This window comes from Mytilus edulis, chromosome 3 (assembly GCF_963676685.1).
Source record: "Mytilus edulis chromosome 3, xbMytEdul2.2, whole genome shotgun sequence".
In the NCBI taxonomy this organism is placed as follows: Eukaryota; Metazoa; Mollusca; class Bivalvia; order Mytilida; family Mytilidae; genus Mytilus; species Mytilus edulis.
Genome location: NC_092346.1, coordinates 101,106,526 through 101,178,614, shown reverse-complemented (window position 1 = coordinate 101,178,614; position 72,089 = coordinate 101,106,526). Strand labels below are relative to the sequence as shown.

At 32.1% G+C, this 72,089-nt stretch overlaps 1 protein-coding gene across 1 annotated transcript; it reads left to right on the top strand.

Moving 5' to 3' along the window:
* The first annotated feature begins 37,046 nt into the window (after window positions 1-37,046).
* On the top strand, window positions 37,047-71,697 carry LOC139517995 (receptor for retinol uptake stra6-like). The gene is made up of 18 exons (XM_071309587.1): window positions 37,047-37,159; window positions 42,029-42,116; window positions 42,666-42,726; window positions 45,015-45,100; window positions 46,634-46,767; window positions 48,437-48,603; window positions 51,839-52,065; window positions 56,182-56,261; window positions 58,281-58,342; window positions 59,027-59,165; window positions 59,708-59,783; window positions 60,552-60,630; window positions 62,684-62,732; window positions 63,426-63,540; window positions 63,872-63,973; window positions 64,724-64,887; window positions 66,174-66,317; window positions 67,550-71,697. The coding sequence occupies exons 2-18, from the start codon at window positions 42,043-42,045 to the stop codon at window positions 67,747-67,749; spliced, it is 1,959 nt and encodes a 652-aa protein (XP_071165688.1). The 5' UTR covers window positions 37,047-37,159; window positions 42,029-42,042; the 3' UTR covers window positions 67,750-71,697.
* The last annotated feature ends 392 nt before the right edge of the window (window positions 71,698-72,089 follow it).

Below are 72,089 nucleotides of genomic sequence, written 5' to 3'. Positions count from 1 at the left end.
CTCAGTAACCCAAATGAATAATCTTTAACCATCTTTTAATGGTGTAATATTTTATGGATACAACAATATGTTTTAAACTCTAACAAAACATGAGCAAGGTTTCAGTGGCGTAGCACAAGACTAAGGGTAACATTGTAAGCAAATCATTTTACAAAACATTTTTTTTCAATAAAATGTTCACTAATTATAGTTCAGCTTATTATGCGCTGACATCTCCCTTTCCAGACCCCTTGTTTACATTTGCTTATGGTTTGAAAAAATCTATTTTTGTGTGAAATTCACATTTTTATGACTTCCCTTTTACAACAAAAAAAAAGGGGGAGGGTAGAAATTTTTTCCAGGAATCCATATACAAACAAGGACATTTTTCAAAAGTCGTACAATCTTTACTGACACAAATTATGACAGTATGTATATTCTCAACATCTTAAACGTACTTAGCAATATTTTCAAAACCGCAATATTATCTAATTGAATATATGTGACCCGTGCAGGCTTATGGAGGTAGAACGTTATTGTTAGAAAAATTATAAACATGATTTAAATATCGAGATTCAATGAAATACGTATTGCAAAGAAGAGATGAACACCTTCCTTGGCTTCTTTTTTGCGGACGCCGAACTATACATCAAATATAAGTTTTGAAGATGTTATACTTTATCGTTTGAAGTGAAAAATATTTGAATCTACATTTTAAATTGATACAAAAAAAAATTAAAAAATTCTGCTCTATAGATTTCCTTTCATAAATGAAGTCTGAAATATATCCATAATAATAAATGCACCGTATTAAATGCATTTAAGAGAACACCTACTTATAAACTGTTACGTGTTGCATACTATGTAAAGAGACATGCATAATAAATCTAAAAAAAAAGGAATTCTAAAAGCTTATTTTGACAAATTTTAAACATATTTCAACAAGTTTAAATTACATGTTCTAGAATAGAGCTACAAACAAAACAAAAATGCTGAGACTGCTCTAAAGATTTTTTTTCATAAATGAAGTCTGAAATATATCCATAATAAATTCACCGAATTAAATGCATATATGAGAACACCTCATAAACTGTTACGCGTCGCATACTATGTTTAGAGACATGCATAATAAATCTAAATTAAAAAAAAAAAGGAATTTTTAAAGTTTATATTGACAAATTTTAAGCTAACTTCATTTCAACAAGTTTAAATTACATGTTCTAAAATAGAGATCAGAATTGTTTGGATTGTAGTAAATTTAAGTCTTTGATATTTTATTCAAATACACTATTGAACATCTCCAAGAGCCAATAAATACAATTTTGTGTTTTATAAATTAGTGCCTTCAATAAATACAAGTCGTCATAGAACAGTCTCATTTCCATACCGGTATTCGAAATGACTCGTTGCTTTTACAACAAAAATGTCACTATATAAACATGACTAGGTCTTCTAGATAAATATACAAAAAGCAAATTTTTAGACAATGTACCCTCCTACGCCTTGAAGTAGTTAGTCACATATAGTTAATGGCGTTTTTCTCACAATGACTTTCTACCTCCATAAGCCTGGATGTGTCGTGGCTGGTCACATATATCTTATGTGACACTTTAATGAACATGTCCAGCAAACTAACATTTATGTCATGGAATTGTAGAGGGATTATGTCAAGTGTCCCATATTTAGTGGAGTGCTTGAAAAACCACGATGTTGATATATGTGCTTTACAGGAACATTGGTTGCGAAGACACTGTGTAAATGTACTCGAAAGTATTGATTCGACTTATTCATCAGTAAATCCAAAATGTGTTGATGATGGCTACCCTGAAGCGTTTAAAATTTGCATGGAAGGGGGTGTGACTTTTATTGTTAAATCTTTAATTGTCAAATATGTTGAAAGTATTGATATAGAGGACACGCGTATAACAGGAATAGAAATTCACACCATTCACTCCGAGAATATATATTGTTTCTGCGTATACTTACCTGAATCGTCAAAGCCATTCGAACATTTTAGAATTTACGTTGAGCGACTGTACGACATATACATGATATACTCTCAGCTAGGTACGGTCATCATTCTTGGAGATATAAACACCAAAGTAAACGGCCCGAGATCATTTAATTCCGTTAGAGATAAACGATCAGTCACATTTGCGAGATTTTTGGACGAATTGCGACTCGTTTCCTTACATTTACAATCCTTTGGGGAAGGAAATACATTTACATTCCAGTCGTATGAAAGTGGTCCATCTACTGCTATAGACCATATCAAAGGATAATATCAGTCTGATTGATTCTGCAAGAGTGTTAGACGACCATTCGTTTAATGTTTCGGATCATCATCCAATTATAGCCAAGCTAATATTAGACAATACAGTTATTGCAGACACGGAAACAATAATAAAACAATCTAAGGTATCATGGAATATGGCTCGAGAAAAGAACAATTTGGAAGACTTCTCTTTTGCAACTTCACAGCATCTTTGGGGCGTGGAGATACCGAGTTTAGGATGTTCTAATCGTGATATAGAGTGTTATTATTCGAACATCGTCGATGCAATACAACAAGCTGAAACAGAAACTTTACCACACAAGACTTTCGTAAAATACCTTAAACCATACTGGACTCATCATGTAAATGCGCTGCATGAAAATATGGCTTCAAAACGCCAACAATGGATTTCTTGTAATAGGCCAAGAGGTGAACACGTCATATTTCAAGAATACAAATCAGCCAAAAGAAACTTCCGACGGGAATTACGAAATGCATATCAAAAGCATATGCAAGAAACATATGATTCACTCGAAAAGGATTTCGATATAGATCAAAAACGTCTCTGGTCATTTCTGAACAAAAATAAAAAGTCTAAAAGCTGCTTATCAAGACTAATTGTAAATGGGAGACAATGTTCGACTCAGGATGATATCTTAGATGGATGGGCAGAGCACTTCGAGTCAATCTTCAAACAAAATACTGAAACAGAACCGGTTAGTGACAAGGAACGGGCGATAACCAAGACTGTTGAGGTTGCTCACAAAGATTTCAGGGGAACATTTTATAACAATACTGAGCTAAATGTTACAGTTAACGAAGTGGAAAAGGTATTGAAGTGCCTAAAAATAATAAAGCGTCTGGATTGGATAACATCGAATATGAACATCTGAAATACGGCGGCAACAGTTTGAGAAATCACATGACAAAACTTTTCAACTTAGTTTGTTACAACTTTTATTCTCCAAAATCTTGGAAATCAAGTTTGATTGTTCCTTTATTTAAAGGAGGAAACAAATGTAAAAGTGATCCAAACTCATATCGAGGAATAAGTTTAGCACCGTGTATTGGAAAAGTGTTTGATAAAATCATTGATTTAAAACTCGAATTGAAAAAAGACAACAAATGCTTTCCAAACCCACAACAAACGGCATATCAGCAGTGCCTATCATGTTTACATACATCATTCAATATCCATGAATCCATTTATCACCATATTGAAAGACTTGGAAAAGTTATAGTTGTTTTACTTGATTCAACAAAAGCATTTGACACGGTTTGGCACAACGGATTATTGTACAAACTGCTTGAATATGGAGTCTTTACAACGGACAAATCTCACGTTTCTTCCCAGTTTATCGTGGTGTTCGCCAAGGGAGCAGCTTATCATCTAAATTGTATTTGTTATACATTAATGACTTGTTAGAAGAGCTTTCCGACTGTAGACGTGGCATACTCGTAACGGACATTCATATTTCATCACCCGTTCAAGCAGATGATATCGCTTTGATCAGTACTAACTGTTGTAACATGCAGACGATGGTAACAATATGCGAAAATTATAGCATTGATTGGAAATTTAAGTTTAATCCACTAAAAAGCATTCAACTTAATTTTTCCAAATCAAAACAACATACGGATATTCTACTGTACAACAGCAGCATACAATTGGAAATTTTCGCTAGGCACGTAGGAGTCCTATTGAACAGTAACCTTAATTCTATGGACAGAACACTTCAAGCCTGCAGAACATTAAGATCTTCAGCATTAGGGTTAATCAAATCAGGTTTACATCCTTCTGTTATCAGTATTGACACTTGTAACCGTATAGTTCGTCAGGTATGTTTCACGAAAGCTTTTTTCGGATGTGAATTGTGGACCGAAATTACCAACACCGAGATTTTATTATTAGAACGTGCACAGCGATTTGTGTGTAAATCTATACAGGGACTACCAAGGTAAACTAGATCTGATATGGTAAATGCGTTGATTGGATGGAAGTCCGCCGAGTCATACATAGATGAACGGAAATTATTATTTCTTGGAAAGTTAGTATTAATGAAAGACTCAATGCTTCCAAAGCAGATATTTCTTACCCGAGCTATGAAATTTAAATATAACTGTGTGAAACACCAGCTTGGATTTATTCCCGATATACATAGATAGATTGTCAGACTTTGATACTTACCTGAGTACAGGTCATTTCCCAACTTAAATTCAATGGAAGAAGAAAGTTAAAGTTGCCGTCCAAGAAACAGAGGAATCGTTGTGGCGTTTCAGGACACAAATCGACAAAGATTTTAAATTCTTCAGTCGTATACATACACTTTCAAAAGGTCTTCATCCTGCTTGGACTTTCAGCCGAAAACATCCATTACTTATAGAACAGTGCCGTTTTATTGTCAATCTATGTACATTAACCCGCCCATATGAAGAACCGTTTTTTCTGTGTGACAAGTGCGGAAGGTTTTTCGGTGATATAACTATTCACATCGTACTCTCTTGTGAAAATTTCCAGTCAAAAAGGGACAAGTTTTGGTGTGATTTAATAGATATAGGTCCAATCGAATTCAGTGCCTATCTACATAGTTTAACTGACGAAGACTTTTTAGCATGCATCTTATCATGTCATACAGACTTCGATCTAAACGAAGATGAACGGACTATGTTTCAAAAGGCCTGTATCACAAACATATACTGGATGTGTGCGACTTAAATTGGATGAATAGAACAATTTCTACATATTAGACAATTAGTTGTGTTAAAGATTCTACTGTGTGAACATTGCTATTCTTTTAGGCTGATAAACATTTAATTGTATTCTCTTGTTACGCATTCTTCACGTTTATTTATTTGTGTAAAGGTTAATTTTGATTATATTGTATGTAAATATACTGTCCTATCTTCCAACTTTACTTCAACTATCGATCTAACTAATGCTCTTCATTATTGGAGGAAATAAAGATATATATATATATATATATTACCGAAATATTTTTCTTGCAATGCTCATCCATCAAAACATCAACCTTAAAAAGCGTTGTCTTATATGCGCCAATTGGTCATCGTTATACTATTTTATGTACATACCAATATCAATTTAACCCCAGCTCTTTAAAATAAAAGCATACATTGATCAATAAATTTAAATAATCATAACAAACTTTTACACGGATGAGTACCAGTGTATATAAAGTGCGAATCCAGCTAGTTCATTTTCACTGTCATATGCGGGTATGTCTATTGTAGAATAAAGGATCATGGGAAAACTGTATTTGTTTACGTTTTGAAAATACCAAATTAATTGATTTGAAGGAAAGTTTTTACATATTTTCATTGTGATATGTCTTTATTATGTACAAACATAGCATTACAGTTCAAATAAGTGTTATAAAAGCAACATAATATAGCATATCGATTTTTGAAAGCGATCCATTTTAACTATAGATGCGATGAATTATCACTGTTAGTGCAGTCATTTCTGATGTGGAATTTTCGAAGATGCGAGGAATTTTTATTGTAGAATTATGTGATAAATGCACTTGAAACAAATGAAAAAACTTAGTTGATGACTTTAGAATTTATGATAAATGTATTTTCAAATTGAAATACAAACTCCTCATTCATTCTTTATCAAATATATAGCTCTTCAAACTTGTAACAAAAACACTTCTCAAAATGTCATATTGTATTCTTCAAATTACGTTTTTCCTTGATTTAAAAAAAAAATTAAAAGATATTTCTGTATTTTTTTGAAGTCAAAGATTGATATTGCGGAGTTTAAGTGCAGTCAGTGTAAAATAGAGACGAGTACATTTGAGGACGTTATCTTCCACGCAATAAATACACTTGCGAACAAATATGCATCTTGAAACGCAATGGTGACAGAAAAGCTTATAAAAGATTAACTTTCCCCAGTTGTACCCTCAACTGCTTCAATTTCCATATTCTGAAAAAGACAGTTTTGGTAGAACAAATGTTCTTGAATCGATTGTTGCTTGCATGATTTTAACTATATAAGGTGAAACGGTATGTGACATAAATTATCCAGTCATTAAAACATGAAATGTAAGGTGTGGGCGAACTTTTTTGTTTGCATTGGTACGTGAAGTAGAGCACCCTTGATACAAAAAAAATTATCCGTAATAAACAGCTCGATACCAGAGGAGGATTTAGGGGGACAGGGGGTTGCCCCCTTTTTGGGAAAACATTTGGTTACTTTTATATGGAATCACTGGAGCGGGCTCCCTCTTAGGTAGTCATTGGACCCCTACTTATAAAACATTCTATATATAGATCCGCGAGTGGATACTACCACAGAGGTCAAACAATGCACATTTGGGTAATTGTACACAACATGCATGCTACAATTCATGTTTGATGAAATTAGACCCTTTGGACCTCTATGTGGGCTATTTCGGTAACTTGGTAAAAATCCCCAAACTGGATACAAGGTTAGATTCAGCATGTCAAAGAACCCCAAATATCCATAAGGTGTTTTGTCTATAAAAATGCATGCATGGGATACATTTGTTATAGAAGGCATGACTGTAACAATAGGATGAAGATAAAAAAAAATATATCTTATTCTGGGGTCTCATTGGGGGGGGGGGGGGGGGGGGTCTGATCCCTGATCCCGTTTACTGCTTTATCAGATTCCCGTATCCCGCTTATACTATGCAGTTCTCATTTTTTTTAATTTTTCGTGTCCCGCTATACTTTATTTCTCGTTTTCACGACACAATCATTTGACTATCACGTGTCACGCTTATACCCCAACGCGACCCACTATTCTACTCTTTTCTGACTCATATTAAGCCCATTATAAATATATTAAAAAAGTGTGTTTTTTATCCCTTTTTATCCCGTCTCGTTTCGGGTTGACCCACAGATAGATAAGATGTCATATGTGACAATGAGACAACTCTCAAAACGAGTCACAATTTATAAAAGTATACCTTTATACGTCAAAATACGGTCTTCAACATGGAGTCTTGGCTCACACCGAACAGCAAGTTATAAAGGGCCCCTGTGTAAAACCTTTTAAACGGGAAAACCAACGATTCAATCTTTATCAAGATGTATGTAATTAGTGGTGAAGTGTCATGGAAATGGATAAAAAAACAAGGATATGGAAATGGATAAAAAAACACAAGGATAAAGATCCCTATACGATTCATAAGAAATTTTAAAATTGGAATACATTTGAAATAAATGTTATTTCTATTGAATTTATTTAGAGTGTTTTAAAACCAAACTTTCCTCCGTAAGTTAAATTTTATCAAATCCGTCTCTTACTGTATCTATTGTTTGAGCAAGTCGGCTAAATTAAGGCTTTACAGCTAATTTCCTAATGCATGTAAAGCAAAACTTTGGTTGACTTGATTGCTTAGTTTGTATAATTGTTTATACAAACTTTGTAAATAAGATTGACATCTTTAAACAATATGTATCGGCATAGTTTAACCTGTATTTATATAATTATTATATTTGAATTAAATTGGGTGTTATCATAATGATTGTACAAAAAAAAACAAAGCAGCTAACTAAAGTATTGCTTTACATGCTTAAAAAATACGCCGTAATTATATAAAAAAATAAATATATCATACAGTGAAAATGCGCCGCATATACAATACTAATGAATCGCTCTACAGTGAAAATGAAAGAATAGTATCATTATTCGACAGTAAACATGACTCACATAAAGAAAGCATCATAGTGGAATTCAGTTCAATATGAAGAAACTGAATGACAAAACCTATTCTACGTTATACAACTTTAATAATTGTGTTGAAATGAATATTTTTTCTGCAACAACATCTTATCTGTTAGTTATAAAACACCTGCACGATCTGTTCGTGAAATGTCCTAAATATTCACCTATTTTGGTATATATTTCACAGCTATTTGGATTTAGGCGCGAAAAAAAACCCGTTCGCATCTCTTACTTTGTTTTATTAGTATTATGTGTTTCTTAACATATACTTTTTAACTCATTTTCTTCATTTTCTTCAAAAATAAAAAAAAAGTCGTCTGTTTATTTATCATTCTACATCAAAAATTTCTGGCATATACAGTGAAAATGATATTTTAGGATCCGCACTTTACATACACTGAGTACATGTGATGAGCTAATATACGTCATATAGTCTTAAGTATTCCTTAGTTAAGTGAAGACTTAGGTAAGTTTATGCATACCACTTAAGAATTTTACTTAACTAAGGAAATTTTTAGTGAAATCTAAGTTTAAGGAATACTTAAGGTTCATCATAACAAACGGACAAATATGGCCGTTTTTCACCTCAAAAACTACTCTGTGTACAGACTTACCTGTTCTGTTTGGAAAGTTTTAATGCCTAGCATCCACTAGATATATAAAAGTTTTAAAAAAGTGTTTAAGAAAGCACTTTCTTGGTTTTTGATGGGCATTTTTTTTTCCTTTCTGCAGAAGGTGTAAAAATAAACAAACCAGTGGCGGATGCAGGAATTTTCGAAAGGGGGGGTGCTAGCCCAGGGCAAAGGGGGGGGGGTGCAAAACATATGTCCCGATTGTCCCGATTCAAATGCATTGATCGGCCAAAATAAAGGGGGGGTGCGCACCCCCGGAACCCCCCCTCTGGATCCGCCACTGCAAACACCTGAATTACTTTGATACTGTCCACTCACTGACTCAGATAAACTCTTTAACTCACCTATAGTTGTGAAGATACCTCTTGTCCATGACAATTAAGGACAATCAAAACAATACAAACCGGTTTTTTACCTGAGGGAGCATCTCATAATTGTACCACAACTTAGTTAATTTTCACCCCTTTTGTATGAAGGAAAAAAAATGCCAATCAAAATCCAAAAGAGATTTTTTATTTTTTTTTTTATCAATGTTGAACCGCAACGTCTTATTTAAACAACCATCCAATTTCTCGTAGCGAATTCCCAACGAATTTTTGTGGGAACTTTGAACGACAATTTGACAATGTTTTCGACAGTTTTAAGTTTACTTATGTCATTATCCTTACAAATTAACATCTTAAATAATAAATAAAATGTCTTACCTTATCATATGATGGATTTATATCCTTTTTTGAACCACTTTTCAAACTGTCCCCCCTCATTTCAAATTGTCAAGCGGGTCAATTACGAGAAGTACCGCAGGTCTTTCCGAAGGTTAATCAGTTGTACATATTTCAGAGAATTCCTTGGAAAACGAATTTTATTTTGACTTTCAGATGATAGTTAATGATGAAATGATGTAAATTAATTCTAATTTCCTCATTAATAGAAAAGGAAGCGTATCAACAAATGTTTCTTAACTCTGAGGAGGCGACCATTTAGTATTCCTAAAAAGGTAAAGGATGATTGTATAAATGAATATTATGTCCCAATAATAACAGGAATTATACACGGTGATAATTACTCCAAAGAGTTATTGCAAATAACTTTGCTGTGTCATGAAAATAATGGTCAAAGCTGGAAATGGTGACAATCATTACATACATGAACAAGGTAGTTGGCTTTCTCGATTTACTTGCTTTACAGATTTTGTTGTATGTTGAGGCTTTGCCATTACAGCGGGGGTTTTCATGATGGCCATAGCGGCGCTTTTTCCTCTCGCGGAAGGCCACGTGGTATAAACTGCTTACATCAACTTCATTTAAACTCTTGTTAATGTAACATTATTTTGTCTCGTTTGTTGCGTTGGCTTCCCACATCTCTTTACAATTTTGATTAGGGCTAATTTCATAATGCTTGTAGAGTAAAGCTTTGTTCGGCTCGCTTGCTTTGTTTGTATAAACTTCTACCCAAGCTTTGTAAAAAGATTATCTTAATACAATATATATCTATATATAGTTATACAGTTAATGCATAGCTCGACGGTCATATGCAGAATCTGGGGATAAATGTAAATCAATAAACGGTAAAATGTGATTCTATAAGTATTTTGTAATTATAAAGTAATTCAAATGTAATGAATTTTACACGAATTACGCAAACCAATATAAATTGCATTTATGCATTACAATATGTTTCATGTTTCTTGTGCTGTTAAGCTGGCAGCCACTTTTCCCTTTCTTTTTCTTATTTTAAACGACTTCATGTACTATTTTCAAAACAAAACTTATTTTCTTTCTGTCATATTTAAACAATATTAATATGTTAAGCCCTTCTATGAGACATCTCATAACGCACAACAAAACAATGGTAAAATTGCGAGAACAACATATGCATGAAAAGTTTAATAATTAAATGTCCAAAATCAGTGTTGTCCTATTGGCAAGAAGCTTACAGATGTGCTAGGGATGGCACAGATGGATTCAGTTTTATCTTACTATGATAGCTTTACTTTGTCGCTCAAAACCACCGGCAAATGTATACGCGATATCATAAAAAGCACCAGCACTTGTATCAGACGTCAAATTGTAAATTCATTGACCATGGACAACTTCAAAGAAGATACATCAGAAATGCGAAGAGATGCGATTTGTAGCACTGTCGGTGTCTTTCCTGTAAATATTGTGCAGAGTGTTAAAAAAACCCGTGTTCTTGTCAAGAAAGGAGCAAATTTAGTGTTGAAGAGTTTCTACAAACACCGAGAGATTAAAATTGCATTCTTTCTTGAACTGTCTTCTCTAACAACTTGCTATTATTCTTTGTAACAACTCGAATTTTGCAATACAAATATTGCCTCGCCAGGTATTATTTTTTTCTATCTATACATACAAGAAAACGTTTGGTGAATGAGAATTGGCTCGCTCACCTCCGTTGTATGAACTCGTATTTTGAAAGATATGTTTCCACTCATCCGCTCTCACAACTAGAACTTCATTACTGCTGATGCTTAACAATTTGGACAAGAGAACATTTGGTGAATGAGAATTGGCTCGCTCACTTTTTTATGAACTCGTATTTTGAAGGATCATCGCCTCGCCCGCTCTCACAACTCGCAATTGATTTATGTTCATTCTTAAAAGCTTGGACAAGATAAATGGCTTGCTCACTCCGTTGTATGAACTCGTATTTTGAAGGACATGTATCGCCCGCTCACAACTGGAAATTAATATCTTGTTATGCTTAACAACTTACAAAAGAACATTTGGTGAATGAGAATATCTCACCTCTGTTTTATGAACCTGTACTTTGAAAATCATGAATTGCCACTCTCGCTCTCACATTGATGCACTCTCATGGAACATTACAACTTTATTACCCTTTCATGAATGTGACCTTCCGAAATAGACTATTAACCGGATTTGTTATAACATAAGCAACACGACGGGTGCCACATGTGGAGCAGGAGACTATTTACCGGATTTGTTATAACATAAGCAACACGACGGGTGCCACATGTGGAGCAGGAGACTATTTACCGGATTTGTTATAACATAAGCAACACGACGGGTGCCACATGTGGAGCAGGATCTGCTTACCCTTCCGGAGCACCTGATATCACCACTAGTTTTTGGTAGGGTTCGTGTTGCTTATTCTTTAGTTTTCTATGTTGTGCCATATGTTCTATTGTTTGTCTGTTTGTCTTTTTTTTATTTTTAGCCAGGCGTTGTCAGTTTTATTTTCGATTTATGAGTTTGACTGTTCCTCTGGTATCTTTTGTCCCTCTGTCATACCGTTAGCAGCTAGCAGATTTCATGAACGTTCGAACTCGTATTTCGAAAGACATTCATCGCATCACCCGTTCTATTGACTAGTGAACATTCATTTGGTGAATTTGGCTCGCACGCCCCCGTTACATGAACTCATATTTCCAAAGACATTTATAAATTCGCCTGCTCTTAGAACTTGCCCATGATTTCTGTTGTTGCTCAATTAACAACTTGGAGTAGAGAACTTTTTGTAAAGGATAATTAGTTTGTCCCAAAGTGAACTCGCGAAATCGCATTTGAAAATCAAAATTTGACAGTACTGTTATGGAATTGTAACGACATGCTAGATTTCACCGAATATCGATTGACTAGCCCACAAGAATTATTGGGTAGGTACTGACTCAATTAATGAATAAGTTATACTTATAATTTATGTTTAACATATTTTTTAATAATCTGTTGATACATTATAACTGTATTTTGGACATTGTTCTTTTCAACTGTAAACAATATACATATACCGTTTGTTTTCTGGGAGGTGTGTGTGTGGGGGGGGGGGGGGGGGTGCATATCATCAAATTAAAAAAAAAATAGAACCCATATTTTTCTATTCTTTATGTTTTTTGCCTATTGTTCTCTATTCTGTAAACGTGTAAACCCCATTCGTATTTTTCGTATAATACTGATTATAAATATTATCTTCAAATTCGTTTCGTTCACTCAATCCTTAAAATAAAGGATCGGCACATATATTTGAAATAAAATGGCGTGAAAAAATTGTTTGTCAACTGACGATAAAAGTGATGGATTAGGAACATTATTTTAAACTATTAATGCAGTAAGAAGTTACTTTCATTCATATTTAGGTTGTTCCTAATAGTTTTATTTGTTTTGGCAGTGGATTATTAATTTAATTTTTGCTACGAGAAAATGGATGGTTGTTATAGAATATTACGACGTTGCGGTTCAACATTGATAGGGAAAAAAATATCCGATAAAAAACGTTGAATGTAAATGCTATGAACCTGCAGCGTCTTATATTATAGGAATAGTATTATGATTATATATTATATCTTGAAAAAAATCAGAACTTCTAAGTTGTAATGTTCACTCGTGCTATTTCACATAATTTTATAATCCATTATCACCAAGTAAACTCAACCTTTAATTTGAATGTGAAAAAGCTTAACAATTTTTCGTTTCTTGTATCATTTTTTATTTAAATTTCAAACATGCCTCATGTCAAAAGTGTGCTCAACTTTCGCAATCTTTGAATGAATGCATGTTTGAGTTGAATGTTGTCTATTTAGACTCAATACATAGTCGTGTTTAACAAAATATTAATTTCTCATTTGACGTTGTATACTTAAAATAGTGTATTCCATAAAAGTTTCCGGAAAACACATCAGACACTATACAAATTGCTGAAAAATACATAAAGAACACATTATATCCGCTTGATTAGCACGACAAATAAAATGGAACATTCCTGTGAAGCTTCAAACGTATCAAACAGCCAATGAAAAAACCGCTTCAGAAATGGAATGCTCCTCCAACGTATCCGATGTATCAATAAAGTTAACTGTTTACCACAACCAATCAAATTGTGTGCATAGCACATGGAGTAAAATTGGAATATTCCAAGAACGTATTTGACGTATAATTAATCTTTAAATTGTGTGTAGCAGTTTGATAGTATCAATACATTTTATACCGCTTTGAATAGGACGCTGAATTTATTTTTGTTACATGAAAAAAACAATCACAAATCTATCACGTGTCATAAAAAACAATGATTGAATATACATGTATTGGTTGATCCAGAAATTTTCGTAAAGGGGTTTGGGGGGGGGGGGGGAGGGGGGTGGCACCGACTGCCAAAGATTGGCGCGCCCCACTCATTTTTCAGTGATTCCCTATATAATCAATAAGATGTTTCCCACAAAAGAGGGCCGGGCACCCTGAGATACCACTGAACCGCCTCTGTACATATGAATCAGATAGAGTACATCGAAGCCGATCAAGGTCCGCTTGATTAGCATGACAAATAAAATGTAACCTTCTTGTGAATATTCTGTACGTATCGTACAGCCAATGAAATAACAGCATCATGAATGGAATGTTCCCCCAACGTATCTGATGTATCAAAAAGGTTTACTTTTGAGCTCAACCAATCAAACTTTGCAATTAGCACGTTAGGTAAATTAAAATACTGCCAGAACCTTTTTGACGTGTGATAAAATCTTCGAAGTTTTTGTAGAAGGGGAGCTGTTTAAATTAATATGAACCACTTTGATGGGAGTGCGATATTCAAATAGACATGTATACATATAAAAAAAACCACAATACAATAGCTAGATCTTGAAAGGTAAGGGGATGGGATAAAGATATTGTTTTACTTTTGAATTGTAGAGTTCAAAATAAAATCTCTTGACGCCTTGAAATAAAACGATTGGCAATATTCGGTTTTGCCTTGTAAAATACATGCAAAAATGTCATGGGAAAAGTATGTTACATTGGGATGGTGGCTTGCGTATTTCATCTACATTTCTAAAATACTAGTAAATGAAACAACAGTAGAGACTCTCAGATCAGTACTTTGTTTCTTTTTTTAATTTCTAAGTACCTAGCCACCTCTACTCTGTGCCAGGAGGATACAAAAATGTTCATTAGAGGGGGCCGTTTCAGTCATGCTTTAGTGAATCCCCATATAATCAATCAAATTTTTCCCTCAAAAAGGGGAGTGGGGCCTCTCCCTTAATCTACCTCTGCCCTGTTTTGTTAACTCGAGGGTTTGTATATAACTATACTATACAAATCCTTGGAAAGGGAGCTACCATTTGATTTTAACGGAAGGGGGGGGGGGGGGGGGGGTCTAGGATGAAAAGATTTTGTCCTGCATTTTTTTAGTTGTAATCTCTGTCCTATATGTTTTATTTTTCACTCTAATCGGATCTGCCTTTTTTATAAGTTTATCCTGACTTTGACATAAATTTTTATCCTGTCTTTGTGTTTTATGTTGGTTTTTTTGGCAAAAAGTGACTTTTTTTCAAAGTTCATCATAGCCTCCCTATTAGTATACTAGTAGTTTAAAAGAAATAAACTATCTGCATAAAAAAATAAATAATTGGTCAAAAAGATTAAATTCATAACGAGTGAGAAGTTCAACAATTTAGCCAAAGGTTATTTCTATAACCAAACACGCATATGAATACTTTGATACGTATACGTATCTAAATACTTCAGTTCTGCAACACCTCGCGTTTTAAGTTTGCCTGCATAATGTTAGAAAATCATTAGAGAAACAGATTCTACCACCAAATCTCGTGTAATACGATATTTATCCACTCTCGGCAGTTAAATTTTAAATATTTAAAACGCTCGGCGAGCCCCGCGTTTTAAATTTGAAAATTTAACTGTCTCGAGTGGATAAATATCGTATCACACTCGATGCAGTGGTAGAATATATATATATATATATATGTAAAAAAAAAAGATAATAAAAAAAGATGTGGTATGATTGCCAATGAGACAACACTCCACAAGAGACCAAAATGACACAGAAATTAACAGCTGCAAGTCACCGTAAGGCATTCAACAACGAGCAAAACCCATACCGCATAGTCAGCGATAAAAGGCCCCGAAATGACAATTGCAAACAATTCAAACGAGAAAACTAACGGCCTTACCTTATTTATATACGAAAACTCGAAAAAAAAAAAAAAAAAAAGAAAAAAAAAAGTAACACATAAACAAACGACAACCACTGAATTACAGGCTCATGACTTGGGACAGGCACATACATATTGAATGTGGCGGGGTTAAACATGTTAGAGGTATCCCTACCCTCCCACTAACCTGGGACAGTGGTATAACAGTACAACATAAGAACGAACTATAAAAATCAGTTGAAAAAGGCTTAAATAGTAATCGAGAAAAGGGAAAAGAGAGGGGGAAAGGAAAGGGCAATTTTTTATCTATTTCATTTTTAATATATAAATTGTTCTTTTATGATATTGAATAATTGTTTAATTTATGTATTATTTGTGCTTACATACTTGCTTCTTATATTTATTGTCCTAAAAGTGATGTTTCTACTATATTTACAGTTCCTATAATACAATTATGAAAACATTGCACGGACGACATCAGAAGCGTACATTTACACACATTTAACAATCAGGTGCAGTCAGGATTCTACTTCGTCAAAATTATCTCTCCATTACGCCATTTAATTTTCACAATCGAAAAAACAGAAGCCATTGTATGGATGACGCGCTGCCAATTTGTGCTCTTGAAAACCGATAAATTTATTAGCATAGTATTATTACGATCCTTATATGTCAGTTGTATTTTAAAAGACAAATGTATCTTCTAGCTAATGAGCATCAGTTAATGATCTTGTCTGCATTGATTCAACTTAAAACTATTGTCTAATCGGTTGTCAGGTGGAATTTTTGAAAAATCATAAACATTTAAATAATTCCAATTAAATATTTTGTGGAAGGGCAGACTAGATTTTTTTAATGGTTGAAGACCTTTAGTTATCACACACATAACACATGTACTAAGATGTTAAACAGTTCTATTACAACTGAGGAGGTGGTTATTGCAGCAAAATCTTTAAAGAATAATAAAGCAAGTGGTTCAGATTGTATTACAAATGAAATGTTACAAATATCTTGTTATATGAATATTGATGTTTATGTAAAATTGTTTAATCTTATACTTAAGTCTGGTATCTACCCAACTTTATGGAGAAACAAATTTATTAAGCCCATTTTCAAGGGTGGGTGTTTTAATGATCCATCTAATTACCGAGGTATAGCCCTTTCAAGTTGTTTATGAAATTTTTTTCTAAAAGTTTTATATAACAGATTAGAAAAGTATCTTGAAGGAAATGAACTTATTTGTCGTGAGCAAATTGGATTCAGAAAGGGAAGTCGAACAAGTGATCATATTTTAACTCTAAAAACTATAATTGATAAAGCATTTAAATCATCAAAAAAGATACATGCCTGTTTCATTGATTTCAGGAAGGCATTTGATACTATAACAGAGATGCCCTCTTTTACAAATTGTCTTATTACAACATAGATGGTCCCTTTTTTAGTATAATGAAAGATATGCATAAAAAGGTTTTGTACTCGGTAAAGATCTCGGAAGGTATCACTGATTTTTTTAATTCCTCATTTGGGGTAAAACAAGGGTGTATTTTAAGCCCTACATTATTTTCTTTATATATTAATGATTTACCATCTATTTTTGACTCAACATGTGAACCACCCAAGTTAAATGATAATGATATATCATGTCTGTTATACGCTGATTATTTAGTCCTTATTTCTGAATCGGCTAATGGCTTACAAAAATGCCTTGACAAGCTTAGTTTATATTGCACTAGTTGGGATTTAACAGTAAATCTTGACAAAACCAAAGTTATGATTTTTAACAAATCAGGTAAAAAACTTACAAAAGACATGTTTGTTTTTAGTGATAATATTTTGGAACACTGTACAGAATATAAATATTTGGGTATACTGTTTAAACCATCTGGTAGTTTTACAGAAGCAGTGAGACTTCTTTGTAAAAAAGCCTCAAAAGCTATATTTTGTATTAGAAAACTGTTATTTTCTGAAGATATCAATGTATTACCTCACTTAAAGCTTTTTGATGCTTGTGTTAAACCTATACTTCTTTACTGTAGTGAAGTTTGGTCTCTCTATATGATAAAAGATATTACAAATCTAGAGTCAAAATATTGGTCATTGGCTACCATCAAAGTCCAAATTAAATTTGCAAAAACTTTAATTGGAGTAAATAAATCAGCTGTCAATTTAGCAGTACTAGCTGAACTTGGTATGTATCCAGTTTTCATAGAAGCTTTAAAACTGTCAATTGGCTTCTGGTTGCATGTGATCAAATCTGATAACAATTGTTTACTAAAAGATGTATATTGTTCCAACCTGCAATTAACCAATGGATTTGCTAAAAAGATTGAACAGTTACTTGCTACATTAAATTTTTCACATGTTTGGAAAAATCATGATACTATTTCAAAAAGGCGTTTATTATATGCAATTCATACCAAACTTAATGATAGATATCTTAATTATTGGAAAGAAAATATATTTTGTGATAATAAAGCAGTACATGGTAATAAGCTGAGAACATATAGACAGCTTAAAGAAAATTATAAATTGGAAAACTATTTATTGTTAAATATAGACAGAAAAGTAATAGGGCATTTTGCTAAAATTCGTATTAGTAATAGTGTTCTTAGAATTGAACAAGGGCGTCACACTAAAACCCCTGTAGAAGAAAGAATTTGTCCTTTGTGCCTCTTAGAAGTTGAAGATGAATTTCATTTCACTTTAAAATGTACAAAACTAAATATAATTAGAGACCAACTGTTTTCCAAAATTAGTGAAATAGTTCCCTCTTTTTTAAATATGACTAATGAAGCAAGATTTAAATTTTTATATACGTGTGTTGAGACTGATATAATTCTTTATTGTTAAATTTATAAGCGACATGTACATTTCTAGAAATGCTTTATTAAGCACTAAATAACTCTGTGGTACCACCTCCTCATATAATGTTTATGAAATTGGTATGATATATATATGTTTGTATGTTTGTGTATAACAAATTTGTATTGTCTTGGTATCAATCCTGTAAATTTGGATTTTAAACCAATAAAAATTACTTACTTACTTACTTACTCACACACAAAAATCTTTTTTGTTCGAAGATATGCATTTTCATCATCCAACTTGAAAGACTGTCGTCAAGTACTTTTAGTGAAAAATAGATATTCTAACACACCTACTCTGTTTTTATGATTCATTGGATAGGTATTTCACTTGACCCATATATTTCGTCTTTTAGTACTGTGATTTTTTTATGTTATAAAGTCAACCTGTAGGTTTAATATATAAAAATGATAGAATCTGAAGCGATTTGATGTATCAAATATTCTTGCTTTGTACGTTTTCAAGACAAAATATTCAACTCAAACACGCCCTAACATAAAAAGGTGCACTCGATTTTCTCTTTTCGGTACAATTGTTACCAATTTTTTAGAATGTTTTCTTGAGTCACATAATCACTTAGTCTCGATAACCCAGACGCATATTTAAATATAGCGTCTGGGGTGATTAACCGGACTGGTCAGATATTTATAGGGGGCGTAACAAATAATTAAATATAGAACATATCTATAAATAGCACTTCCGTTATCCCCATTATATTTAAAAAAAAAATAATAACAACAGTAAACAGTGTAACGTTACATGTATATGTGACTATTAAAACTGACATTCTTGTAGCTGATCCTATGTTGCCCAACTTGCAGATGGGCAATTTTAAAAGAACGATAAAAAACTGTAATTAGCGGCGATCTTTTTTTCTGAATTTTTGTCACATGTAAAAAAAAATTAGACATGATTTTTTTTCGTGGGAAAAATTTGGTTGATTATATCATATAAGGAAACACTGTAGCATGACTGTATAGTGCACTCCTTATAACAAGTTCTGGATCCGCCACTGGTCGTGTATAGAGGATATACCACGCTCTCTGTGCGCTAAGAGAGGGATCCGTAGGTGGACCGTTGTACAGAGATAAGATATTTTTATTTCCAATTATGGGCCCCAAAGGGCATAAACATTACAACATCAATAATTTTTTCATAATACAATACAAACAATGAGATAAAAAAAAAAAAAAAAGATAAACGAGAACTATTTAAGTTCTTAAAGAATACGTAGATAAAGAATCTATAGTATGTTGTTTTTTTTTAATACTAATGCATTTTATTACAAGTGTGGTTGATATAGATAACAAACAAGCAGCCCAAAAAGAAAAAAAAAAGAAAAATAGATATCCACATACAGACCTTCTAAAATTCAAACTGACCATTATTCCGTGCGTTCATCGTGTATCGTGCGTGTTGCGTGCGTGCATCGTGCGTGTATCGTGCGTGTACCAATCGTGCGTGCATCATTCATCGTTCCGTGTATTTTCCGTGTAACGTGCGTGCATCGTGTATTCTTAATCGTGCATCGTGCGTGTATCGTGCGTGTATCGTGCGCTCATCAATCATTCATTCTCAACCGTGTATCGTGCGTGTATCGTGCGTTCATCAATCATTCATTCTTAACCGTGTATCGTGCGTTCGTCAATCGTGTATAATTGTGTATATCAGATAATGTCCATTTGTCAAACGTTCATTTCTAATTGTGTAACGTTCATTTATTGCGGCTATTATATGATAGTCGGTTATAGAGCTCACCAAAGCTTATATTTTTTTCTCGCGGTTAAAGTATGTATATTTGTTCCGACTTTAAGTAAAACTTACAAATATTATACATTTTAATGAACATTTTAACCTATCATTATCAGATGGCGAAAGTTTTATATTTTTATTTAATAACAGCAATGTTGCTGGTTTAGTCGCCAAAACACAAACACTATTTCATTTAAAAGAAACTATACAAATCCTTGGTTGAACTATGCTAGATTATAATTCTTCGATTATTTGGCCAATTCATATGCTACTAAGATATTTTCAAAGGAATTCCTAGTTAATAAGTAAGAATTTCAAGAAAACAAGTACACATTCTTTGACAATAAGTATACTTAATTTGTACCATATACGCTTCCATATTTAAGTTTTGATAAATACCATTATAAATATTTTGTCTTAGTTTCTGATGGTCACATGCACGTAATGTTATTCCATTGAGAAAATACAATGTACAAGATTGTCGGGTAAATGTGGATTGCGGATTAAAATGTTAAATGTCAAACTTGAATTAACAAATTAAACTGAGGTGAATTAACACGAATATGTATATCCTCTTCAAAAGTGTCTGAAATCTCTGTTCTGAATTTCATTTAAACTAAGCTAAATATTTTTTGTGGAAAATTGAATAAAAATAAACATTATATGAAGGCATTATTTAGTTTTTAATTAAACAAATATAGGATCAGGTAAGTATATCATGTATCATCATATTCCTTAAGAAAGATTTTAAATCGAGGAACTTTTAAAACTTAAAATTGAATTTACAAGTTATGATATAATCTTGTTTTTTATAAAACAGTTTAAAATATGGTATTATCGTAACAAGTCTTTATTTGAATGGAATAAACATGGAACACTTTCACGGATTCATTTTTCATTGTGTTCATGGTTGCCTATCAATGACACCGTTTTTAATGTACAAAATGTATGTCTAAAAGATTATTATCCGAAAAAAATAATTCACAATAGTATGTTGTTACATTTGTAACTAGGTTGGTTCCCTCCGTAAAACATTCAGTATGCCTTCGGAATATACAAATATTAAGGTATTTTCACGAATTTCAATAATGGCCGGGAAACAAACGTCTAAACACTGCTAAGAAGTCCTAAATGCACTAAGGCCTTGACTATGCTACTAAGGACTAGAAGGAGTGCTGTTATACGTTTTATTTTGATATATCATGTTAGAGAATGATATTTAATGCATAAATTTCAAATTTTACAGAAAAATATTCGTAAATAAACGAAATATTCAACATTATTTAGACACGTGCCGGTTTTTCTTTGATATGCCGAAAATCAATGACCCGATTGAACTGATTAAACAATCACGATCTCTTTATTTTAAGTAATTTAAAACAATTGTATCGAAAATATTTATGCTTCAAATATTTATAATTAAATGTGTTGTTCTTTCTTAAAATGATAAAAAGGACAAATAATTTTGCTGTTGTTTTATTTCTTTCCCAACAAAATTGTTTGCCATATGAGCACGACTTTGATGTGCGCTAACTTATAAGTAAGAGTGTGGTCAGCTTGTAAAAATGTTTACGTAAGATATACGAACTTCAAGACAAAAGGAATATATATATTTATAAGTGTTTTGTTTTTATTTTAATTCCGACAAAGATGCGTGCATATTCTGTACAAATGGTTTCAATAAAAACCGTAAATTCCGAAAACCATCATAAGAAACAAATATGTTAAGTTTCATGAAATGGATAAGCGGTTCTCAAGTTACAGCGCGACATGTGGAAGCCCGGCGGACGGACGTACGCCGTACATTTGTATACTATAATACATCCCGTCAAAATGTTGACGGGCGTATATTTTTTACGGGCGTATAAAAAAAGCGTATTGCGCCCGTATGTCAGAAGGAAATCTGATTTGTATGTTTTTTGTTGAGTCTTCGACTTTAGTCGAAAAAGCGAGACTAAGCAATCCTACATTCCGTCGGCTTCGGCGGCGGCGGCGTCTACAAATATTCACTCTGTGGTTAAAGTTTTAGAAATTTTAATAACCGTTTCTTAAACTATCTTGGATTTCTACCAAACTTGGACAGAAGCTTGTTTATGATCATTAGATAGTATCACGAAGTTTTTAAACATTTATTAGATTCATAAACTGCTCTGGGTTTTTACCAAACAGAAAGAATAGGCGAGACACTGGGTTCCGCGGAACCCTTACGAATTTTTTTTAACAAATTGTCTGTTTAACATATTGTATGAGATAATTTATGAAATAATGACTGTGGTATGTTCATTACTCACTATTGAAGGTCGTGTGGTGACTTATGGGGAAAACTTCTGTGTCATTTTATTTCTTGCGATGAGTTGTCTCATCCCCAATCATACCACATCTTTTTCTTGTTATCAAAACTTCAACGCGTACTTTCAAAAACTTAAAGAACGATTGTACGATTGTGTATTACCTCGTAACCGGCTTCAACATGTTTAATTGTGGACAAGTATCATTTGCGAATCTATAAAACACGTATTCAAAATTGCGATTAACTGGAAACCACAAAGTATACCAGAATTTGTGAAAACGCTCTACGAACAAGTCAAACTGACGACGGACGACGACGAAGTAATACCATTATACGAACGCAAAATGTGTATGCGGTCTTTTAAATACCGACATTAGATATACTGCTCTGTTGACAAATTTATTATTTACATGAAATATTTACAAAATACACTTGAGAAAATACTTTTTCGTTCTGGATTTTTTTAACAACTATTCATTTATTTTAAATATTATATATAGTATCCAACCTTAATCGATCAACGTCAACACAACAGATAGGAGGATCCCCGCGTAATCAGACCAGACAGATGCTAGCAAACAATAGCTAGCGAACAATAAGCCAGCGAACAATAAACGACAGAACCACCATACAAGCATTTATAGTCAACACAATCAGAAAGAGTTCCCATCGTCGGACGGGAAATATGAAGGCTTCCAAGAATGGAAAAGTGACATGTCTGACTCTGATCAGTTAGTAAACGGACTATCGACATCGACCGCTTGTTCTTGATATTTTAAAACTGCATCAATATACGTATACGTTTATGATAGTGATGAGCTTTTGTGTCTGACGAAAACTAAATTCCTGCATGGTTATATCTTGCCATACGTTTATATTGGTTTGGTAGGTGATCACTCAAAATCGTTATTTAAAAATCCTGTTTGTGAGATGTAGATTCACTTCAATACCGAAATTTCAGTTTATAACACGGTGAAGCTTTGAAGGAACATCACTCCCGTTTTGTTTGTGTGTAAACCATCGATGTTTACAGCAATATCAGAGAATAAGATGATGATGGTAGAAAGAACTATGGGCGTCATGTGGCAAATATTCCATGCATATCGGACCATGAGTTGTCAATCTGTAATAAAAGATTTCCAATACAACCATATTGAGAAGGAATGTTTACATGCTATACTCTCATACTAAAGTATGAAGGGGTTCTTGTGTCGTTCACCTTAGACACACATCTTTAACGATACTTAAAAAAAATACAGAACCAATTTATTGTCATTTTCCCTATTTTTTAATATAACTATAAGTCTTTAATATGACACGAATACCCCTATTTAGCGGACAAACAGTTTTTTTTTCTCTGTTATTGAATACCAAGAAAGAAAATAAATCCCGTGATGACGAATTCCTTCCTTTGTTCGAGAACAATCTTATTGAAAAATGTCCAAATAACTAAAGTTTGATGAACCAAAGCAAGTTAAAAATCGACCTGTATTTAATTCAAAATGGTTCTCTTTTTCTTCTTTTGGTATACAATAGTCCATCGATATCCCATGATGACATACTGTTGTCATGCGAGGACTAGTCTATTTACAAAACTTTAAACCCAAATTAAACAAAATGTATTTTACTTTCTTATGTTCAATCTGAAAATGCCGGTATATAATTTTAAATTGCAACTATCTATAGTTCCGTAACGTTCTATCCAGGCGAATGGTTGACAAGTGCGTATATTTTTGTTAAATTTATATTTCTTATATGTTTCAAACTGTCCTTCACATTTGACAACGAGACGAGTACTTACATTTTCTCAAATGTACCCTCGGAAAAAATCTTTTTTATTTAAATTATTTAGATTTTTATAAATAATATTCTTTACACCAGAAATGTTATTTATAAACAAGCGTATGAGTTTTAGTAATATTGACCAGTATATATCACTATCAGACACGCAAGACAGAGATGTATATTATACACCCGACAGGAAATCGCCTGAATACCTGGACCTGTCACCTCGCAATACCTTTCGGAGTAATACCAATAGCTATGCAGGTGATCAGACAAGGGAAGGTCCGAATTTATCAAAATAAGTTTATTACATAAAAGAATAATTAACAAATTAGATTTTCGAAAACAATTTTCACGGAACACTTATTTTTGTTCATTTATGGCTTTGAACTATAACTTTTTAACCAATTCCCACATAAACAGTTAAAAACGACATGCAAACCTTGGTTACTTACAAAAAAAACCATTTTCCGTATCAAATTAGTAAGTCGGATAATACAACCGTACGATTGACAAGATATCCACTCGCAATTACGACTTCATTAGGTTACTGCTTTGGTCTTTTATGGTTCATAGACATATCGTGGCTAAATACGGAAAAGATGGTCAAAGATGGTCAAATTGGCGGCACGCAGAGAATTGATACTCTTTTAAAATCGATTGTGATCTCTTGTCTAGCAGAATAGAATTTAAGATCAATGAATTTGAGCATTTTTATATAGAATGGACATAATATCAATGTTTGATTTTTTTGGCGGAGTTTCCCTTTAAGCAAATGGTTAAATCTCGAAAAAAAAGTGCATCTTTTCCCGATATTTCACAGTTTGACGTCGCGCAAAATATTATTTACGGCAGCAATTTCAAATGTGTCAACTTGAAAGAACGAATTCTTCAATTATTAAGTATTTTTTTTTTTATTTCATAGTAATATATTTATTTTTTTCTTTATATCATATTATTAGTCATTTAAATGTCTTTAAGAATCAATTTACAGACTTTGACCGGGTTATATATGATAAGACTGATAATAAAATACTTTTTCAATGTCATGCAATAAGGTTTAAATGCAAAAAGTTTTTAGAAGAAAGAGTTTAATGTCTGCTTATTTAGATTAATTCTGCGAATTGTTTTTGTCTGTAAAAACATCAAACAGAGAGATAAAGAAATTCACAACTAATTGAATAAAATGGAGGATTGAAATGGAGAATGTGTCAATGAGACAACAATCCGACCAAAGAGCAGAAAATGGTGCGTCTAAACACGACTAAGGACTCCTAAGTGCAATAATGAGTTATAATATGGTACTAAGGACTAAAATGGGGCTGTACAATGTACACATTTCCTATCTAGATAGATATTGATATTTAATGAATATATTCAAATTTAATCAATAAAAGATCACAAATGATAATAGAACAATGTCTGTGCCAGTTTTCGTTATTTTTTCAGAAAATCACTGAACTATAAGACACGTGTCAAATTACATAACTGATAACACTATCACCTTAAAAAATGAAAAAAATAATTATTTGGATACGAAAATTACCCTGACATTTAGATATATTTACCATAAAAATATGTTTTAAATTTTTAAAATATCATTTAATATGCATCGGTTTATGATTAAATGAAAAAATTTAGAAAAATTGTTAAGCTGTTTTTATTTCAGGAAGGAAAATAATGTTTGCATCGAGAAAAATAGCCCCATCCCCTATAAATGATCATTAATTTACCTAAGTGGGGTTAAATTTGGACACCGATCGCGAGGCCTGACTGCCATAAACAACAGATTACGAACAGCAAACAGTGGTTACACCAATTGATATGTACAATGTATGAAAGACAACGACGGACACAAAATGATTGCACTGTAAAATTTTCAAATCTCCTTATCAAATTAGACTTGCATTTAAAAAAGATATGGGATATCTATTACCGTTTGGTTTCAAATTGGAATTAATGATTGCATTTTCCCTAAGAGTTTTAGGTAAAACCCCGAGAATCTCACCTCCTAGAAATTTGAAGTGTCAGGATGTTTTGAAATATGTATGAATTTTCTAACATACTTGAAATTGTATAAAAGGAATAAAAACAAATTCAGTATGTTTTCTGTACAAACAAACAGCATACACCAATTGTGTCAGTTATATTTTTTAATTCATTTTTACTGAGAGAAAAATTTGATTAATTGATTATTCAGTGGTTGTTTAAACGTCCAGTGGCAAAAGTTTAATGCATATTCAGGACGAAAAGTCCTTTCAGAAGTATATAATGAAGTATTTGGTATAACAAATGTTTAAATTTTCTAATTATTTGGTAAATATCATTTTCTTAGCTAGTTCTAATTAATTTGTACGAATCAAATTTTCTAACAAAATAATATCTTTTGCTCTAAATTAACATATACGATTCTGATAACAATGGATAATATAAGGAACACTGTTACTTACATAAAAAAAGAGATTATGCTTGTTAAATCAGTTGTTTTGTCAGTTCGCTCGTGTCAGTCGGATCACTGATTTTCGGCAATATCAAGGAAAAACCGACACGTTCTAAATAATGTTCAACTTCTGATTTATTGGTGAAATTAACCTAATATGTCCTGTTCATAAGTATATACAATGTATGTACAGAACTACAAAAATTTGCAGTGCATGTTAACATAAAAGAATCAAATAATTTCTGCTATGCTTGTAGTAAATACGAAAACAGCTTACTATTTTTTTTAGATATATACATATAAACCGTCAAAGTGAAAAATTATATAACATGAAAATAAAAATACATAGATCATTTATTTATTGCAATCAGTTATATCAAACATGTAGTTGAAATAATTTCTAGAACCAGTCACTGTCTATAGATATAATGCGTCGGACATTGTATGCATAAAAATAAAATTAGGATTTTAACTGTATGAAATAAAACTAGCTTAGGGTTTCGCGGAACACAATGTCTCGCCTTCGTTTGCCGTAAACTTGAACTCTCAGGCTGAACTTTAATCCAGACACTATATTTTGATTGGTAGGAACTTCTGTCTAAGTTCAGAAATATTTCCGGTGCCTATAAAATAGCCGACTTTAATTTAGTTATTTGAATCTGAGCTGGCAAAATAGTATATTATCTATTACGCTGGTATCGGCAAAATAGCTACAAGTATTGCCTTTAATTACAATGCATATAAATTTTAAATACTATTCTAAATATAATAGCTTTGAGAATCGTGAAAAAAGCGTTCGTTGTTCATTCGTCAATGAATCATTCAACGTGCGTGTATCGTGCGTGCGTGTATCGTGTATTTATCATTCATCGTGCATCGTGCGTGTATCGTGCGTTCATCATTCATCATTCATTTTGCGTTAATCCTCCGTGTAACGCTCATCGCTCATCGTGCGTGTATCGTGTATCGTGCGTGTACCGTGCGTGTATCGTGCATTCATCGTGCGTGTATCGTGCGTGCGTGTATCGTGCGTGTGGTCAGTTTGAATTTTAGAAGGTCTGTATGTATAGTACACAAAAAGTTGGATCAATTAAATATATAATAATTAGCCAAAAAGAAAGTAGAAATTAAACATGTCCATGACTCATCCTGTGTCAGCAGCAAATAGGAAAGCATTATGGTTTCCTAAAGGCAGCTGACACCAGGGGACGATACCTTATGGTCCAGAGGCATGTAAAATGTGTGTAAATGTCTCTTTCCTACCTGTATCAAAAGCAAACAAGGAAGCATCATAGGTAACTTGAATGCAGTTGATACCAGGGGACGATGCCTCAAGGATATAAGAGAACATTTGAATAAATAATATATCTTAATAATTATTTTTTTTTCTTTAATCGGCTAGTATGTTTGTGATATTCAGATGAATATAATTTTCTATGTCCAATCAAATGTATATACACACATAGATTTCCTTTAACTAATCTTCACTAAGGAAGATGTTTGTATATAAAATTACATATTATTTTAAGTAACTCAACATTTTCTACACTAAATAACCAGATAATTTTGCTTTGACTGTTCATATGATTAAAATAAGAATTATATTGTGCAATACTAGCTAACATACAATTTCTATCATCCTCAAATTTGTTACAATCAAATAGAAAATGAGCCTCATCTTCGACAGTATTGGAAGAACATTTATTACATATTCTGTTAATTCGGGGAATACCCTGATATCTACCTAATTCTATTTGTAATCTATGAGAAGATACACGTAATTTAGTAAAACTTCTTCTAAGTTCAAAATTCTTGATCAATGTTAGATATTTTTCAAAACCAAAATTTGTTTTATATAAAAGGTAGGTTTTCAGTTTACTGTCTGAAAATTTATCTATTTGTTTTTTCCAACAGCTAATGAACAATATTGATAGCTTGGTTTGTATATATTTCTTAAATTTGTACAAGGATTCACAAAATGGAGCATTTATGGCATTTGTATAGTCAATACCAAGTATTTTAAAAACAACATTTATTGAACCATACCATGATGTTATATTCATGTGATGTAGTGTCTTTGATTGTGTATATGCCTCTTTTAATAGAGGAAAATTATTACCTAAATTCTCTAATCTATACCAGTACAATAACATTCCTTTTATAATATTAAAATATATTGGAAATCTTCCAAGTTCAGATAACACTGCAGCATTTGTTGTTTTCTTGTGTACCCCAAGTATAAATTTACAAAATTTTATATGAAGTTTCTCACAGGGTAAACATGATAATAATTTTTCAAAAGATATATCTTCCTTCTTACATTTAGAGGAAAGAGAGTTAAACATCCCCCATATTTCGCTACCATATAATAAAATAGGTTTTACAGTGTGGTCAAAAACATGAATACTTGTTTTTACATCAGGATTAAGTGATAAAAGATCTTTCCTTAATTTGAAATGAGCTTTCAGGGATTTTTTGTATAGTTCATTTTGAGCATAACTGAATGAACCAGATGAGCTTAAATATAAACCTAGGTATTTGTATTTTGAAACACATTCCAGATTTATATTCTGAAATGTGAATATCTGTTTTACATGTCTGCCTGCCTTGTTGAAAATCAGCACCTTTGTCTTATTAGTATTCACATTGAGACACCAATCTTTGCAAAATTTATCAAGCATTCCCAGCTTTTCTCGTAGTCCTTCAGCTGATGTAGATAATAAAACAATATCATCAGCATACATTAAACAATGTAGATCTTTGTCATTGACATTAACTGGGTCTCTAGTATCTGACAAATATCTGGGCAAATCATTTATGAATATCTTGAATAAATTCGGACTGAGGTTGTCACCTTGTTTGACTCCAATATCTAATGGGAAAAAATCACTTACTTGATTTTGAATTTTGACACATGATTTGCTAATTTCATACATACTTTTAATAATGTTATAAAAATAAGACCCAGCCCCAATATCTAGTAGTTTAATCTTGATCCCTGTATGTATAACAGTATCAAAAGCCTTCTGAAAATCAACAAAACAGGCAAACAGTCTACCTTCTTTTGAATTACAGTATTTGTTAATAAGACAGTTTAAAATAAACATATGATCTGCAGTTCTGGCTTTCCTTGTGAATCCAATTTGACTATCATGTATAATATTATGTTCCTGAAGAAATTTGTCCAGTCTTAGACTTAATATTCTATTAAAAAGCTTTCCAATTGCACTTGTTATTGTTATTCCTCTATAATTGTTAGGGTCACTTGTATCGTTGCTTTTAAAAATTGGTGTAATATAACCTTCAGCCCAAGATGTTGGGTATATACCTGAAGACAGACAAGTATTAAACATCTGTTGAAAACTTTTTAAAAGGAAAGTCTGTCCATTCTTTATCATATTATTACTAATGTTATCCAAGCCTGATGATTTATTGCATTTTAAGTGTGAAATGGCTTTGGATATTTCAGACTCAGTGATAAAGGAGTCCAACTCGTTGAAACATTTTGAGTTTTCTAACTGTTTCAGTTTTTCACATAGCTCTGTATATCTACTTTGAAATTCACCTTTCAGTTGTGACAACTTTTGGAAATGTGATATCAAAGTTGATGGTTGTACTCCACATTTTTTTGTACATAAAGCAATCCAATATACTTTAATTTTCTGGTGAGTTATAATTTCTCGAACATGTATCCCCAACGGGCTATAATTTAGGACCTCATCTTTATAATTATTGTTATTTTTTTTCGTCCTGAACATTACCATTATTTACCACAAGACGATAACCAAGCAACCCAAAAGATCTATTTTTATATTTTAACACACCACGTTTAATATTCTCTTATCTTCATACTATAAACTACCATTTTTCTCTATTTTCATATTATAGCACACCACTATATATATTCTCTATTCTTTATATTGTATCACATCGTCCTGAACATGCATGAAATATTTGCCACTTGACGTTAACCAACCTACAGTCGGTATATTGTAGCCACGTTAGTCTGTATTCCTTATTTTTAATTTTTATCCATTTTTCTTAGTTTTGTCTCATTCTTATTTCTGTAAATTCTTGTTATAATTTATGCTTTCCTTTTTATAATAATCTTTCAGATATCTGACGCACTTACCTTACTCGAAAAGCACACATCAAGTTACGTTTATGGAAAGAAAAACAACTCTAAGATTACAATGTAAAAAACCCTGCTTAACAACTTATCACTGGCAGATCAGCGAGATCACACAATGAGTCAACTCAATTTTTATTTACAAAATTAACTGATCTTAAAATTGCTAACGACAGCATAGTCTGAATGTTTCACCAATAATCTATATCGCCTAATCCTTTTGGGAAGAAAACATTTGGGGACCAACCTTCACACAATACCACTTTGCCAGTCTCCGTGTCTATGAAGAAATACAGAAGTTAACCAGTCATTCATGAAACCATGCAATACTCTTTGAATGCATGTTTGGATCAATCACATGGAAAAGATAGAATGGGATTTATCCCATACTGCATGCTAACTTATACAAAAAATAACTGAAAAGTGTATTCTCCTACTACAAACTATTATAATATCCATCATGACTTTTGTATAAAAGAGCAGCTTCACAAAAACAGCAACTTCGAATTCTCCTGTTCATGTGAACCTTTATATAAAATAAGGAGATTGGTATGATTGCTAATGAGGCAACAACCCAGCAGAGTTCAAATGACATGGATATTCGCAAATATAATCACTGCTCGGCCTCCAATATTAAGAAAACTCCATACCATATAGTTAACTGAGAAGGGCCAGACATGTAAATGATATCGATACAACGCAAACATGAAAACTGTTAAATTGTTTATATGATTTTTAATTTGTTAATACAAATCTTTAAAATTCTCCGACATATCTGACAACAATGTGTTTCTTGATGTTTGTTTCATTTACTTAATATATGTCTGTGTACCTTTTTTCGCTTTGTGGTTGCTGTCAAAATAATGTTAACCCAACATTTTTGATACTGTGATTTATTTATAATGATTGCTGCTTTAGTAATTAAAAAAAAATCTTTGAATCTTTTTTCTTATAAAATTGAACCTTGAAGCTGTTTATGATACAATGAAAATTCGAATATTTATATAGATTTTTTTTTAATTCTTCACATTTTACACATAACATCTGTGTCCCGAAATCATCATTGGTTTGTCTACAAAATAAAGTAAATGTTAAAATCATATTAATTTTTGGTCACCAGCATAGCATATATGAAAAACAAAATGTTTGGAAAAAAACATCATATAGAAATATACATTTAGAAATGTCTTGGTGCTAGCTGAATTCCGCTACGAGATGCGAGATTATCTCGCTGTGGTGATGACACGACCCATTGGTGGCATTGGGTTGTTTCCTGCTCTTTTGTTGGGTTGATGTCTCTTTGGCACATTCCCTGTCCGTGTTCTCTATCAAAATCATGCATGAATTTTTATCATTGTTTTAGGCCATACAGTTGCCTATACTTGCTCTCATCCACCTCCTTTGAACTTGGGGTGGATAGTTGTCTCATTGGTATTCATACCGCATGTTCTTACTTGTATAATGTTGACCTTTTGGTACTTTTATTCTCAATTTTTGTTTAAGTCAACAAGATGTCCTCTTAATCATGTTGATGTCTACTTTTGGTAATGTATGTCATTGGGTTCACAGGTTGCTGCCTCATTGACACCTCCTTTCATTGATGCTGCATCTATTGTTTTACTGTCTTGTTTTGCATAAAAACAAATTTACAGTGTATTCCTCATGCCATGGTTTTGTTTCAAGGTTTAGAAAGCCAATTGGTATATATTCACTGACAACATTTGTATTCTTTTATGGACTTTTTTTTAGTGTGAAAAAAATGCCTCTTAAAAGTGCAAAAAAGTATTTTTCTTTTTTAAGTTGACCAGTCCAGACTTTGTTTACTAACAGTATATTTAAATTACTTTTCATAACAACGTGTCGCACTTCTTATATGTTTGTATAAGCTAAATGCATTTGTTTTAAAAAAAAATCGAGCATAAATCATTTTGACCGTTTGGTGTATGTACAAAATCAGTGGCATCTTCTAGATATACTTTGTTTGTTTTTCGTCTGCTTATGTTTTTGAATTGCGTTCCCTCCTTCAAAAGTGTACAACATTGCGCATCTCTCCTCCCACCTTTTTTTTTTACACATATCAAAATGCAAACTCCTTTATACACTACATATAAATACAACAAACTTATCTTAGATGAAGTGCATATTTCGGCGTCATATCACTTTTCCATCAAGTATTTTTAAAGTTAACAACCCCAAAATGTATTTATAGCGTACACACGACTGTTCGAGTGGTCCCAGTCAATACAAAAATTGCCATTTATTGTATAATTAGTAACTTGCTTACGTAGCACGGACATGCATGAAAGAATATATAACTACTCGCTGTTTCAGTTTGCATTAAAATTTATGTAACAGATTGTGTTGTTATATCATCTTACCAAGGTTTGATGTGCTGTTATTTTCCTTCGCGGTCATGGAAGCCATGCTGTCTGGTGTTTTCCACGACTTGTATGTCGTCACAAACAAAATATAAATAGCTTTAAACAACAATCGGTACTCTCGGGCTTTTCAATAGTATTATCGTAATATAATTTTTTCCGAAGTCAATAACCAACTTCTTGGTTATTCGTCTTGGACATTGTCTTTAAAAACAAGCTAAAAAAGCCGATACTATTCCGAATGTCATAAATTACCATTTTTATATCACTTGTCATCCAGACGCTCTACTTTGAAAAATAAAGCGGCTGGATGATCGAGACTAATAATCACTGTGTCTAAACCACACCGGCAAAATTTGTTCGGACTCAATGGTATCTAACATCCGTTACAATGACGGAACATTAATAGACAGAAGAAAGCTAGGTTTCTCCTTATTTTCTTATTTTTTTATGATATCGAAGAATATATATACATATACAACTATTTTCTATTGTGATATGCAATATTTTCTACAACCGTTCTATATTAACGGAGAAATAAGTAAAAATGCATGTCAAAATGACGAATTGAGTGAACCTTGCCTCGAAATTGCTTAATTTCTCGTTAACTTGTTCACATTGTACGGAAAGAATGGTACGAGAAGATAGATACTGACACGGAGATTGCAAAACTTGTCTTTATGAACATCTCACTACTAGTATTTCTGAGTATGGAACGAAAGAAATGGGTCATGTCAAAATGGAACTGGCCGGTTTCGTCAATGTGTACCACCCGGTTTGGTCTTAGATTTCACAATGCATAACCCGGTTTGGTCAAATAAAAAAAAATCATAATCGCATTGCATTATAATTGATAATTTAACTTCAGTGATAAAAAGGAGTTTTGTGACCGGGTAGTTGGAAAACAAGTTCTTTCACAGGACAACGGCTTATTATATATATGATTAGTCTCAGATTCAAATAAAAAATAAGCAAACACTAGAATTCCTACTCTTATAGAATACAAATAATTTTAATTTTATTTTGCATTCAAAAATTTTTAACAGCAGAATATATATAAATGAAGGTTATAACGCAAATTGAGGTTAAAACTCTCAAATATGCGTTTTCTATATGAATTATGGAAAATATGATAAGACAAATGTATATATGCATGCATAATCGACATGGAAAATGAATGTTTATAGGAAGAAAAGGATTACAACTACCATGCATCAAAGGTGGGATCGGGGGGAGGGGGTGCAATATATACGTCTTCTAGATTCGCCACTTATATTATAAAGTGTATACCGAATTAAAATATTGTAAGAAATAAGAAAACAGGGACACCCGCGAAATCGGATTATGTGAGTCTGATTATGTTTATTATAAACATTCTCATTGATATTTTTAAACAAGCGACACTAATTGATTCGAATTCATAACGTTTTGAACTACATGTATTTGTATAAAGCTGCATATGTCAAAAGTAAGAAGGTTTGACTGTAACATATACAAGTACGAAACACAGATCTAACGATTTTTTCCCTATTTGTCGTATGTCCATTGCACTTGCCCTTGACCTCATTTTTATATTATTTTTCCTTCGGCCACAGACCTTCACCATAAATAGAATTGCGACCATTTAAGCATTTGTGACATGTCAGTGCGTACACTTAAAAATAAATAATATGTCTTATTTGTTTTATTGAAAAAAATGCCAGTGAAGCTATGTCCGATCCGGTTCGAGAAATTTGAAATTTTCAGTTGTTACACATTTTTTTTAAATTCAAGAACGGTGTAATTTGGTTTGGAATTCTTTAATTTAATTTTTTTCAATAATAAAATAATAGATAGAAATTATTATTTTCAAACATATATATAAAAGTCATTTAGCAAAAACGACTTAGGAAGTCAAGAAGATATACAAATAAATCGACTTGGTCGATATCCTAATAAAACTTTTGACCTTTAATTAAGAGGGTTTTTTTTCATTTCATTGCGTTTTACACGTATTATTGTATACATCCGTCCGTCCGTCTGTTCTTCCTTCCATCCGTCAGTTCCTCCATCTATCAGTTAATTGTCCGTCCGTCCGTCCGTCTATCTTTCCGTCCAGCGTAAACATGTCGCACCGTAACTTGAGAACAGCTTATCTAGTTTTCATGAAACTTAACAAAGTTATTTCTTGAAATGGTCAAACGATCTATAAACCTTTTAGTGAAATGAAATCTTATTGAGTTACAGAACTTTGTAAGTAAAACAGGAGTGTGTTTTTTTTAACATGTCGCGCCATATCTCAAAACTATTTATCATTATTGCATCAAACTTTACACACTTCTTAGTAATATAAATCTTAACTTCTGCATACTTTTTGGTGATGTTTTAAATTTTGTTTATTAAGCGTTATTTAGGGGGGGGGGGGGGGGGGGGGTTGTAAAAAAAAAGGGGGGGTCACATATTGCGATGTATCTCAAAATCTATATAATAAATATCATAATGTTAATGTTAAAAAAATAATTAGATATCAGCTGAGACTAGACTACTATAACACATGTTATAGTAGTCTCAGATATCAGTGTTTGCTAATGAATATTTATATTCCATTTAAAATTAGTTTGAAGATCAGTGAAATAACGGATACGTCTTTCATTAGGAAAATGTGTAGTACTATAATTACCTATGTAAATAAATGTAAACACGCCAAGTTTACTTTATAATAAATATATATATAAATTCTTTCGTAAGACAATGTTCAGATCCGTGTTAACGTTGCTTTTCATAAATATTTGGTTTTAAAAAAATATAAAAAACCGGGTGATATATATAGACGAAACCGGGTGATTGTAAGTAAACAACAATGACGAAACCGGTGTATTTTAATTTGACATGACCCATTTCTTTCGTTCCATACACAGAAATGCAAGTATTGAGATGGTCATAATGACTAGTTTTGCAATCTCCGTGTCAGTATCTATCTTCCCGTATCTTTCTTTCCGTACAATGTGAACAATTTAACGAGAAATTAAACAATTTCGAGGCAAGGTTCACTCAATTCGTCATTTTGACATGCATTTTTACTTATTTCTTTCGTTAATATAGAACGGTTGTAGAAAATATTGCATATCACAATAGAAAATAGTCCACTGTCTATTGATGTTCCGTCATTGTGCCGGATGTTAGATACCATCGAGTCCGATCAAATTTTGCCGGTGTGGTTTAGACACAGTGATAATGGAAGGGCAGACACGAAAATTTCTGAACTAATAGATTGATATGTTCTCCGTCCGTGGTAATTTTTTCAAAAAAATCGGAAGTTATGCATTTTCTACATCCAACTTGATAGATACCCATGTCGTCGACTTGATATCTAATTGTTCTGCTTAACTATGTAATAGATAAATTGAAACCTTATGCAAATGGTGTTTTTATAATAGAACACTTCGTAATTGAGAAGAAAATCGTCATTTTATTTGTTTCTATCAGTTGCGGATCCAGAAATTTACATAAGTGGGGGCCCACTGACTGACCTAAGAGGGGGCCCGCTCCAGTCACGCTTCAATGATTCCCTATATAAGCAACCAAATTTTTTTCCCAAAAAGGGGGGGGGGGCCCGGGCCCCATGCCCCCCCCCCCCCCCCTAAATCCGCCTCTGTCTATTAACTTTTAATTTTTTTGTTACTATAGTAAACATTGATCAACATTACAGTAAGCATTTATCGCCTTCTCTAACAAAGAGCTTCGATTCTTTTGTTCTATTTCAACCGGGTTCCGCCTGGGTGATGTTCTGTTCAATTGAAAATAGACAGAGGTAATTTGTCCCTTTAATTTTCTTTACGTCCATAAGCTTCATTATGCACCAAAGTAGAGTCCTACACAATTATTTAAACACACATTTCCTACTCTATTATCTATACAGGTAAACTATGTGCTATTAAAGGAGTGTAATAAAATAGGTATATATACATTGATATTTCAAAATTGGTATGGAATAAGTTTGTATGGAGCAAAAACAAGGTTAGTAAATAATCATAGTATTTGACCCTTTCAAAAGATCTATATTCACTGATTAAAAAACCTTTTAAGTTATCTTATAATGTTTAGAATAATTTTGAATTCTCACTAAAGGTGAATGTATTAACGTTTTCTTACATACAAAACAGTTTGCTCGTGTAAACATTATTTGATATACAATGATGAAAACATGCAAGTTTTCGATCGTTCAATTGATATTTTCATCACTAGATACTATACGTATTGAACTGTATATAATAGATATTTTCATTCATTCAGTGTGCAATATCTACAACATTTCGTTTATTTTCATTTATTTTGGAACTTCTAAAGCAATACTTTAATGGCCTCAATATATTATTGAAATTCTAATCTAATGTGTTAGATGAATTTTCCACCCTAATTGTATACACTCAACATTTATGTGACATTTTTGGCAGTGAATAAACAATTTGATCATTGGGTTTCTTAAATAAATATGTGTAACAGGAGGGTCGGGTGGCTATGCGTCACCGTTCCCTCTTGTCTGTTAATGGTTCGTTTCGCTGCGACTGAGCTCTGGCAAATGAGACCAAATACAGATGTTCAGATACTTTATTTAAATACACATCTTTAACATGTGAACAATGAAATCAAAACATAAATCTGGATGAGTAAAAGCATATATTCAATGGTCGGATTAATTATAAATCCATGTTGTAAATTATGTTAAGCGGATTAATGATAAATTCAAGTGGTCAATTTGAGACCCAGTACAAAATATTTCTTTAACAAGTCTATACTTTTCACAGGTCCATATAAGAAGGTATATTTCCTCCATGAGAATGGCAAAATCTTCTCTTAAATATCCAGTAAGTTGGATGAAACGTCTACCAAATCATTACCATATAATTTATCTAAATATACACTTTGTTATTCCTTTCTCTGACAGTGACAAAGTTCATTTTGCGTCATCCCGTGTTTAGCAAAGGGAGATTATAACACAGCTGCGCAACTCCGTTACATATGTAATGGACAAGCCTATCCATTCATAGAGAGGAAAGTACAGTAAATGACCCCACCATCCATTCAACTGACGCAGTAGCATCCCGGCTTGACCAATATAATATCCATCTTAAAATAAAAGAATATCGTCACGGTAGATTATCATTCCGACCTATTAGTATGACCTATTATGGACAACTCTTTAATTACATAAGCAAAAATCAATTGCCGGTTTGTGTACTACACAGCAAAATAAGAAATATAATTAAAATGTCCGATTCTTTGTTTAGTACATGCTGTTTTTAAAGTGTATAAAACTCAGTCAAACCGATATATAGAAATGGCGAGGTGCATGATTTAAAACGTGGTGTGTGGGGTTTGTGTGCGGGGGACAAACAATACCTATATTATGAATCACTGTACATATGGTCAAACTCAGTAAAGGTCCGTCTAAATTACATTTCATTAATAAAAGTAAAAACACTTACCGTTACCTAGATATGTATTTGCTTTATGTAATTAAGATTTGAAAGAACCATACATTTATATAATACAGACAGCAGTTAATTTTTCTAAATAAGGATATTTCAGTTTCACACAGGAAACTTTTTTTTTTATTATTTTTGTGATCGTTTTTTATATATATTATTTTTAGTTTTATGACCATTTGTAATTAACGTATTTTAAATTTCACTAAACGTTTCTAAATCTCTATCAATATATTAGAATTGGTATGTCCTATTTTCGGTCTTTTTTTTTTTTTTTTAAGAAATGCAATATTATTAAACCTCTCTCATGTGGTCATTGGTTTCAAATATTTAACCTGCATTAGTATACTAGACGTGCTACGCAATGGTATAAAAGCGACGCTGAGGTTGACAAATTAGACTTAAAAAGCGTGTATCGTATCAAAACACTAGATTTAAAACACCTGTGTATCAGATGAATTTTTGGTTTAAACTGCATAACATCATAACGATATCTACGTATATTTGTTTTTCTTATAACAAACGTCCCTTTGAATCATATAAAATTTCATTATAAATATTCCTTATATTTGGTCAGAAATTTCGGATGGGTTATTATACACCATTCAGAACCGACTTATCATACAATATTATGAAATTCAGCTGTTAGGCTGATGAACTTACATGTTTAACACCGCCACATTATTTATGTATGTGCCTGTCCCAAGTCATGCAGGAGCCTGTAATTCAGTGGTTTTCGTTTGTTTATGTGTTACATATTTGTTTTTCGTTCATTTTTTTACACAAATAAGGCCGTTAGTTTTCTCGTTTGAATTGTTTTACGTTGTCTTATCGGGACCTATTATAGCTGACTATGCGGTATGGGCTTTGCTCATTGTTGAAGGCCGTACGGTGACCTATAGTTGTTAATCTCTGTGTCATTTTGGTCTTTTGTGGATAGTTGTCTCATTGGCAATCATACCACATCTTCTTTTTTATATTACAGGCGAGCGGGAGAAGAGTGTACCCGTTTTGAGTAATAAACTCCCAACCTAGTCGCCTTTTATCTTTTGCACGATGTATGTATATACTTAGGAAATGTGCAACTCTTTATGGATTCATTCTAGATACAGTTTGCCGTTGTTTGTTGGTTTTTTGGAGATTGTAATTTCGTAATTTTTTGGCAGTTGAACATATGACCAACATGAAATTTCTAAAAGTGCCTCACTAGTCCTTATTAGATGTTGGGAATTATTTTACATAGAACAATCTGTTAATACATACTCCGGAAAAAAAAAATTTCCCTTATATTATTTTCATTTACATGATTTAATTTGGTTGAGCAAATTTGTTTAATTCGTATGGCCTGGATATAGGGAATGCTCTTTGTGCATTGTTTAGGATTAAAAATTAAAGGAGGAGGAGACTGATGGTTGCCTGTAAGCTTGCATTACATTAATTACAGATCTGTAAATATGATTCCACACTTCACTTGCGTAGCAGTGTTAAGAAATGGGATCTTATAGTCAGAGATTTCATAAGAGAATTACATTGCGGGGTGGACATCGTCGAAATGTTGAATCAACACATTGAGTTCTTGTTCAGAGAGAGAACAAAAAGAGAGGTTTATTAAGATAATAATTGAGAATTTGAAGTTTTAATTTACTCGCAAAACTATTGGCAGAAGACGGGGCCATCTTTGGTCCCATTTCTGTTCCATTAATCTAAAGAAAGTGTTCACCATTGAATGTGAACATCCCCAAGACGATAAAATTGAAGCCTGTAGGAAAGTCTGAAACTGTCGCAACACCTTACGCCCACCAACTGAATGTCTAGTCCAGCTTCTAACTTTGGAATTGAAATACAATAACTGCACATTCAATGGTGAACACTTTCTACAGATTAATTGATGAATTCGTCAATTCTTACCGTTATCTTGATGATTGTGTTCGTTAAATAATCATTCCTAAATATACTGCCTAAAAATTTGCATAAAGGAATCTTCATCAACTTTCCATAAAAAAAAATACGAAAAAGGAACCTTTTAAAGCTTTTAGGACCTACAACTAAGACTGTGAGTACAAAGATATACGGACATTGGTTAATGTCATATTTTCATGAAAGGATCTATTCGAGTTGTCATACAAATAACGTAGCGACAAATTACAGAATAACTATATCAATTATTTATAAATCGTAATTTTCCCAACAACACCTATTTCAAACTAAATACACGTGACCACGATAAGGTATTATATACATATAACTTTATACTTCAAAATAAATTCATTGCAAAATACTTCTAACAATGTCAAGACTTTTAAACGTTCATTGGGATCATTTATACGAAACAGTTCAACTGTTAAATTATCGTTCATTGGGATGATTTATACGAAACAGTTCAACTGTTTAAATTATCGTTCATTGAGATCATATATACGAAGCACTTCAACTGTTTAAATTATCCTTCATTGGGATCATTTATACGAAGCAGTTCAACTGTTTAAATTATCGTTCATTGGGATCATTTATACGAAGCAGTTCAACTGTTTAAATTATCCTTCCTTGGGATCATTTATACGAAGCAGTTCAACTGTTTAAATTATCGTTCATTGGGATCATTTATACGAAGCAGTTCAACTGTTTAAATTATCGTTCATTGGAATAATTTATACGAAGCAGTTCAACTGTTTAAATTATCGTTCATTGGGATCATTTATACGAAGCAGTTCAACTGTTTAAATTATCCTTCATTGGGATCATTTATACGAAGCAGTTCAACTGTTTAAATTATCGTTGATTGAGATCATTTATACGAAACAGTTTAACTGTTTAAATTATTGTTTATTGAGATCATTTATACGAAACAGTTGAACTGTTTAAATTATCGTTCATTGGGATCATTTATACGAAGCAGTTCAACTGTTTAAATTATCGTTCATTGAGATCATTTATACGAAGCAGTTCAACTGTTTAAATTATCGTTCATTGGGATCATTTATAATACGAAGCAGTTCAACTGTTTAAATTATCGTTCATTGAGATCATTTATACGAAGCAGTTCAACTGTTTAAATTATCCTTCATTGGGATCATTTATACGAAACAGTTCAACTGTTTAAATTATCGTTCATTGAGATCATTTATACGAAGCAGTTCAACTGTTTAAATTATCGTTCATTGGGATCATTTATACGAAACAGTTCAACTGTTTAAATTATCGTTCATTGGGATAATTTATACGAAGCAGTTCAACTGTTTAAATTATCGTTCATTGGGATCATTTATACGAAGCAGTTCAACTGTTTAAATTATCGTTCATTGAGATCATTTATACGAAACAGTTCAACTGTTTAAAAAGTGTCGTTATTCTGCTCAAACAATTATTATTCATTAAATTAATTGATGTTTATATGTTTCAGATAAATAATTTACGATGTCTTTGGAATTCCTTTCACCTCTCGAGTCAGTATACAATGGCTTTCAAGATAGCAACTCATCACAAAGCGAGTATGTATATTACCATCATTATAAAATGAACAAATATTTAAGACTCTCCTTTGTGAGACATCTTGTTTTTTTTAAATTTATATATTATAGTTTGCCGGTTGAATGTTAGTTCCCGAGAGAATCACCTGCTCATTCCTGGCATGAAAATATTGTTAGATTGGAGTTTGATGTTATACAGTTTTTGAATTAATTTTAAATTTAGGAGATAACTGTATTGTATTTTAAGCTACGTCATCATCAATTGGCGAATTGATGGTCGCAAATTAATTTAACTGGCGACGCATTACCGGAGCCGGTAAAAGGGTAATTGCCACCATCAATTAATGTACAAAAAATTGAACGAAAAGCAAACATGTAACACAGCAACAAACTACACTGAATTACATGCTCCTGACTTAGGGCAGGCACACACATACAAAATGTGGCGATGCTAAAGTTTTGTTTTCTGTTGTATTATCTTCTTCTGGTTGCTTTATTTAAAGCTGTGAATTTTTGTCAGAATTTTAATTTAAGTGTTATATGATAAAAGTTTAACTATTTTGTTTTCAGTGCCGTTTGTACAGAAGTAATACCGTTTAAACAACTATACCAGTTTCTTCTGATACCAGCGGTAAGAAATTTAATTTAAAACTGAAGCAAGACACAAATATTCTACAAAAATACTAAAAGAGGCTTTGGAAAAACCTACTCCCTCGCACCAAACCTACAAAATGTATCCTCTCCTGTATTATTATCCATTGACACTGCAGTTTTATATATGCTCTCTATATCTGTCGAACTTTAAACGGGTAGTGATGGAAGTAATATTTCTGTTCTTATTTGGCTTTGAAGGATTGTTTATGCACGCCCATATAAATTGTCTAGTGTATTGAAAGACACCAGGAACGACATAGCAAATATCTAGAGAGCAATCCATTTGTTTCCATTTTTTAGGCATTCTCTCTAATGTAGAGGAATTTTCATGATGTAATGTTTATTAGTCGTTAAGGTTACTAATAAGTATGATCTTATTGTATCAATGCCTGGTTTACGCTAGATAAAGGGTTGGGCAAATTTAGACGTTTGGCGGGAAAGTCAGTGGTCGGGTCCAAGGGTATGGGGTGTTTGAGAGGCATTGTTGTGTTCGGTATCGGGAACATTTAGAGAACACCCCTATTCAAAAAATAGTATATTCGCCCTGGGGTATATAAGAGGATGAGGAACAGACTTCGGGTTCTGTCGATATTCTTACAGAGGAAGACCAGTGTACAAGAGTAGGCACGTTACATAGCTGTAAGTGATACTGTCAAGGACAACTTGTACTGAGGACAACTTCTACTGGGTACAAGTTGGTCTTACATAGGAAGTTGACAGATCAGACTGTCCCGTTCGGAGGACAGGCTGTACCAATACGAACTGTCTGGTAGTGACCGACTGTCCCACTCGGAGGACAGGCTGTACCAATACGAACTGTCTGGTAGTGACCGACTGTCCCATCTGGAGGACAGGTTGTATCAGCATACACTGTCTGATTAAGACAGACTGTACCAGCCATACTGTCTTTTAGTGACAGACCTTCCAATCTTGAGGACAGACTGTTTTATTGTATTATAGTTGTATATATAGTTGTCTGTTGTTACTTTATATCGGCAAAGAGCCCGTGCATATTTCAGTTCATTGTGTATAAAAAAGATAGTTGTAGTGTTTAGCATTACCGTATTGTTTGTGGATAACTGGATCCAAGTATTTACTGGAACGGACGTTTGTGATCTATAAACGCCTGGTTACACGTTACAGTGATTTATCACTGTGTTACCAAGTATAACATACGCGCGACCAGACTCCTCTTCACAGAAGGCATTTGAACATTGTTCTTGTTTTTATTTCTAGAACGATAAAAACAAATTACCATCAAGACGAACAGTAAATTAAAATTTTAGGATGTATTTTTTGTTACAAAACACCAGCTTAACATACATTATATGTATGAAGGTCAAAATCCAATATGCCAGACTTGGGACAGGCACATGCATACAGAATATGGCCGCGTTAAACATGATAGCGGTATCCCAACCCTCCCCTAACCTGGGACAGTGGTGTAACAGTACAACAAAAGAACGAACTACAAAAATCAGTTGAAAAAGGCTTTACTCATCAAATGGATACAAGTATACACCACTTTTAACGCGCGCAAAAGTCAACCAGTAGAAAAATGTACACTCCATACAATGTAGTCGATCAAAGTATCATAATCTTGGACAGAAAATAAGCAAAGGGAGTCGTATTTACAAGGACACATTTTAAAAGCAAGGTATATAACGATCATTGGTCACTGATAATGTAATTTTAGTAAGAATAAGACAAGCTATTTGACAAGCTATTAGTTCCTTGGAGATACGCGAATCTTTCCTTTATTCATTTACCATTAAATGATGACTTAGTCTTAGGTAGAACGATTCCCAAAGATATAACTCCTCACTAGATATCAAATGACGTAACACAAATACTAAGTAACCGTACAGCCTTCAATAATGAGCAAAGGCCATAGCGCATAGTAATATTTAAACTGCTAATGAATGACAAATTTAGAACAATGCAAACTTGAAAATTAACGGCCTGATTTATGCACCAAACAATAAACGAAATACAAATATAATAAACGGTAACATATACAACCACTTACCAGTTCCTGAAACATTACTCACAACGCCATTTTAGAAATTAAACTGTCATCCATGATTGTAAGAAATGTCTCTTTTCTCACTACACGACATGGTAAACGGTTAAAAGCTGTTTGTTGACCCCTCTGTGCCTTTTCCAGTTAACAAATAAACGAATGACTGCATAGTTAACGTTTACAACATATAAGTATGGACATAAGATAAATGAAATCTGTAATAGATTCTTCTAATTCTTTAGGTTGTGTTTACATTACTCCTGGCTTTTGCTGATAAGCGTGTACATAAGTGTCTGCAATGTCTGTCTGGGAGACCTGGTGTTGTATAGTAAGTAAGATTTATGTTATAACCCGTTATATATGAATTAAAAGTAATTTAGACGAGATGAATTAAATTGATTGAAATAAAAAAAAAAGGAATGCGGATTTATTGTAAAATCACAAAAAGCGAAAACCGATGAAGATTCAAAAAGGAAAGTCCCTAATAATCAAATTTGAAAACCAAAAGCTCAAACATCTAAAACAAATGGATAACAACTGTCACATTCCTGACTTTGTACAGGCTTTTCTTATGTAGATGATAGTGTGGTTTTATAGCTAGCTAAACCTCTCACTTGTATTACAGTCGCATACCATTCCATAATATTGACAACGATGTGGGAACAAAACAAACAGACATATCCCATTGTCTCATTATCACTCATACCACATGTTCTTATATCTACATGTATATAATAGGTAAAAATGTCTTTCAAAAGATAATTAGTACTCATACCACATGTTCTTATATCTATAAAATAGGTAAAATGTCTTTCAAAGGATATTAGTACTCATACAACCTGTTCTTATATCTATATAATAGGTAAAAATGTCTTTCAAAAGATAATTAGTACTCATACCACATGTTCTTATATCTATATAATAGGTAAAAATGTCTTTCAAAAGATAATTAGAACTCATACCACATGTTCTTATATCTATATAATAGGTAAAAATATCTTTCAAGATATAATTAGAACTCATACCACATGTTCTTATATCTATATAATAGGTAAAAATGTCTTTCAAAAGATAATTAGAACTCATACCACATGTTCTTATATCTACATAATAGGTAAAAATATCTTTCAAAAGATAATTAGAACTCATACCACATGTTCTTATATCTATATAATAGGTAAAAATGTCTTTCAAAAGATAATTAGAACTCATACCACATGTTCTTATATCTATATAATAGATAAAATGTCTTTCAAAAGATAATTAGAACTCATACCACATGTTCTTATATATTTATAATAGGTAAAATGTCTTTCAAAAGATAATTAATACTCATACCACCTGTTCTTATATCTATATAATAAGTAAAATGTCTTTCAAAAGATAATTAGTACTCATACCACATGTTCTTATATCTATATAATAGTTAAAATGTCTTTCAAACGATAATTAGTACTCATACCACCTGTTTTTATATCTATATAACAGGTAAAATGTCTTTCAAACGATAATTAGTACTCATACCACCTGTTTTTATATCTATATAACAGGTAAAATGTCTTTCAAACGATAATTAGTACGCATACCACATGCTCTTATATCTATATTTCAAAAGATAATTAGCAGTCATACCTCATGTTCTTATATCTATATAATAGGTAAAAATGTCTTTCAAAAGATGTTAGTAAGGACGGGTCATTGAAAACACGTTGCTGAGAAAAATGTATGATGGCCTCATGGTGTTTTTCAGATTTATTTAACTTGTTAGAATGTCTAACCCATATGTTTTTTTAGACTATCCTTGGTAAGGTCCAGTACATGTTTGTTTTTATGATATATTGATGTTTTACCCTGTTTTCAGTCCAATGGATATCATGGGTAGATCTAGTAGAGTGTCGTATGCAGCAGCGTTTGGGGCCACAGCGACTTTGTGTTCAAGTGTTATTTTCGAACAAAAATATGCAGTGGAGTTGGGTGGTGCTGCATATATTAAAGGTACTCAAAGAAAATGATTTAGACTTAATACTATTAGTCACATCTATAACTGACAACTTATATCAAAGAAATCATTGAATATACAGTAAAAGGTACATATACATAAAAATGTTACGTGGACAGTCGATGCACCAAATTAAAAAAAATCTTTAATACCCATTCAAAGCACCTTTGTACTTTAAATACATGCAACATTAGTATTCTGCTGTTCAAAAGACAGAAATCGATTAGGAGAAAACAAATCCAGGTTACAAAAACAAAAAACAAACGCACACATACATAGAAACGAACTATTGATAAAATCTGGCATACTCCTTGGTAGATGTCATTTTAAGTAAAAAATGGTGGGTTGAACTTAGTTTTATGGCTAGCCAAACCTCCCGTTTATATGGCAATGTTGCAAATACCACTAAACAATACGTGACAGGAATACAATACAATCGAATGCAATCACGGTCAGAACAGAGAAATACATAAATAAATAATATAAATATACATTACAACATGTCAACCTGAGAATAACAACAAACATCTAACATGGAGTAAAATCAGCACAGGACACAATAGACTGTGCGTCAATTAAATGGATCAACGCCACAAAAAGTGATGTATTGTATTATCACAGGTAATCTTGAAATTCATACTATGATAAGATCCAAAAATTAACAATTATTTTCACAATACTAGTGCAAATTATTATCATGATAATGACGGTCTTGAAATGCTATTTTAAATTATTGCTGTGACGATGTTATAATTATTTAGACTAAAACAATACTTAACCCATGAAAAATAAGAATTATCTCGACTATACTGACAAAGAAGACCTTCTTGAAATGTACCGAAAATTCTGAATTCCAACCACAAACAATAAGACATAACACAATTTACAATCGTACTTACACCTTCGCCAATGAGTACAACCCATACCATGGGTAACTATAAAAGACCAAATCATAAAAAAACGTGAAACTAATCAAACGAAAAAAAACCCCAAAAGACCTGATTTATGAATGTGGTGGAATTAAGCCTTTTGTGAATGATAAACCCTCTAATTACACAGGACAGTGGTGTTATATTACAACATACATACACATTTCAAGAGTCAATTGGAAATGTTTTAAACACCGGTATACTACTGTTGCCTTTATTTGACTCGTCAGATCGACACATTACACAAAATCTAAAACACAAAGACAAAAGATAAAATCTAAGTATCTAAATAAGAGCTAGTTCATAGCCGATAATGTTTAATAATTCAATAATCCTGTTTGTCCGTCTGTTCATTTAAATATTTGTATTATTTTCTTGGCTTATCATAATGATATGTTGTCGACTGTCTCTAGTATATTATGATCAGACACTGCGTATGGCTGTAAATATGAATTCAAACGAAACTGTCTCTAGTATATTATGATCAGACACTGCGTATGGCTGTAAATATGAATTCAAACGAAACCACTTAGTCATAAATTTATAAAAAAAAACAGGCTAGTTCATACTAAAAAATATTCTTGGTAACAACTTTTTCATTTCAGCAAATATGGGTTAGATTATTTAAAATGACCAATTCTGTGTAAAAGAACACTTTTTTGATAGAAACAAAAATTCTCGATCATTTGCTGTGTAATGTAAGGTAATTTTAGTTAAAAATTCATTTTATTTCCAGTGTTTGCTGTACTGTTATCAATGTTGATTTATGGATTGGATTTTATGCCCTTGTTTACCGCAATTACTGCCAACTCAACCCTTGGATTTGCAGTAGGCACTCTATATGCCTGGGCTTTTACACTCATCGTTTTCTTCAGGAATTTTTACTGTGATAATTTGTCTGTGGTAAGTTTTTATACGACCGCAAAAAATAAATTTTGCGTCGTATTATGGTATGATGTCATCGTCGTCGTCGTCGTCGTCGTCCGAAGACACATTTGGTTTCCAGACAATGATTTGAGTTTAAGTCAATTGATCTCTATGAAATTCAATAAGTAGGTTCAATACCACAAAAGAGCGGTCGGGATTGATTATTGGGAAGATGGTTCCGTTTAGGAATTAGGGGCCAAAAAGGGGCCAAAACAAGCATTTTTCTACTTTCATGATAATAACTTGTGTATTAGTGTTTCAATTGCTCTGAAATTATACCACAATGTTTAATACCACAAAAAGAAGGTTCTGATAAATTTTGAGGGTTATGGTGCCAACAGTTTAGGAATAAAGGGCCAACAAGGGGCCATATCAAGATTTTTGTTGTTTCTTGACAATAACTTGTGTGTAAGTTATGGATCTCTCTTATATTGTACCACAAGGTTTCATATCACAATTTTAAGGAAGGCTGGGATTGAACTTTGGGGGTAATTGCTCAATTTATGCAGTATTTAGGAGCCAAAATCAAGCTTTTTTTCTAGTTTCGAGACGATAACTTGTGTTTAAGAGTATCGATTTCTCTGACATTGTACCACAAGGTTCCATATACCGAAGGGAAGGCTTGGATTCAGTTTGGGGTTTATATCTCTGACATTAAAAGTAAAGAGGGACCAAAAAAGGGCCAAAAAGAAGCATTTTTCTAGTTTACAGACAATAACTTGTGTTTAAGTGTATGGATCTCTCTGAAATTATACTACACGGTTTCTTACTAGAAATGAAAGGATGGAATTGAGCCTTGGGTTTCTTACTTCAGGGGGGGGGGGGGGGAGGGGCAAGGGGTTTCTATAAGTGAGGGGCCAAAAAAGGGACTCAAATAATCATTTTTGTAGTTTTCAGTCAATTACTTGTGTTTAGGTGTATAAATCTCTCTAAAATTTTACCACAAGTTTCCATACTACAAAGGGATGGTTATGGGGGGTTATGGCTCAAATCATTGAGCAATTAGGGGGAAACAATGTTTGTTCTGGTTAAAGGACAATTTAGACACTTTAAAGGCAATGAAGGGGAAGTAATCCAATTGAAATTTAAAGAACACTGTTATACATATGTTTGATTACTTGATTACCTCCCGTACACTGCTTGAAAATTATATGTATTAAGAAATAATTGTCTTGAGATGCGAAGATTGTAGTAGTAAATTTATTGTTAGAAGTAACTGTAAATTAATATTAATTTTAACCATGACTGTATATCATTTTATATTTTGATATTTTATGATGTATATTTGTAGGACTCTAATGTGCGATGGGGACGCTAAAGTACGATGGTCACGCTAAAGTGCGATGGTCTACGCTAAAGTACGTGGTTCCATACGCTAAAGTGCGAGGGTCCGGGAAAATATAGACGTAAAAACGTAGTTCGATAATGACGTTAACAGTTGTTAATACAAACTAAAAATGAGCATACCGGTAAATATTTGATTAACAATTTTTACACCATATGTCCATGACTTACGAGTAATTGATTGAATTTAACCGTTCTTTGTCGGCTGAATCACGATGTTTATTTTTTTCAAGTGCTGGAAAAAGGACTTGTATCCTATTTAGTCGACCGTTTTACTATATAAATACAAAACTGTATACGCATAATTGTCCTGCTTCTATTTGAAGTGAACGGATACATTCGAATCATTGTTTATGTGGCAGTTTACTTTGTGATCCCCGTTAAAATGCCGTCGATTTTAATGAAACGTAACGTCGGTATAATAGAGATACATGTTTTCATACGTTAACTATAAATTGTCTTCTAAAACATAAGTTTGTACTGTATATTGTAGAAAAATATGCAAAAGGAGAAAGCCCGGTGAACATTGCATTTCTCTCGTATTTAGATTTAAGCTTATGTACATATTTCGGCAATGAACGAATTAGGGATTTTTAATTGTCAGCCAAATGTAATAGGAGGAAGGTTGTATGTAACATTAGAGTGAGCGGCAATTTACCCCAATTATCCAAATATTCAATACGCTCCGAATTTTAAAAAAATCATTTTACATGAAATATATTATTACCAAAACATAAATTATCTTTAAAGCAAATTATTTCTTGGTCGGACTTGTTAATTTAGAAACAATTACTTCCGCCTACCGGTAAATTGTAAAGCCTATCACATATGATATACCTTAGCATAATATAGCATAATAGCTTTTGCAAAAAGACTTTTTAAACCTCGATGTTTTAATACTTCGAATCTTATCCTTTGGACCATCACACTATAGCGTGATACACCATCGTACTTTAGCGAACAAACAACCAACGCACTTTAGCGTGAGACACCATCGTACTTTAGCGTAGACTATCGCACTTTAGCGTGACCATCGCACTTTAGAGTTCCATCGCACTTTAGAGTCCTACATATTTAAATGAGAAGTTATTGTTGCCAACTCAATTAGAAATTTGAATTGAGATATTTTTGGGAAGGTGAAAAAAAATTGGGAGGGGGTAAAATTTTTCTCATTTCAGATTGAAGAAATTAAAAAGAATTTTTCTTCAAATATTTTTTTTCAGGGGATTTATATTCAACAGCATAGTGTATTGCTCAAAAGGAAAAAAAAACATTTTTTTAAGTTCATTAGACAACATTCATTCTGTGTCAGAAACCTTTGCTGTGTCAACTATTTAATCATAATCCAAATTCAGAGCTGTATCAAGTTTGAATGTTGTGTCCATACTTGCCCCAACTGTTCAAGGTTCGACCTCTGCGGTCGTATAAAGCTGCGCCCTGCGGAGCATCTGGTTGTGAAACTGTGGCAAAATTGGCGAATTTGCGTGTAAGAAGCGTTTTGATGGATAAACCACCATCGGGAACACTGAAAACTAAATATTTGAAAGCTTTAAAATTTATAAATACATAAAAGGAATAGACAGGTTTGATAAATGTAATTTTTACCTGAGGGAGCTGAAATCTTAATTTTTTCATTAATTTTTGATAAACTTTGAAAATTGTATGGAAGTATGTTATAAATCATTTCTTCAACGGCTACCTATACGATGGTACACTCAGTGACAATATCAGTCCACGACTAGAAGTACTGACTACATATACGATGGTACACTCAGTGACAATATCAGTCCACGACTAGAAGTATCAACATAGTGCTAGTAAACGAAAATAATATTAGATAAAACTGTTATAATAATTTATGTTTCAGACATCCGTGCTCCTTATAATAGCTCGAAGTCTACCCGAGCTGCTTTGTCATTTGTACCTTTCTATAAGCTTACCTGTCAGATTTGTCCGATCACTTTGGAGAAAGAGACACCACCAGGACCTAGCAGTTGACTTTGAAGATGAAGACGATATATTTGATTCAATAAGGCGATCTTACCAAGGTGTACATGTGATGAAGTTGTTTAAACCATCCAAAGATGAACCACAGTAGGTAGCTTCATATTATTGGACCCGTGCAGAACTTTTTTTTATTCTAAAACTTAATTAATTTATCGCCGTTTTGAAATTCCTTCATCATTAATTTCCAAAGCCAAGGACTTATAAGTACTGAATAATTGATGAGCAAGAAGATTTAAAAATAATAGCTTAATCCATGCAAATTTGACTTGCACATTTGCTAGCTTTGGACATGTTCTCTGTGTTATTATTCACTCATCGCAGTTTGATAACTTGTATAACCAATGTTATTATTCACTCATCTTAGTTTGATAACTTGTATAACCAATGTTATTATTCACTCATCGCAGTTTGATAACTTGTATAACCAATGTTATTATTCACTCTTCGCAGTTTGATAACTTGTATAACCAATGTTATTATTCACTCATCGCAGTTTGATAACTTGTATAACCAATATTATTATTCACTCATCGCAGTTTGATAACTTGTATAACCAATGTTATTATTCACTCATCGCAGTTTGATAACTTGTATAACCAATGTTATTATTCACTCATCGCAGTTTGATAACTTGTATAACCAATGTTATTATTCACTCATCGCAGTTTGATAACTTGTATAACCAATGTTATTATTCACTCATCGCAGTTTGATAACTTGTATAACCAATGTTATTATTCACTCATCGCAGTTTGATAACTTGTAAAACCAATGTTATTATTCACTCATCGCAGTTTGATAACTTGTATAACCAATGTTATTATTCACTCATCGCAGTTTGATAACTTGTATAACCAATGTTATTATTCACTTATCGCAGTTTGATAACTTGTATAACCAATGTTATTATTCACTCATCACAGTTTGATAACTTGTATAACCAATGTTATTATTCACTCATCGCAGTTTGATAACTTGTATACACAGCTACTTTTGCACAGGTACTATATCTGTATCAAAAATCTGTAGTACTGGAAATCTACTTTTAATATTCAGTACTATTTTGTTACTTAAGAACAACAGTTATATTTAGGTACCTGTTTTTTTACAGTACTTGATTTGTACTTGATATTTAAGTAATACAGATTTTTGGTTGTACGGTTACATTTGCAGTATTTTGAAAGTTTGTCTTTTTCAAATCTCATAAAGTTAACATGGAATACTGTGATCATTCTTGGTATTATTTTTGTACCAATATTTTAAGTGCAAATCAAGTACTGGAAAATACAAGTACCTAAATATTACATTAATTCTAAAGTAAAGAAATAGTACTAAATATTAAAAGTAAATGTCCAGTACTACGGAATTTAAGTACAGAAATAGTACATATGCAAAAGTAACTCTGTAACCAATGTTATTACTCACTCATCGCAGTTTAATAACTTGTATAACCAATGTTATTATTCACTCATCGCAGTTTGATAACTTGTATAACCAAGATGAATCGTTATGCTGAGATTATAAAATATTTATGATTCAAACAAATGAACTAAATTTTTACTGAAACAGCATTCAAAAATAGGAGCCTGTAATACAATGATAAGTGTATTTATTTACTTTTAAGTATTATGTTTTAATGATTATGAGGCCGTTGGTTTTCTCGTTCTATAAGTTTATCATTTTGTCATCTACTAAAGTGCTTTTGTTTGTCTCTGGTGGATTGTTTTTACATTGGCAGTCATGTCACAACCTCTTATATTCTTTACCATGTTTTCTTGTTGTTTCACAGTCATGTCACAACCTCTTATATTCATTACCATGTTTTCTTGTTGTTTCACAGTCATGTCACAACCTCGTATATTCATTACCATGTTTTCGTGTTGTTTCACAGTCATGTCACAACCTCTTATATTCATTAGCTATGAATTTTAAGACTAGACTTAAACACAATTAGCAAAAGCAACAAGAAGTGTCTAAAGGATTTCTCACTCTACCTAGCATCTAAGTTACACACCTCTTTTTCAAGTTTTGTCTCGTGTTTATCGATTACTGAGAGTTTTTAGTGTCTTAGTCTTTTCTAACACTCATGGCTAATTCTCTCCTTTGACTTCAAACATTTTGTATACATTTCACCGAATTGGTTTTTTTTTTTAATTTTCCACATTATGTAAAACTCTTTATTTAATACCACTATACATAATAAATATTACATTTTGTAATACATTTATCCATAGTCCTCTTATATTTTTTCTCTAATGATTTAGTTTAGGTACGATATATTATGGCAAGCCGTTCTCGTCAAAACTATGTTTAACCCCTTTTTTTCGAAAAAAAAAATACACACTGAGATTTAAAAACCTAAAATAACACACTGAGAAATCGAAATTACACACTGAGATTTAAAAAAATAAAAAACACACACTGAGAATTCAAAATTACACACTGAGATTTTAAAAAGACACACTGAGATGAAATAAATTGAAAAACACACACTGAGAATTGTTAATTACACACTGATATTTCAAAAATACACACGAGATTAATATGCAAATTATTAATGAATATTCATGAGATGAATAATTCAACAGATTAATATCTTGATCTCAAGAACTCTTGTCACTATAATGAAATGCGATTCCTTCAACCAACATTCGTAATAAATTTCAAGACTTAACATCGCTCATATTCATAAGTTTGTTGCCTATAACTCAGATCATTACTACCAGTGTATCGGGATTTTTTTTAACTTAAAACCGTTTAAGCATGGGTCCCTTTTCAAAAGTCTTCCAACTGTTACCTTGATTTCGCAAGGTTTTGTTACAATTAAATGCTATAATAGACACTTGAGTTAAAATTTCACTGCATTCTTTGTTTTTTTGCAGATTGTTCCAATGTTTTCTTATAATTTTAATAAAGTTTTTCACCATTTGGTAATATTTTGTAATAAGAGTAAGTGTGTATTTTTCTTGTTCTTGTATTTCTAAAGTTTTTGTTATAAATAATTTGGAACCAAATCGAAGGACTAACGAGTTCTGTCCCCTAGTTGTGTTAATAGTTATCAAAGGTACCAGGATTATAATTTAGTACGCCAGACGCGCGTTTCGTCTACATAAGACTCATCAGTGACGCTCATATCAAAATATTTATAAAGCCAAACAAGTAAAAAGTTGAAGAGCATTGAGGATCCAAAATTCCAAAAAGTTGTGCCAAACCCGGCTAAGGTAATCTATTGCTGGGATAAGAAAATCCTTAGTTTTTCGAAAAATTCAAAGTTTTGTAACAGGAAATTTATAAAAATGACCACATTATTGATATTCATGTCAACACCGACGTGTTGGCTCCTGGGCTGGTGATACCCTCGGGGACGAAACGTCCACCAGCAGTGGCATCGACCCAGTGGTGTAAATAGTTATCAAAGATACCAGGATTATAATTTAGTACGCCAGACGCGCGTTTCGTCTACATAAGACTCATCAGTGACGCTCATATCAAAATATTTATAAAGCCAAACAAGTAAAAAGTTGAAGAGCATTGAGGATCCAAAATTCCAAAAAGTTGTGCCAAACCCGGCTAAGGAAATCTATACCTGGGATAAAAAAATCCTTAGTTTTTCGAAAAATTCAAAGTTTTGTAACAGGAAATTTATTAAAATGACCACATTATTGATATTCATGTCAACACCGAAGTGTTGACTGCTGGGCTGGTGATACCCTCGGGGACGAAACGTCCACCAGCAGTGGCATCGACCCAGTGGTGTAAATAGTTATCAAAGGTACCAGCTTGTAATAGATTCAGATTAAGTATGCTAATTAGATATGTGCGCATAAAAAGTGCGCACAAATCTCAGTGTGTAATTTTAAATTCTCAGTGTGTAATTTCAAATTCTCAGTGTGTGTTTTCAGTTTATTTATTCTCAGTGTGTCTTTTTGAAATCTCAGTGTGTAATTTTCAATTCTCAGTGTGTGTTACTCATTTTTGTAATCTCAGTGCTCTTTATGAAATCTCAGTGTGTAATTTTTAATTCTCAGTGTGCAATTTTTAATTCTCAGTGTGTGTTTTAAAGTTTTTAAATCTCAGTGTGTTTTGTTGTAATTCTCAGTGTGTAAATTTTTGGAAAAATGGTTTAAGCATAGTTTTGACGAGAACGGCCTGCCATAATATATATGTATTATTTCTAACAGAATTGATATCTTTATTAAACAGGCAACCAGATGGTTTGAAAGACAAAATAATCTCGATTTTTAAAGGAATTTACCATAAGATAGTCTATTCGAGACTAGAAGGTGAGTAATCTGTTATTAACATATTTTTCATGAAATTTGTTTTTCAAATAGACGAACGTGTTCATTATCACTGTTAGTACCTGTTATATATAGATTCTTACATTGGTACCAGTGGATCATCGGCTTTATCCAATCAAAATTGTTTTTACTTTTGAGATTGGATAAATCTAATATTCCACGAGTAACTAAGTAAAAATCTTTTTCGCTACAACTTGGGTCAACATAGCGTTAAATAAAATAGCATACACTGGTAACTATATATATCGTTACGAAAAAGGAGAAAGCTCTGAGAACATTGCCTTTCTCTCACATTCAAATTAAATCGTATACTAATAAATGTTGCATATTACAACAATTAACGAATTTTGTATTTGTTATTTACAATGACGGCTGTAAGGGAGGTTGTAACATGAGTGTGAACGGCAATCTACACTAATTATCTAAATATGCAATAAGCTCCGAATTGTTAAAAATTCATTTTACATGAAATATAATATTTTGCAAAACACAAATTACCCTTTTAGCAATTATTACGTGGTCGGTCTCCTAAATTTAGAAACAATTACTTAAGACTACCGGTTAATTATAGGGCCTAATACATATGTTATACCTTAGCATATTAGCTTTTGCAAAAAGACTATTTCTTAACATCGATGTTTTCTTTCCTCGAATCTTACCCTTTTGGTCCATCGCACTTTAGCGTGATATACCATCGTACTTTAGCGTATGACACCATCGTACTTTAGCATAGACCATCACACTTTAGTGTGACCATCGCACTTTATAGAGTACCATCGCACTTTAGAGTCTAAATTGAAAACTACGTTCAAACCTATGATTGCGTTGGATAAAAACCGCAATTTTTATACATGTGCATGTAAAACAAATATATATATACAACTCGTCTAAACATCAACCCAACAATGTTAGATCTGTAAATTTGCTTTCGCAAATTTTTGTTCTTCCCTCGCCGGGATTCGAACCCATGCTACTGAGATATCGTGATACCAAATCGCCTGCACTGTAGCCGTCCCGCTAGACCACACGACCACCTGGGCTACATAAAAAATGAAGCTTTCATATATATATATATATATATATATATATATATATATATATATATATATATATATATATATATATATATATATATATATATATATAAATAAAGCAATCTCTATATAGAAAATCAACTACATGTGTGGTCATTCATCCTAAAAAATAATCGAAAAAAATAGGTGTGTTTTATTTATTGATGAAAAAAATCGATATTTGTGCCAATGTAAACAATATTCAGATATCTTGTGACAACATTAATAAGATAACCATTACTTATAAGTTTGTTTAATGGTTAGGTGAGTATACACGAATCACATGGTGATATCCGCGCTTTGATTTCAATATTACCGTATAATTTGGAGTGTAAACTATCGTTTTTAATAAGTTTTCACAAGTAGAGCTTAATTTACTAATGTTTCAAGTAATTGTTGTTATGAAACTCCTGACTTAATAATTTACCAGTGATGCATTGATTAAGTTCGCGTAATCAATGTCAAATTCTAAATCTTAATATAGTTTCCTTCAAATACCATTCCTATTGGGAAAATTCTGAAAAGGATGAATAGCTGACCAATTATGAGATATACATGTATTTCAACAGCTTAGAGTTCAATAGGATATACTGCTAAGGACCTTTTTCTTTAAACATTGGACTAGTACAATTACCCGTTTATGATAAAATAACAAATATATCACTTCATTTTAGCTGCTGTTATACCGCAATTAGTATTACCGCCATCTTGTTTTTTTTCACTCCTTTGCATTCGTGCAAATATCGGTTTTCTCGGAAACTCTCTTGTGCGTACTAAACTTTTAGAGAATGTAATGCAATAATTTTGAACATTTAATCTCGTTATCAATATTATATTAATCAAAAAGATCTGCATGAAATATTTGATTTTTGATTTTGATACAACTATATTTATAAAGCGTGAAGATGTAATATTGTGTTTGTTGCAGGTTTCAGATATTCCACCAGAATGTTGTCAGTTTCAGTTGTATCATTTATACTTATATATCAGGTAGGTGTCAGATAAAACATGTCATTAGCAATACACTGTCTATTACAGTAAGTCATTTCTAAATAATATTATGCTTTTTATATTTTGACAGATCAACAGATTGGTCGCTATCCAAAATGTGTATTGAACGGTTTAGCTACTGCAGTCAGAATAATTTAGTTTTATATTATCTATAATTATAGCATCTACTTGCTATAAAATGGACTAATAACGTTTTGAATTTAGATAGATTAACTTCAATGTAGTCATTTTGTAAGTGCAAGTCATTTTTATAGATTTTTTGTGTCACTTATACCCAAACATTTAACTAAGTAAATAAAAAAAATATATTTCACTTCTATATACAAAACCGATGTCGAGTGATTTTTCATTAAATTTTATTAATTCTATAATGTTTTGGCTATTGTTCACCATTTGTGTCCCCCATTTTCCCCTATTCTGTATATTGTTTTACATCCTATTTTTCGTTATTCTTATTTTGCTCCATTTTTATCCATTTTATATTTCCCAATTTTGTCAAGTATTCTATATTCTTTAAACTCCATCTAGGCTCTCATACCGTACACGTAGCTTTGACTTAACATTGAGTAGCTAAAGTTAACATTTGTTTTCCAATTAGTATCTCTGGAAACTTGTGCTATAATGTACTCAGAATGATAATTTTGTTTATTGAATATTTTTCAGGTATACGTTGTATTTCTAGTTGCTATTCTCGCTTTGGTAGATATCGTTTTCGACCTTTTAGTTATTGTTGGAGACGCGACAGAAGATGACTTACAATGGGTTGTAGGATTGTTATTTTATGTTTTTTATTCAGTTTATAGTAAGTATGTTGTATACAATCCGCCAATAGTTAAGCACAAACTAAATATAAATCGCAATATTTTTTTAACTATTGTAAAAAAAATATTTATGTTTGGTGTTAAGAGTTGCATATAACATACACTAAGACAAAATAAATAAATTCATTACGACCAAAAAAATAGACGCCGATAAATACACCAAGAACTTTATATTAAAGGTCATCTGCACTTTTTCAAATACACTGTTTCGATTCTGTGACTGAATGTTGACAAGCAATTGACATGTCAAATGCCGGTAGGAGCACTAGGAGCATAGGTTACCATTTCAATGTTAATCATATCTTCATAGTTAGAATTTTACAACGTCATGTTGACACAGGAACACAAATAAAAGGGTGGATAAAAAGTATTTTGGGAGGGAGAGGGGAGAAACCTGTTTTATGCGATCTACATTGCTATAATAAAGTTGTTTTTGCTCACATTTTGTGAAAGAATCTGATCTATACGCCAAAATAAATGTCGTACTGTTTTAGTTGCCAAAAATATTGTTTTTGTATTTCAGTCAGTTTAGTCGTATCCTTGACTGTTAGCTTTCTCGTGAATGTAATAATGATTGTTCATACCCTAGCGTCTTACAGGTAAGAGGAAAATACTTTTCTTAATCTTAACCATTTTGACTAAATTAAAATTAAATTTAACAGTATTTCTACGAGAAATATATGATTCCTGACCAAACATTTTGAATATACTGATTAAAATATAAACATCAGTACGAATGATGGTGTCTGAAACTCTTTCCTGGACTTTTTAGATAATTAATAATTGTTAAGGGAAAGTTTAAAATTGGTATTTAAAGTTTAATTAAACGACTGTGTCAAAATATGCGAAATTAATTACTTAACCAATATCTGCATACAGTACTTATTATATATGATATCTATCCACATAATCCGTTGGATGTGTCTTGATTGGTATTGTTGGAGAAACATGATTTATTTTTAGCTGTTATTTGACCTTGAAATAGCTTGCAATAAATAAGAACCAGAATTGAAATTGTTTAAGCTAGACGCACACTTTGTTTACAAAAGACTCATCACTGAAAAGTTAAACGGGCCAAAAAGAGTACCAAGTTGAAGAGCATCGAGGACCAAAAATTCCGAAAGGTTTTGCCAAATACTGTAACTGCGAATACTCCCAAACCAGTACTATGTGTCTTAATTTAAGTTGTTAATTTGTCAAGCCATTTCCAACTCAAATCTCATAGTGTGTTCTTATCTTGTGCTATGCCACCATAGTTTTAGGTTAGTGGAATGTTGGGCGCTAAGTTTTCTGTTTTTCCTATTTAAGGCTGTCATACAACTTGACTAGCACATATATATCAATGAATAAAATATTGATTATTATAGGACTTTGCTGTTGGGATTATATAAAGGTGACAACGGTCATTTGACTCCGAAAGAAGAAAAATCGAACTCAACTTTGCTAGTAAGTAAAATCTGTACAAGTTTACTTCTTTCAGTTATATGATAAGTTCGGAAGAATTTTCATTTAATGAATCTCATATTATATTGAATAGTCCAATCCGCTTGTTATGCACTCTTACGTCAACAATATGTTTCGTGATTAAATCAAAATCTCATTTACAATGAGAACGATTAGGGGGGCGATTATGTTATGTTTTTTGTTAAAAAAAATGTCCAGTACCAAATCAGGAATTTTGCAGTTTTGATTAAATAGTTCTTTCCTATGTATGTTAGTTTTTGTTGCAGCTCAGCCTGTTTATTCTTCCGTTGTTTTCCTCTTATAGTTGATGTCTTTCCCTCGGTTTTGGTTTGTACCCCGGTTTCGCTCAACCGATTAATGATCATTGAACTGCGGTATACTACTCTTGCTTTTATTTGTTTCAAAGTATTATAAAACTCTTGTAAGGTGTACGCGCTTCTTTTATTCATACTTATGTAATAATTCTTACATATACACTTTTAAAGAGCACTGTAAAACCGCTTTCAACAACTGAATTATGTTTTCACATGGGATCATTATGAAATCAAGTTAGCTTTGTTTCAGAAACATCCGGACTTTTAGATTTTTGTTATCCCAATCGATGTATTGCTTATTGATATAAAAATTACATTTTACTCTTGTATATGTAACTGTCATACACGAATGAGCTTTAACTAGCTTTTATGTTTAATCCACACAGCGTTGTCATCATAATAGTTTTTTGGCGACTGTCATACAAGTGAGACGTTTAGCTAGCTATAAAACCAGGTTTAATGCCCCAATTTCTACATAAAAATATGCCTGTACCAAGTCAGAAATGTGACTTGTTATCCGTTCGTTTGATGTGTTTTGACCTTTGGTTTTGCCATTAGATTAGGGACTTTCCAATTTGAATTTTCCTCGGCTTTCGGTATTTTTGTAATTTTACTTGTTTAATACATTAGGAAAAACCTGTCATAAGTCAGGATGAGAAAGTAGTTTTCCATTCGGTAGATACGTTTTAGCTTTTGATTTTTACCATTTTATGAAGGGCTTTCTTATTTGAATTTTTCTTGAATATTTCTCTTGTAGTTCGGTATTTTTTGTTATTTACTTTTTACTATTGGAAGCTACACAGAACAACGTTCAAATAGTTCCTTTGTTAAGAGTAAAAAATAGTTAATATTTAAACACATTCTACATAAATGATACCCTAGGGGACATTTAGTGTTGGATTCAGCCAATTTGTAGTATATCAAAGTATACTTACCAGGTTTAACTGTTCGACAGTTAAAGATATATATTCTGCACATATACATTAAGCTGTATAGCCCCACAATGTCATCTTAACCTGAAATAGTTGTGATCTTTGAAGTTGGAAAATAAACAGAACAAGAATGTGTCCATAGTACACGGATGCTCCGCTCGCACTATAATTGTCTATGTTTAGTGGACCGTGAAATTGAAGTAAAAACTCTAATTTGGCATTTAAATTAGAACGATTATATCTTAGGGAACATGTATACTAAGTGTCAAGTTGATTGGACTTCAATTTCATCAAAAACTACCTTGACCAAAAACTTTAACCTGAAATATGCACTATCATTTTCTATGTTCAGTGAACCGTGAAATTGGGGTCAAACTATTATTTGACATACAACTTAGAAAGATCATATCATAGGGCACATGTGTGCTTAGTTTCAAGTTGAGTGGACTTCAACTTCATCAAAAACTACCTTGACCAAAAACTTTAACCTGAAGCGGGATAGACGGACGAACAGACGGACGGACGGTACGACGGACGAACAGACCCACAGACCAGAAAAACATAATGCCCCTCTTCTTTCGTAGGTGGGACATAATTGCTAATTTGTGAATTTATTGTACATAATAATTCACTAGTAATGATAAACGAATGAACATCTGGTGGGTACAGCCATACAATTATGCAGAATAAAAGTTGGTGTTTATCAAAGTAAAAATAATGATTCACTAATAAGCATTTACTTCAAAGAAATATTCTTTAGATTATTTTGTCCTTATTTGCTATTTCTAGGTTGGTAGTATGCGGTATGCTGGCTACCAGGTAGCTTATGTAGCTTGGGGTATGATTTACTCAGTTATCATTCTATATGATTTCTACAAATATTGCTTTTAATTATTGTTTTAAGTGAATATTTAAACGTTCTCAGATTGGTTGGAATCTTTCCCCCCTACTTATTGCATATTAATCATCACGTTATATGGTTTATGAACATCAATACAGCTTTGTAAAATTTAACTCCGGTTCATGATATTTATTTTGAGCGATCGGCTCTGTTTTGTGATATATTGTTGACAACAGATTATTTCGTATTTAATATTGTTAGGAAAAAAAGAAGGTGTGGTATGATTGATAACGAGCCATCTCTCTATTAGATTCCAAATGACGTAGAAGTAGTCAAAAGCAGATTACCGTATGACTTTTACAATAATTAAACTCAAACGCCATAACAGGCTCTAAAGGCAAAGTGACAAATCCAATTTTGGAAAAATAACAGTCGGATTTATTTTCGAAATCAAGATACCAGAGAAACAGTCAAACTCATAAATCGAAATTAAACTGACAATGGCATGGCTAAAAATGAAAAAGACAAACAGATAAATAAAAGTGCACAAGAAACAACAAAGAAAACAAAAACTTTTCGAAGTCTTGACTTACTTTGTACTGCTTATATGATGTTAGCTGTATACAACTGGAAAGTCAGAAGTATGTCAATTTATATAATGACAATATTTATCTCTATTTATACAAATAGGTTATTTCATCCAGTTCCTTATACTTTTTATTGTGGCTATAGTACTGGCAGTTATAATTATTCTGGTGATAAATGGTTTTCATGGTTGGTTAGTTACTATCCTGCATAATCTTTGGTAAGTTAACTCTGAAAGATCATTCTGCTATACTTCTTTAAAATTGACATATGCAACATTTCATTCTCTACATATCAAGTAAATCAGGTTGTGAGCTCCACATTTACACAAATAATCCCAAGTTATATGAGAACGTTAGATAGCTTTGGTCTTTTGTTCTTATAGAAAGGTAGTTGTTGGTCCATTATTAAACTGGTATTCCCCAAATTATAAATTTGGAAGTCATTCTTATCAGGAGTAATTGCGCAAGCTTTAACATAGTTTAGAAAGAAATACATTAATATTGTGCAAATTATAAATTATGTTTGTTTTATTTTTTTTTTTATTTCAGGCCAGTTCTATTATCCTCGTTGGTGGTTAATATAACACAAAAAATTGTATGTACCTTTGCCTTTTTACAACAAAATGGAGAGGTTCTAGCAATAGATAATAGGTAGGTTGTGTTTGTGTAATGAATTATTTACTCGATTTTAAATACCATAAACGGTTAATTATCCTGAACCATGTACGTACTCCGAAAATTTATGTATTTTCAGATATGTTCGAGGCCAAACCATTTGCGAATCCAAAATATAATACAAACATGTAATAGCTGATCAGGCACAATAAAACCAAATTGAAGTAAAGCAAAACCCAGAAACAAGCATTCAGATATGTTCGTTAGGGAGATTCCTTCATTTGAAATGATTCGCGATAAATAAACTCCTCATAGATAACAGAATTGAAATTTGTTTTATAATCACAGGAATTACATATCAAAGGAATCGATATTTAAACATCTAAAATTACGTTATTTTGACCGTTTTTTTAATCTGCAAGTATGAAAATGTCAATTACTCAAGTTGAATAATTTTGTAAAAATGATCAATTGCATTATTTTATTAATTACTAAAAAAACAGATAATGAATTTTCACTTCGGTAACAAACAAAAAAAGATTTATACGAGTAACATATTTTCTAAAATTATCTGTCTTCTAAATACATTTTGATTCTAATATTTTTAGAATAACAACATGTTGAAATCATCTCACAGAGATTTATTCAATTATTTATATATATATGTACTATCAAAGAAATGAACTCGGGTCTTACATTATCTTTTTAAATGAAAAAGACTTCCTTTTTTTGTATTTTTATTTTTCCCTTTATTATTAAATGTGAGTAATTAATTATTTTTTTCAGACGAGTGTTTTTCGTAGTAGTTTACTTCATGTTTTTCTACAACATATTTCTTGGTTTGGTGTCTTGTTTATTGAGAATTATAAAAGCCATGGTATTGGGTGCTTTATTTCTGCCTCGGCTGGATCATAGCACACTTCCTAGAAAGTTTCAGTGGTTTGACCCAGGTATAATATATTATGTAATTTAAATTAATAACAATGAAAATACCTAGTTAATACTTTTAAATTATAAAATTTCAAGCGTTAGTATAAAAGTGTATTATTTCCTTAAGTGAAACTGAAGTACATATAAACTTAACTGTCATTTATGTTGGCATGATAAATTGTTGTGGTTCCTGTTGACAAAGCTTTATAACTATGTAAATCTTAATACTATGAGTGCCCCTGTTATAGAATTAGGAGTACAAGAACACTTAGGTAATCCTACAAACCAAAACAAATCATTAGACAATGAATCGATTTTGGCGAAGCTGAGGACTTGCCTTGTTTATATTGGAAACCTAACTTTCACAAAATTCCGTACAAAGAAGAAATGTCCATTGGTTTCATCCAACTATTTTTTTGTCAGTGTAAGCAGGTCACCAGAAATACTGTGAAACGTTTAACGTGCATAGTAGTATAAACAATAATAGTATGTGGATTCTTAAAAAAAATAATTAAAGAACTTTTTGTTATTTTAAATTTTGTTCTAATTTAAAAACTAATTATATCAACCCCTTTTATTTTCAACCCATTTAACCACCATAAATTTCGTCTACCTTAGCAGCAATATACCAACTTCCGTCTGTGTATGAGATATTACATTTACCAACTCGTTATCAAGAGTTTGTTCAATATCGTTCAAATTGAATATACTTATCGTCATCTTGATATAACATAGATAGTAATGTGCTTCTTGACATCTGAAAAAAGATTTGCCATTAAAAAAAGGTTTTCATTCAAATGCAAGTCTGTATCTGATCGTGCAATATCATGATCAATATTTCAAAAAATAACAATAACCTTATTGTGCCGTAGTATAGTATGAGGGTAAATTCTTAATACTTAATGAATGGCTGTTATTTATTTTGAATTTATCTAACCATAAAATTAATTTTTGACTCTTCACATTTAACATAATCCGCGAAAGCGGATTATGTTAAATGTGAAGAGTCAAAAATTAATTTTATGGTTCAATAAATTCAAAATAAAATATTGCTATTCATTATAAATAAATTTCTATCAAAAATAAGGCTCAAAGATGTATATTAATACGAATAACAACGTACATAGATGTTTGCGTATGAATACACAACGCTAGAGTGGGCGTGTTGCCATAACATTGATAACATTGAAAATAAAGCTAATTCTTTTAACCAATCAGAAGACAGAAAATACACCAAATTTATTGATATTTCAATGTATGTAATGATGTGAGAATTTGGAATTAATGTACTTTTTTCTTGCTCCAGGTTTTGATTCTTTTTGTGGTTTCATGCATGTCGAAAATGCACACACTCACCCAGTGGTGTTAACATTTATAAGTCTTGTACAGGCTGAAATAATAGAAAAGAAAAGATTAGTACGAAATAATTCATTAGAAGGAGTAGAAAATGGTAAGATGTTTCACTGTATAATTATACTATATAGTCTTCAATAGAAAATAATAAGTTGTCAAGCTGAAGTTACATAATAGAGAATGTTTTATGTATTTACACATTCTGTTGTTATATCCTATGTTAAGTCAGAGAATGTTTTATGTATTTACACATTCTGACGTCATATCCTATGTTAAGTCAAAAAATCTACCAACCAATAAACGCAAAGATATGAAAATATCGATTTAGGGTGTACAGAAAACATAAGAGAGTTAACTCTTTAATTAGTTATCAAAGGTACCAGGATTAAAATTGACTGAACGTTTCAATCACATACTAATTGTAAAGAGAATTTACTCTTCTCGATTATAAAAATTAGTCTTTGTCAAACCGCTATGTTGAGCGTTCTGTATCCAATGAAATTAGTCCTGTAATAAAGTGGTTTGAATTTTTGAATATTTTTTTGAATATTAAACTAGCATGTCTATTTTGGTCAAAGTGTTAGGTACTCCCTTAATGAACACATATTATAGTGATCGATATTCAAAAGGAACACAGATTATTCTATTCATAATTTGGTTATGCAAAAACATATGTGTTTTGTTATTGTTATTGCTGTGCATATATGAATACCATCTGAAATTTTAAACCCAGCTCTAAAATTTTAATTGTAATGTATATTCCTTAATCTACCTGTGTAATAAAATTGAGAATGTAACGGGGAATATGTCAAAGAGACAACAACCTGACCAAAGAGAAGATAATAGTCGAAAGCCATCAATGAGTCTTCACCGCAGCGAGAAAATTACACATCCGGCGGCCGGAGGTGGTTTTTGTCTTTGCCCAAAATAAAATTGCATATTAGTTTAGTGAGAATGGACGTCACACTAAACTCCAAAACATATAAGTGATATAAAATAATAGATAAAAAAAACATACAAGACTAACAAAGGCAAGAGGCTCCTGACTCAGACCTCAATTTCGCAGTTTAACATGTTTCTGTGATATTAATTGATGGGTGAATACATTGAAACAATGTTGTTTTCCAAATGCGTGTCAAAAGCATGTGACTGAAATTTATTTCATGTATTATGTATTATGTCTATAGTGAATCCTATATAATATATAACAGTTTTATTAAAGAAACCATGTGCATGTCTAAACTAAATTTATTGTTGCATGACAGAATATATCAATGTCATTTTTCATGTTATTTATTAACAAATTAATAAGTTTTAATTTCTATGTAGGTACAATGATGATGAAACCAAAGCGACCAATTAATACAGTCGCCAGGTTTCAATGGAAACTGGCCTATACCTTAATAAAAAATCCTCAGCTATTTATACAACGAAAAGATGCAATGATGCAGATATTTAAACAGAGAGAAATCGAAGCAGATGTGGATGATAGGAATATACGTATTGAAATATTAGGTGCTAAGATGTAAATTTTGGAAATGATATAAAGTGTCAGGTTTCAAAAATGACGGCATAGAACGTAACATTACTTTCAATTCCGTTTATTTTTTTTTACTGTTGAGCAATTATATATTAGAAAGTTTGGTATTATTCACAATTAAAAAACTATCCTACATTGAACAAGTAACAGGATATATAGATTCGCAACCAATGTTAATATCAAATTAAATTTATGTTGATTATTTGAAATTTACAACCGCATATAATCTTATAGAATATACTAGTACTGTGATTTCAAAAACAATACATCATAACGATGTAACAGTATACATATGCTGTTGATTAATGTTAGGTGTGTAACTGTTTTTAAAGAAAAAAGGAAGAGAATTGTTTTAACGGGGTTATTATCTTTGTATTATATCTCCCGAAGAGTATATTATAGTTCACGAGCTTTCGAGTTCAATATTGTACGCTGAGAGAAACATTATTCGTTTACATTATGCAATAACCTTTTTATAAATTGTATAGTATCCAACATTTCAATTCATTATATACCATTACAGTATAATTGATCGATTATGTTTGTATGTAATGATGCAAAACAATCACCAATCAACCATTCAATCAGTGATATTGTAAAAATAACCTAAAGGTACTTCGTTAAAATACTTTCGAATTAAGTGGGAGCAACAGAAGTTGTGTTACTCGTTCTGCCATGACTTTCTCTTGTTTGTGTTTAATGTGCAATAGTGTTTATATTTGCTTAAAACGTTTAAGATCTTGTTGACCGTTAAAGGCAAGGTATTAAGAGTAGTTACAAATACAATTCAGCGATTAGTAGTTTTGTCGTATAGAAACCGCTCATTCATTTTGATATTATAACCAATAATTACGATTAGTAAAATAATCGACGAATAGTATATCTACATTGTATAAAGAAATATGTGTTATCATATTGTAATATATTATGTTTTACTGTTTCGTATTTTTATATATAAATTGACTACACGAATAGTTTTACACGAACATTTGTATTAGCTTTTTACATCTTTACATCACTTTTGTTTTGGATTGTCTCTTTGATCAAATGAAATCTTTTATGACTTTAAAAGTATTTTGTTTATAAAGCTATGTGTATAGTGTATATTACAATTTACAATGAGTATACAATGAAGCACGACTGTATCGATAGTTAATACGGACGTGCTAAGTAATATAGATGATTTATGTATGCTGTCGATAGTGAATACGGACGTGCTAAGTAATATAGATGATTTATGTATGCTGTCGTTAGTGAATACGGACGTGCTAAGTAATATAGATGATTTATGTATGCTGTCGATAGTGAATACGGACGTGCTAAGTAATATAGATGATTTATGTATGCTGTCGTTAGTTAATACGGACGTGCTAAGTAATATAGATGATTTATGTATGCTGTCGATAGTGAATACGGACGTGCTAAGTAATATAGATGATATATGTATGCTGTTGATAGTGAATACGGACGTGCTAAGTAATATAGATGATATGTGTATGCTGTTGATAGTGAATACGGACGTGCTAAGTAATATAGATGATTATGTATACTGTCGATAGTGAATACGGACGTGCTAAGTAATATAGATGATTTATGAATACGGACGTGCTAAGTGATATAGATGATTTATGTATGCTATCAATAGTGAATACGGACATGCTAAGTAATATAGATGATTTCTGTAGTATATCGATAGTGAATGCGGATGTGCTAAGTAATACACATGATTTATGTAAACGGACGTGCCAAGTAATATAAATGATTTATGAATACGGACGTGCTAAGTAATATAGATGATTTATGTATGCTATCGATAGTGAATACGGACATGCTAAGTAATATATATGAGTTATGTAAATGGATGTACCAAGTAATATAGATGATTTATGAATACGGACGTGCTAAGTAATGTAGATTATTTATGTATACGGACGTGCTAAGTAATATAGATTATTTATGTATACGGACGTGCTAATTAATATAGATGATTTATGTATGCTGGAATGGATAAACACGCTCAATATCATGTTTAAACTTTTATAATATTTATTTTTTTATATTTTAAACATAAATTACCTCACAATTGTTACTTAAATTGTTGCGATGTGTATATGATGTAGCATCTAATTTTTTTTTATCAAGAATCATATCAAATTTATTATGTCAAGTTACTGAAGTAAAATAACAAAACTAATGTGTAGAAGAAATCAGTACTGAAATCTGAAGAAAATCATTTTTTGCAGTAATCGGTTACAGGGTATTGAGATAATGTAAGTGAATGTTTCACCACACCAGCTTAACAATCATCAGTAGCAGATTTTAAACGGTTAGTCCGACAACTTCACACTGTGTTGACACTTAAAATTACAAGTGTTCTTAACACCATATCGCGTACAATTTTGTAAAAGTTTTTGAATAGGTCAGTTGAAGAAGCACCAATGATAAGTCGGTGATGTTTTGAAATTTGAAATGCATGTGCATTACCATTTATAAATCTCATTTTCGTTAAATTTTTTAAAATACGTTGACATTTTATGTGCAGTAGTCTAAACATTAATATGAATTTGGTACATCTCATGCCAATTGATATTATTTGGTCAGCCCCTCAGTCATAGTCGATTGACTTTTTTTTTGTTGCATATTTAACATAGTTGAAGGGATTCGTGTTTAGTTTTCTATGATGTGTTTTTGAACTATTGTGTGTGTATCTGTTTGTCCTTTTCCATTTTTTAACCATGACGTTATCAGTTTGTTTTGGACTTATGATTTTGAATGTCCCTCTGATATATTTCGCCTCTCTTTTGACACGTAACAGTTTGTCATTAGGCTAAAAAAAGGGGGTAAGGTTATAACTTGATGGTTATAAAGGAATTTTATAAGAAATTGATGGTATCTCCAGCCCAGTTGTCAGCACTCCGGTGTTGACATGAATATCAATTATATGGTCTTTTTTTTTAAATTTCCTGTTACAAAATTTGAAATTTTTCGAAAACCAAGGATTTTCTTATCCCAGGAATAGATTACCTTAGCCGTATTTTCCACAACTTTTTGTTGAATTTTGGGTCCTCAATGCTCTTCAACTTTGTACTTGTTTGGCTTTTATAACTATTTTGATCAGAGCGTCTTGTGTAGACGAAACGCGCGTCTGACGTATGAAATTATAATCCTGGCACCTTTGATAACAATCAAGTATGATTTTCGTATGATTTTGTGTTTGTTTGTTGTAACATAATTATGTTCCCTTTTATTATATTGTTTTGTACATATAGTCAACCATTGTTACTGTTTAGAAGTCAGCACTTGCATTTAACTATCAAAATAAATTATACACAGCTGTCACCAATTTATTTAAATTTATATCATATTTTCCTGTATACATTATAAATAAAACTCCTAAGGAATGTTCATAAGGGATTTTCCGATTGAATTTTCCTCGGTGTTCGGTATATTTGTGCTTTTACTTTTTTGATAAGACATATGTTTTACAAAATTTCGTTAATGACTTTTTAGTTGTGCACAAAATTGGCTAACCTTTGCTTTTCTCTGAATATTTCTCTCTGCTTTCTTGTAAAAATATATCTTTGCATCAATAAATAGAGCAATGGTCAAACTTTGTAATTTGATGAAGATACTGAAGTATATCAACTAGATTTTAGCAAGGGCTATAAGTCAAGTAAAGTCTTAACTTTCAATATTAATTTAGAATTTTTGATTATTATTTTTTTTACAATGAACATAAATTAATGACGTATTGCTACCTTATTTGTATTGTTATGTTTCTTCGTGTAATCCATGAACATAATGTACCTATTTTATAAGTTCAATTGACAAAAGCTGTTTGTATGTCTCCCGGTGAATGCTGTATTTAATGTTTGCCTTATTCATGTTGTTTTATATGATAACCTTTCATAAATAAAGACAAATGATATGTTTACTACTCAAGTACCTAAAATTGGTTTGCAATTAGAATTAAATAGATTTTGAAATGAAAGGGTACTCATGGTATGAATGTGTCTAGTGAATTATGAAAGACATTATCTATTATGACAGTCAATTCAGCATTGCTTATACACGTCACTTGCAGTCAATGCAGATTACTTAACATTTGACTTGCAGTCTTTTCGCCTCCAACTTGAGATAACAGACAATTTAAACAAAAACCAACGACAAATGACTTGTGTTCAGGTGCAAGATTTGGTCGGTCAAACTTGTTGTACGTGCAACTAAAACAAAGGGCAAATGGTCCAGATAGTCTGACTTGTGTTCAAACGCAAAATGTCGTCGGTAAACGCCGTTTGATATGAGCAGAAACTATGTCTTTATCTATCT

Bases quoted from the DNA above. Each gene is read 5' to 3' on its own strand.
- LOC139517995 (XM_071309587.1), top strand. From the start codon at position 42,043: ATGTCTTTGGAATTCCTTTCACCTCTCGAGTCAGTATACAATGGCTTT. The intron at 60,631-62,683 runs GTAAGTAAAATC...TGCTATTTCTAG, and splicing joins AATCGAACTCAACTTTGCTA to GTTGGTAGTATGCGGTATGC. The intron at 63,974-64,723 runs GTAGGTTGTGTT...TATTTTTTTCAG, and splicing joins GTTCTAGCAATAGATAATAG to ACGAGTGTTTTTCGTAGTAG.